Source organism: Oratosquilla oratoria, chromosome 21 (assembly GCF_046742065.1).
Source record: "Oratosquilla oratoria isolate Oo_2021 chromosome 21, ASM4674206v1, whole genome shotgun sequence".
NCBI classification, from domain to species: Eukaryota; Metazoa; Arthropoda; class Malacostraca; order Stomatopoda; family Squillidae; genus Oratosquilla; species Oratosquilla oratoria.
Genome location: NC_134797.1, coordinates 50658650 through 50713649, shown reverse-complemented (window position 1 = coordinate 50713649; position 55000 = coordinate 50658650). Strand labels below are relative to the sequence as shown.

Genomic DNA, 55000 nt, shown 5'->3' with positions numbered 1-55000 from the left:
ATATATATATATATATATATAAAGTACTACTATTATAGTAGTGCTTGATATATATATATATAAATATATATATATATATATATATATATATATATATATACATAATAACAATAATGATAATAATAATAGTAATAATAATAATAATAATAATAATAATGATAATAATAATAATAATAATAATAATGATATTGATAACAATAACATTAATAATAATAACAATATCAATAATAATAATAATAATAATAATAATGATAATAATAATGATAATAATAATAATAATAATAATAGTAATAATGATAGTAATAATAATAATAATAATAATAATAATAATAATAATAATAATAATAATAATAATAATAATAATAACATATATAATTGTTGTTTGGTGTTTCTCTACTTGTAAAAGTGAAGGCTCATTGCAGCTGTCAACGGTTCTGTGGCTTTCCCATAGATCCCACTGTGAAGAAACTTTTGACTGTTGGCTGTAATGCGTGAGTTTGGGTCTCTTTGCCACCCACAAGCCCAAGGAGGAGGAGGAGGAAGGGAGGAGGAGGAGGAGTAGAAGCAGTCGCTGTTTGTCAGTTTTTCTATTATATGTTTGGAATTTTACAAACTCGCTGTGTCAACATATAATATCCCTATTCCATTTTTTCAGATAGTGATTTTTTCACAAATTACAAAAAAAGGCAGTTCCGTGTTGACGGAATGTCGTTAAAATCAAATTTTCAAAAACCCATTTGGGATACCTAAGCCATACGCATTATTGTCCGTATTTTTTCTTCTTCTTCTTTTATATTTATTATTTCTACACCCGTCCTTGTTATGGACCTAAAAGTCTCCTGTCGGTGTGATTGGTTATTATAACCAATTGTAACCATTCATCTGAAGTGGCTTTATCTTATTTCTGTCAGGTTAAGCACTGGTGCCTCCTGCCTTACCTCATCATCCATAGTATGGGGCTGGTCTGCGGAGCTCTTCACTTAGTTTCTCTAGTCGTGCAAGCCTCGATGTGGGGTCTGACCAACACTTTGGTCGTCACAATGCCAGTTACCGTCATCGCCATTGCCATCGCCTCCTATTTCTTCTACGTCGTCTTCAGATGCTTTTCTTACGTGAGTATTAGTCCCGTGTACCTTGCATTTCCCTGGTCTTAGTACTGGACAGTCTCAATGTGATATTTGGTGATATTGTATTGAGGCATTAGAAATTAAATTAAATTATTATAATTAAACCCCTTTCTGACCATTGCCTCTTACTGTGATAAAATGTCAACCGATTTCTTCTCTATACCAATTCCCTAACCACTTTCCACCCCGCTTTCCTTCTTGTTTTCTGAATGATGACGTCACGGACCATGTAGTATCGGAAGAAGGCGCAGGCTAAAGCTGAATTTGATGCTGCCTGGCCCAACCCAGCGCTTCCAAGCTACAACGGGCCTTACTATTACTACCCACCTAACGGAGGTCTCACGAAAGAGCATCTCACAGGAGACAAGTGTCAACACATCTGAGAAGTTGATTCGTGAAAAAAGAACGTTGGCGCGCAAGCCGTCTTGATTTCCCGCCTCTCGTCTGCACGTGCGTCGGTGGAGAAAGGGCAGGTGGATGGATACTACAGGTCTCACGACATTTGTTGGTTGTGATGAATGTAAAGTAATAAGGTACAGTATCTGCGACAATGTCGGCATCTGTTTCGAGCGCAAATACTTTCATTCATGAAGTTTTCGCTGTACATTGAGTCATTCCCCATCTTCATCCGTTTGTTGCCACTTGACAAGAGTATTTTTGTTTTCTAAAACAATGGATAAATGAATTATAGGTAAAATGTATAAACAAATAAATAATGTTTTCATAAAAAGAGTAATTGCAAAAAACGCTCGAGCAGAGACAGCTAAACAAATTGTCAGGCAGCACTACTACCTGTGATATTTTCATGATAATGTATCTGGAAATCGACTGAAGCTTAGGCCAGCCGTCATAAGCTACGTGGTACATTGTGTTTGCAACAATGCATTTGCAATTCTTAGAAGGACTCGCTTTACCAGTTGCTGATGCAAAGTGCCTAGTTAAACTAATTTGAAAGTGTAGCTTTTGTTCAGCCCTGCACATTTTTTTCAGCCATTCGTTGATTTAAGAAAATGTGCACTTTGCAAGCACGTGTAAAATATAATTGCTGTGTTAATGGAGCAAAGCGACCTAGATTTTTAAACTAACTGTATTTATGATAGGTAATGAATAACTTTTGTGCCTGATCTGAACTGCCCAGTCTTGTTTTGATGAGATCACAACCACTCGTGATCAATCATGCAGTAACGCAGCGACAGATAGCAGTGTAAATATTGTACAAATGTATTTAATGTAAATCTTTTTCTACCAATAAAGATATACCTTTATCATGTTTTTACATTTCATTTACCCGTAATTATTCTCCCATGTATCAATGTACGGTGTACCACTTGAAAATTAAATTATATTTTTCCTAATGGCGACAATGCTCATTGCATTATTATATATAGATTCATAATAAAGAATAAATAGGATACAGTGCCTACTCGCAGTTTTATACCTTCTATATACCTAGAAGAAATATTTGTCTACTAAGTTTCTGACAAAAGCATGCATAATACGCTGAAGCTATTATCAACACTGAAATCAATACCATAACACTACATGCTGGAATCCTTGCAATGGTATCAGGGAATATTGGATTAATTGTAGAAGTACACACAGAAGTGCGCGCGCTTGGGGTGAAGATTGTACAAATGAGTGTTGTTGGGTGGACATTCTACTATTGATTATGGATCGTGGTATATAATCTAACCTACTCTAACATTCTACAATTGATTATGGCTCGTGATACAAAACCTAACCTGAACTAATCTATCGTAGCCTATGTTAAGGTGGAGAGAGTGTAGTTGACCAGAGGGGGGGGACAAAGTGCTGAGGTAATCATTAATCTCTATCTTGCAATAGTGAGACCCGTCCTTGACTATGCAGTACAGTTTTGGTCTCCGTCCTGTAAAATGGATAAATTTGAAAAATTCCAAGGGGCGTCCTCAAGGCAAATACAAAACCAATAACGTTAGCGCATTTCCGCTAACAACATTTGCTACGCTTGTTTAAAATTGATCTACGCTGATAAAACACGGGAAATAAACATTTTATGCACACCAGAAATCAAATAGAGTATAGTAATGAATCAATTTATCTACTAGGCAAAGTAATAACATTTGTTGCCTTGAGTTTCCATAACTGGACGCAACTGGACACACGCGGCCCCACAACGGCTGCCAACGGTCCTTGTATTTTTTCCAATGATTTTCTTGGGAAGGATATTTTGACTGTTGACTCTGCTGTACTATGATAGTATTGTTTCTGTATCACCTGACGGAAGTAGTCTTTGGCGGTGAGAACTCGCCGGTTGAGTTCTCCTTGTGTGACATACTAACCTCGCGTTTCCACTTATATTTTACTACTCCTCGTACACTGTGGAAATACATACATTAAATCTTATGATAACAGTAATAGCATGATATAGCACAAACCACGTAAGCTCGCACATGAGAGGTCATCATAGTACACCGTAACGAGACACAACAACATTCACCATATTTTATCTTTTCTCTTACCCATATTTCGTATATCTATTTTCTCTCACTCTATTTTAAACATTGGCCTTTCACTGTTCACATCACACAAGTTCGAGGTAGTTTTGAGGTAGACAGGAATAATACACAAATCAACAACAGAAATAAAAACGACTACCCTTGAGCAGGCCTTGCTTTGGAACTCCTACTACTAACCCTGCTTGCCCTCAGCTCGGGCATCCCGCGTTGCCAAACGTACGATTAATGCCCTCTCCACAAAGACGATTCTGCGTACCTACATGAAACTAATACACACTACAATTTTTGCTTAACCTACAACCTTCGCAACATTATTATTTTTACTACTACTACTACTACTACTATTATTATTATTATTATTATTATTATTATTATTATTATTATTATTATTATTATTATTATTATTATTATTATTATTATTATTATTATTATCATTATTATTATTTTATTGTTATTATTATTATTATTATTATTATTATTATTATTATTATTATTATTATTATTATTATTATTATTATTATTATTATTATTATTATTATTATTGCCACTACTACTACTACTACTACTACTACTACTACTACTACTACTACTACTATTATTATTATTATTATTATTATTATTATTATTATTATTATTATTATTATTATTATTATTATTATTATTATTATTATTATTATTATTATTATTATTATCATAATGTGCAAACTAAGTATGTGATCTACAGACAGGTTTCTGCAGTATGTCATCTACAGAAAGGTTGATGCTTAACTATGTGATCTACATTAAAGATGACCTCGTTTCTATATATTTAAGAACACACATATTTGATACTAAAAATACACAACAATGATATAATTGTTAGAAAGTTTGCTGATCACGTATGTGATCTATATTTATGATGATCTCTTTCCTAAATATTTAAGATGACCTCGTACCTACATTTTTAGAACTTGCAAACATATTTGATACTAAAACATACACAATGATATACTTGTTAACTTAGACAAGTTGGTTCCGGTAATAAATCGTGTGGCAGACGACTGTCGGCTTTGTATGTCGGGTGTAGGACAAAATCTCACCGGACAGAAGTATGTTATCTACATTTACGATGACCGCGTTCCTCTAATCTGGTCATTTTTTGTATTCAAGCTGAGAATTAGTTTTGAATTACTCAGTTTCACCCTCATTCCGACAAGTAAACATGAGAGCTAGAGAATTCTACAAATATGTTATTTCAGATGAAGAATCAGCAGTAGCTTCCGTGACCATGGACACACCGTAAATCACCAGGAAAATTATGTGAACCCACACGATGGAACTAATACCCAATCTAATAAAAGATAGTGGCTTGAAGCTGAAGTTCGAATTCTAAAAAAAATAATAATAATAAGAGGTGTACCTATTCATACTTTGTAATCGCATCTAGATTTTCTGTGTTGAAGAATAATGAGACCCAATAGTCAAAATTTATGTGTTGCATTTTTGCAAAATGTCCGAATTGTTTACAGTGAAAATAAATAAAAACTATTTATTTATTTATTATTCCTTGGTATCTAAGCATTATATTTTAATTTAAGCTTATTCGGAAATGTAGATCACTCAAGTGATGTGTCATTTCATAGATCATTTTCAAAATGTAGATCACATACTTAAGTAGCACCTATTATTATAATTACTACTACTACTACTACTACTAAGGTACGCGTGTTCTACACATCTCCAGGCCAATCCCACTTAGAGCTCCTAGGACTGTTGTAGAAGTCGATGAGTCCTGTACAGTGTAAAAATATAGAAGAAGATGTAGTTGTGGACTCATATTCATTCATTATCATGTGCAGTTTTGAATATAAGTACACGGTTTGGGATGGGGGGCGTAAAGAAGGGAGCTGTAACAAGCGTGTTTGACTGGATTTCATGGGAAGGGACGTGTGAAACAGCAGATTTAAGTTGGAGATACGAGATAGAAAATTTTACAGGAGTGACGTGGCAGAGGTTGGCGAAGTTGTGCGACTCATGAAAGTTTTTGAGAGAAACTTATGTTTAGCAGTGGACTACGAATGGCCGATTGACAAACATCCCTAAGAGTGACCCATGTGGGTACTTCTTATCTCTGGGAAAAAATATAATTTTGTAGTGTAATAATTACTATTTTATTACAATATGATTTATAACTAATTTTATACAAATTAATATAATTGTATTTTTTCATGTAAGTTTTAAATTTAAGGTCCTTTATATTTTTCTATATAGACAGACTTGTTGCCAGTTTGTGATTTGCTTCATTTATGTCTTCGTATCTGCATCTTACTTCAATACACCAGTAATTCATTATTGGAAAATTAGTAATGTAAATACATTTTTGACAAGATAAATTATGAGTTTTAGAAAATATATATTGCATGTCTTTTTTAGATCAACTGACATGTTACAGTCGAAGTTAAAGTCAAATTACACATTCGAACAACTATTAGCCAATCAAAACAAAGCACAATTTCTGTACGTTCTTTATTTTGACGATTTCGTAGTTCAACATGGCTCCGTCAATGATGGCCAACGTGAGTTCTGGACTCCAAGAAATATTATTTGCACAACGCCTTGCAGACAACGACAAGAAGACTCGGGACCGTGCACTAAAGAAACTCAACAAATACCTTGCTACAAAGTCTTCTGCGGGAACTGGTAAGGAATTCTGTGTGTGTTAGGGCATGGTGATATGAAGAACCTCAAATGGGTGCACGTATCAGTCTTGAGTTTATCTTATGTTTGATATTAAATTATCTTGGAAGTGAAAGACAAAAATAAGGGAACACCAATAATATTTCAGTGCATATTTAGAGAGACTGTATACGTACCGGCTTCAGGTCCACCTTGGTCCATCTGCTTCTAGGTAACCCGGCATATGTGGTATGTACAGTGGGAATACAATACGTAAAATTAGATCCCAACTTACCCGAACTATTGATCAAGTATGAAGGTGACGAGACTCTCCTGCTCATTCCAGTTGAATCAGCTTAATGTAAGCTTTAAACAGTACTGGTAAAACATGAACACCACACACAACCAAGTAGGGGTAATTGTTAGCCATCAGACCATAATTTGGGTTCTATTTCGGTATCACAAACCAATTTTTCACATTCTTATTCACATTTCAAAGATATATTGTTTCTATGGAATGGCAATGTTAGGTTAGGAGCTATTTGACAACAATTCCAGGCCAACATCATAGATAGTTAGGTCAACATGAAAATGAAATTCCTGATATTTGAGCTGAAGTAGTTCTCACGGGATGCAAAAAGTCGCTATGAGTATAATGCAGTTTGAATTATCCATCTAGCTGTCCTAGTTCTCGAGATTATAACATTTTGAATGGAATTAAATCGGGCCTATTTGGTCCCAGGAAATTGGGCCGAAACGTGCGGTCTGACTAATCGCCGATCAAACGTAAACAATGACGGTTTTTACTGACAGGCACAATTTTATATAAAATTTTAGCATATGGTTGCATTATTTGACCTATTTTCTTTAAGATGTGTGATTTCTATGTAATTTGATCATAGAATTACGTTTTTATCCTCTGCAAAATTACCCACCACAGCTACGAATACCGTCAAATTACATGAAAATCACACATTTTAAAGAAAATAGTTTGAATAATTCAACTATATGCAAGCTATTACACTAATAACACAATAGTAACAAACTTAATAGTGTAGTTTGATCCATACCACCAGTGATCATAGATAGCGGGCAGGATGAATCGTAGCTGTGGTCCGTAATATTACGGAGGATAAAAATGTAACTTCTCTTTGATCAAATTACATGAAAATCACACATTTTAAAGAAAATAGTTCAAATAATTCAACTATAAGTCTATTACACTAATAACATAATAGTAAGAAACTTAATAGAGTGAAGTTTGATCCATACCACTAGTGATAGATAAGATGGTGGGATGGATGTTGATGTTATCCGATAATCCGACCCGATAGAAAAAAAAACTAATTAAAACCACCGATTTCTCAGCTCTACCGTAACACGCTGCCTTTATTTTGGTATTAGAATAATCCACGAGACTAGTAGTTTTCGTTTATTTTGGTTAGTTGCCAAAACTGAATTTATTTAGCTCATTTTTTACGCTGAAACATAAACCAATTTTCGATTTACTACTGAATGCAAGCCGCCATGTTTATCTTTTGTTTTTATGTACCGACATGTAACTGATGATGTAATTGTTTGAAACTTACTACGATCGTAGTAAATACACTCGCATAACATTTTTATGAATGAAATTTCCGGCGGTATGTAAATTTGGCCGTTTGCATGGCGTGCGCATAAAATGACGCGCTATTGTGCTCGTCATCGATGGTGGCGCCTCTGGTGGTGTTTGACCTACCTACCATAGATGAGCCTCCAATTCCACATGGCCCAATCTCACAAGTAGTGGCATTGAACTCATTCACAGACCAGCTCTTAGTATAGGTGAGGCTTGGGCACAGATGCGGAAGTGATGTGGCCCCAGAAATACTATGCTGTTGACACTGGAATCTACCTGCAAGACCCAATATATAAAAATGTGGGTAAAATGTATAACACAGATAAAGTTACATATCACAAAGAAAAATATTGGATAAGTTGTCCACATTTCTGTGGATGAGTTGTCTGTTCACCCTCCTTTATATGGGTGAGGTGTGTGCAAAGATCGTACAGAAATAGCCAAGCACTGCTGATGATATAATTGTTAACATCATTACAGTTCAAGAAATCGGATAAGATAATTTAGATATTGATATTCCAAGTTCAAATTCAAGAGGGTATATACGGAGAGTATTTTTTTATTTCATATATATATATATATATATATATATATATATATAGAAACCTCCAAATCGATTTATTATATATATATATATATATATATAATATATATATATATATATATATATATATATATAGAAACCTCCAAATCGAACATATTTACAAAATTCAAATGTGGGCAAAGGCTGCTACCAGCTCCATAGCCATCAGCAGTTAATCATACATTAAGACTAGTTTAGGTGTGGATAAACATATTGTAAGGCTTCAGAAAAGAAATTTGTCACCAGATTTTACTGTCATTCTCTGAACTTTGGAATTAAATAATTTATAGAATTTCAAGGCTTTTATTTTGGATGTGTTCAATAATACCTGTAAATTTACAGGATCTACATTTATAACTGCTCAAGACTTTTGCATTTGAAAATAAAGCGATACTTATCACCATCATCTCTAGTTTACAATATCTTTTGCAAAACACAAGTTATTCCTCTAATGAACAGGTGATGCCCCTGGCAGAGGGTGATTGAACCATACTGAAACTAGCTGAGATGGCTGCCGACAAGTCCAATGTGTCATTGTAAGGTTAATGGGCTGAGGATTGGAGATCGTTCAAGAAAATGGAGAAAAATGGGAGAAACCAGTTGTTGTTTGCACACTGCACTTGGAGCAGGATCAGAGGAATGGTTAAGGAAGTTAGTGACAGTTTGGGAAGGTGTGCATAAGAAGGAAGATGAAGATAAATGTGGGTAAAAGTAAGATGATGAGGTGCACAAGGGGAGAAGATGGCAGCAAATTGGAAGTTAGTATTAAGGGAGAGAGACTGGAGGAAGTGGATAGCTTTATATACTTGGGGGCAAATGTGGCAGAAAGGGAGTTATGGAGGTGGAAATAGAATTTAGATTAAGAGAAGCAAGTAAATGCCTTGGTGGATTAAAAAGTGTAATAAGAAATAGGTATTTGGTAATGGATACTAAGAGGAGATTTTATGAAGGAGTGGTTGTGCCAACAGCACTGTATGGGTCAAAAACTTGGAACAAAAGAGGGGAAGAGTTTCAAGGTGTTTGAGATTAAATGCCAGGGAAGTATGGTAGGGGTTACTAGGCTGGATAGAGTGAGAAACAATGAGGTGAGGAGGAGAGTGGGGGTGAAAAGGTAGTTGGGAGATAGGTTGATGAAAGTATTGGGATAGTATGGATGGACACATGGAAAGAATGACTGAAGAAAGGTTAGAAAAAAAGGTGTGGAAGGCAGAGGTGGAGGGAATGAATATGGAGGGGTGACCAAGGGCATTGGGAAAAGGGAATGTCTGTTGAGGAAGGAAGGGAGAAGACAAAAGATAGGGGTGAATGGAGAATGGTTGTATTTACCTAACTGTAGTATTCAGGAAATGAACAATGCTTATTTAGTCCTGTCTCCTATTTTCTGATTTTCTAACATACCTAGACTCAGATTCATGTATGGTTCCAACTAATCTGTCTTTGATTTCCAATTCATATTTAGATTTGAACTCGTGCATTGTTTGAGCTTGGGCTACATCACTTTCTAAAGCTATTCCACGTATATATCTAAATGGAAAACTATATTTCTTCACATCCTTGCAACATGTGGCCTTTCTATACTTCCATGACCTCATAAAGTCCTCCCATCTTTAATCAGATCTCTTCTATCAATGCAATCTATCCCCTTTGATGATATGAACAATGTAATCATGTCACCACTTTCTCCTTGATCTTTCAAAATTGGTAGACCCAGTACCTCGTATGGTTTATCTGTGGTGCATGGAAGGGGATGAGGGTAAGGGAGTATGTGTGGATGATATTTTGACACAGCCTGAAGCAACTACCCCTAAAAATGGATTGTGCTCAAGTATCTCCCCAATACTAGTTTGTTGGGGCAGTACAGGTTGACCAGGGTCTCAAAGCCCCAACGAGTAGGAGGGTCGCAGTGGTGAGAGCAGAAGGAGTATGTCGCAAGCCTATCAGGAGTCACCACTGGTGCACATTTTAGTGGTAATAACAAATACTCGAGTGAGATCCTTGAGGGCTGAAGTGGAGAGGGGTTCCATGTGAACATCAGTTGAACATGGTGCAGTGGATCCAAAGCCCAAGGAGAAATCTGCCTTTCACAGTCCCGCAATGTCAAACAATGAAGTGGCCCCAGTACACGGCCATGCCTCTTCTTTCCTGCATGAGGGGACGGAAAGGGGGGTGGGGTCACAGATTAAAAGAAGTGACCTTGCTGTGGATGTGCTGTATTTCACTGCATTGCTTCTGATCCAGGACAGTGGGAAATATTCAGGGATGACCCATTATTCAAGAAGACCCAAGAAAAGGAGGAGGGAGGAATGGTGAATGGGAGTGGAGTATGTGGTGATGAAATGGGTGAGAGTGGATGTATGTCATTGATTCTGGCTACCTCCCTTGTAAGGGGAAAAAAGACCTTGATATATGGAGTTATTATTAATTTTATTATAAATTTTTTTTTTATAGTTGATTACAATGACCTGTAAAGAAGGTTGTAGTGGTACACAAAAGGCACTGGAACAAAGTGTGAATAGGTCATTTGCCCAGAAGATCAAAAAGAATTTGCCAAAATGATAGTTTTAGGAACATGTAGCAGTGTCATATTATCATCTCCTTTTCTTCCATGCCTAGTGTGGAAACTTGTGATATCTCTTTGGACCAGATTTCAGTGTGCAAGCTCAGGCATCAAATCTTGTATATTCAGCACTGGTTGTTAATGTTTCAAGCTTATTTTTATTCAACTGGAAGAAGACTAAATTTGATGTGTATTTCCTTTCAGGATTTACCCTTGAAGATTTGATAAAAATATGGAAGGGTCTCTTCTACTGTATGTATATGGCAGACAAGCCTCTGGTGCAGGTCAGTAAAGAAAATCTAAGTTTCTGTAATGTTGACTTTAGTTAGAAATATTCCTGTAATTAAATATTTAGGACAAACCTTTGAGGTATTAATGCCCACAGCTGTGTTCATATTGTGGGTGTCAGCCAAAATAAACCAATGTAAACTTTGTAAACCAATAATAACAATAATAGAAACTTTTTCAATGAAGAAACATTATGAAACATAGTACTTGTGTAATCTGTTTGGTAAATGTGTTGATATAAAATCTATGTCAGTATCTCATGTTGCATTTGTAATTGTAATTCTAGGAGGAGGTTGCAGAACAAATCAGCAAGCTGATTCTCTCTGTGGGCAATGTAGAGGATCGTCACGGATTCTGCCAGGCAGCTCTTGCTACCTTTGCTCGAGAGTGGGATGGCATTGACACATTCCGCATTGACAAGTTCATGATGGTAAGGTTATTGTTTGCTCTAGTGCATTAGAATCTTATGTATCCTGTGTTCTTTTCCATTAATTTAACCACTTCAGTAAGAGTCAGATTCTCGCGTGCAGCATCGGTTGTCATACATACGATTCATCACACCACTCACATTATAAAATATAAAGTCACTGCTGTATCACTCATTCTCTTTTGCTCTGAGTAATAATAAACACAGAAAACATGATCAAACCAGTTCACAGAATCTGGGGGTAACCCATGTACAACTACAAGAAAAATTACATAATCACATCGCCAGTGCTGGCATCCTTCTGTATCCACTCGTGTATCATGATGCCTATGAAGGCATTATTGTACCGAAGTGGTTAAAGGGAAATGTAGCTTGAAATAAAGGTATATAATATGAAAAAATGGGTACAGAACATTGTTAGTTGATAAAATAACTGTGAAGTGGTTGGGCTGTTGTTGGCATTCCCTAGACTCACTGGCCAAGCTGGTGTCTGGTTGTTGTGGAGGTGTGATATAGGTGTTATTTTGATGTTTCTTGGTGTGTGTGAATGTTCTGCTATGTAGTGTAGTGAGTGTGCTGTGGCAGGTGTTTGTGTGCCTCTCATGTCAAAGTGATCCTGGACTTTGAGGGCCTTTGTTTCGTGATGTAAATGGTCTGTAATTGTCTCTAGGGCTTTTTGTATGGTCTTAAGGGTGTTGATGTGTGTCTTAGTGAGATTGGGGGCCCATGCAGGGCTTGCATAATTCATCACTGAGCATATACATTGTTTGTATACTGTAGTATTAGTTTCTTTGTTTTTACCCAAACAATTTGTCAGCTCTCAGTATGTAAAAAGGTAGAAGGATTATAGTTGAAGATGGAGTGTCAACTCCTTGGGGCTGCACTTTCAGATGGAGGTGAGGGGGTTGATAGGTCATGAAAATGGATAGTAGGAAGTTTATTTTCTCTGCTGTCTATCTTGCATGACATAACTGTTATCAGTCTCAAAGGGAGTAGGGACAGCAAGAAATGTCATGAAGAGCAGTGAAAAGGTATCTACACACAATCAGTCAGTCTCCTTACCTGTAGCACCTAGAGAATTGGCTATTGCCAATTCAGCCCGTAGATCCTTCAGTGAAAAGGTTTTGTGGAGTTCTCGGGAGTGAATGTGTAGTTGTCAAAAGACCCATATGCATTGACCCCAAGAACTTGTCATCTGTGCACATGTATCTTGCATGATTCATGGTGTCGTATTGTAATATGTTATTGTGTTTAGGTTTGGGTGGATGGGAGTGGGCATGGCTTGACTGGCTACCTCTCTTATAATGAGGAGCTCTTGGTATATGCATACATACATATACCAAGGCTTTTTCCCCCTTACAAGGGAGGTAGCCAAAAAGGAAAAGGTATAAAATCATTCTCACCCATTCCATCCCTGAATACACTCCACACCCCTCCACCCTCCCTCTCATCTTAGCACCTCCTGGATGATGGGTCATCCCTGCACCTTGTCCACTGCTCTGGGTCAGAAGCAGTGTCGCAAGACACAGCACATCCACAGCAAGGCCGCTTCATTAAATCGGCGACCCCCCATCTCCGTCCCCCCATGCATAAAAGGAGAAGACGGGGAGAAATCCCTTCGGGCTGCGTCAAAATTTGCTCAAACATACTACCTCATCCCCCATCCCCCCGCCCATTCCATCTCATGCATCACAACATCATCCATATACAACCATTCTCCATTCACTCCTGTCTTCTGTCCTCTCCCGTCCTTCCTCAACAGACATTCCCCTCTTCCCCAAAGCCCCCTTCACCCCATCCATCCATCTCATCCTAGGATGTCCCTTCATGTTCACTCCCTCCACATCTGCCTTCCATACCTCTTTTACTAGTCTTTCTTCACTCATTCTTTCCATGTGTCCAAACCATCCTAATACTCTTTCATCAACCCTATCTCCCAACCCCCTTTCCACCCCTGTTCTCCTCCTCACCTCCTCATTTCTCACTCTATCTAGCCTAGTAACCCCCATCATACTTCTCAGACACCTCATCTCAAACACATTCAAACTCCTCTCTTCCTCTCTTATGTTCCATGTTTCTGCCCCATACAGTGCTGTTGGCACAATCACTCCTTCATACAGTCTCCTCTTGGCATCCATTCCCAAATGTCTATTCCTCATTACACTTTTTAATCCACCAAGGCATTTCCTTGCTTCTCTCAATCTACATTCTACCATTACTTTCACTCCACCTTTACCTGCCACATTTGCACCCAAGTATCTAAAAATATCCACTTCCTCCAGTCACTCTCCCTTAATGCTCACTTCCAGACTACTGCCACTGTCACCCCTTGTACATCTCATCACCTTACTTTTACCCACATTTATCTTCAGCTTTCTTCTATTACACACACTCCCAAACTCTGTCACCAACTTCCTCAATCCCTCCTCCGATCCTGCCATAAGCACAGTGTCGTCTGCAAACAACAGCTGGCTCACCTCCCACTTTTCTCCATTTTCTTTAACCATCTCCAATCCCTGACCCACTACCCTTGCATTTACCTCTCGCACTAACCCATCCATGTATAAGTTGAACAGCCAGGGCGACATAACGCATCCTTGACGAAGTCCCACCTTTACCTCGAACCACTCACTCTCCATTTCTAATCCTGACACAAGCTCTACTACTCTCATAAAAACTCTTGACAGCTCCTAGAAGCTTTCCTCCTATCCTGTATATTCGCAAAACCTCCCACAGTGCCTTTCTGTCTACCCTGTCGTAAGCCTTTTCCAGGTCCATAAATGCCCAAAAAACATCCTTCCCCTTTCCTATAGCTTTCTTACATATCCGTCTTACCATAAAAATCTGATCTACACAACCTCTACCCGTCCTAAATCCACACTGTTCCTCACCAATTACTCCCTCTGTTCCTCTCCTAATCCTCTCAATCAAGATCCTCCCATAAGCCTTCCCAACTACACTTAACAAGCTAATCTCTCTGAAACTACTACATTCACACTTGTCCCCTTTTCTCTTGTAAAGTGGAACTATACAGGCACTCCTCCAGTCCTCCGACACTCTACCCTCTCTCCAGCAAACATTAAATAACCTCACCAGCCAGTCCACCATCACTGTACCTCCTTTTTTTAGACATTCTGCATGGCATCAATCCAGACCAGGTGCCTAACCTGCTTTCATCTTAACTTCATCTTCACTTCATCCTTGCTTATTTCTCCTCCATTTTCCTCACTCATCACGGTCATTTTCTTAGCATTTCCCACTGCAGCTATCTTTCCCTCCCTATCCTCCTTCACATTTAGCAACTCCCTAAAATATTCTGCCCATCTTCCCCTTGCTGCAATAGATATAAATGAATAGTTTAGGTATATTTTGTAATGGTTTGCACATTGGTGCCAGTTCTTTGAATTTTTTAGAGGTGTATAATTATTTTCTTCAAAATATTTTACAGTTTGTGAGGAGGGTCATGCGTCAGGTTTTTGTCCACCTGAAGGAGATGAAATGGTCCCTGGATGAAACCATGGCACTTGCAAACATTTTTGAAGAAACTGTTCTGGTGCCAACAGATAATATCAACAGTTTACCCATGGGCTTGAAAATCCACTTCTGTGATGTGTTCCTGGAGGAGCTGGCTAAGATTGGTGGTGAAGAACTTGACAGTAAAGTTATCTTGGCTTTGCTTCAGCCATTTATTAAGGTATCTTGTTTTGTGTGAATAAGGAATTGTGTATGTTGATATTTTGGAGTACATGGGGAGGGGTATTTGCCATGAAAATGGGAATAAACCAGTTTCAGCTATCAGGGACTGGAGATATTGTCTTGTACTGATGTTGACACAAGCAATGTCATGGAGGAAATCCATGAAGTTCTGAAATAGGAGTGGTGGGGTGTGTGTGTGTGCATGCGTGCACTTTGACTTGAGCACTCCTCTTACAAGTGGGGAAAGGGCCTTTGTTTCGTATGTATTTAGGAGAGTTGTAGATTGAGTTATTCATGCATTCAATTTTTTAAGTGATTTTAAGAAAAAGTTTAAAGCTAAAATGAGAATGCTAATGTAAGTTTTTAATCAATCAGGTCCTTGCCATGACTAACCTTAAGCCATACAGAGAACGAGTGAAAGAACGCATCTTTCGACACCTTATGAGACAGAGTGATTTGGGAATTCAACACCAGGAAGGATTGGTGGAGAATGAATTCATGGTAGATGTTGATGAAGAAAATGGTGTTGAGGGACATGAGGAAATGGAACAACAAAATGAAGAGGGGTACGTTATCTGTGGCCTTCATACTCTTGACAGTTTTAGCAAGAGTGATAGATATTATGCCATTCTACTTTTCATACATATTTTGTGCATTAATTTTGTTTTATGTGTATACCAGTGCCTTCCTGTAGATGGGAAGGCAATGAGGGAGGAATTGCAGATATATGGGATAGGGGGAAAGCTGTTGAGAGCAGTCAAGAGTTTTTATGAGAGTAGGAGAGCCTGTGTTAGAATTAGAAATGAAGAGAGTGAGTGGTTTGAGGTAAAGGTGGAACTATGCCAGGGATGTGTTATGTCACCTTGGTTGTTCAGTTTATACATGGATGGGGTGGTGTGAGAGGTAAACACAAGGGTAATGGGACAGTGATTGGAGATGGTTAAATTACTCCCTCTGTGCCTCTCTTAATCCTCACAATCAAAACCCTCCCACAAGCCTTCCCAACTACACTTATCAAACTGATCTCTCTAAAACTGCTACATTCACACTTGTCCCCGTTTTCCTTGTAAAATGGAACTATACAGGTACTCCAGATCTCTGACACTCCACCCTCTCTTAAACAAACATTAAATAACCACACCAGCCAGTCCACCATCACTGCACCTACTTTTTCAGACATTCTGCATGACACCCATCCAACCCAGGTGCCTTACCTGCTCTCATCATCTTAACTTCCTTCATCTCATCCTTCCTTATTTCTCCATTTTCTTCATTCAACACTGTCATTTTCTTAGCACTGCCCACTGAACTACCTTTCCCTCCCTATCCTCCTTCACATTTAGTAACTCTCTAAAATACTCTGCCCATCTTCCTCTTATTGCCATCTCTTCCATTGTCATCTCTCCATCTGCACCTTTTACTTTTTCGTCTCTACTTGATTCATCTCCTCTTCTCTTGTTTCTTTTCAAAACCTTTTTTATTCCTTTCGATTTTTTCTGTCATACTCTTACCCCATTTCACATCTGCTCTCCTCTTTGCCTCCTTTATCTTATGCTTTACTTCTCTTTTCTTTGTACCTCTCATATGATTCTCTCTTCCTGTTTTATAACCAACCTGTGAATGGTCCCTTCTCTTCTACACCCTTCTTTGCATCCTCATCCCACCACTCGCTACCTTTCTATTTCCTCTCATCCTCCTTGTTACACACACCATTTTTGCACACATTGTGACTCCCTCCTTGAACCATCCTTCACTCTATCCTTCACTCCCTCCCATGCCTCTGTTAGCTGCTTCTTGTACTCCTCCTCCTTTTCTTTCTTGTTTAAAGAGTTTACTCTAAGCACCTCCATACCTTCTTTCCTTTTCCTCTTTCTCCATCTATCCTCTGCTCTCAACTTACCTTCCACCAAAAAATTATCTGATATTACCCCACTCTCTCCCCTTAGAACATGTACATCCTTAACTCTTCCTACTATTCTCTTGGTCACCACTATATAGTCCATTAACGCCCTATATACCACTCTTCCATCCACCACCCTCTCCCATGTGTACTTATGCCTGACTTTCTTCCTAAACACTGTATTTGCTATCATCAACTTGAGACAGGTCTCCATGAACTCTCCACTACAATTTTTTCCTGGAACTCTGCACTTCCCAACCACTCCATCTATTGTTTCCTTTCCTACCCTAGCATTAAGGTCCCCCCAATACCACTACATTGACATTTCTCCCTAAACCATCTATGCACTCATTTAAATCTATCCAAAAAGCCTCCCTTTCCTTTGCACTCTTTTCACTACCAGGCCCATATGTACTTACAAAAACCCACATCTCCCTTCCCACTTTCACCTTCATCTACATTAACCTTGAAGAAACCTTCCACTCCACCACACGCTTACCTGTCTCTTCACTTACTAGTATAGCCACTCCTTCTCTCCCTTGTCCTCTCTTCACTCCTGAGACCCTTCCAACTACACTCCCAAAATCAAACTTGCCCTTCCCTTTCAATTTTGTTTCATTCAATGCCACACATTCGTCTTTCTTCTCACAAACATACTGCCTGTCTCTTCCCGTTTACTCGCATCTGCACCACATCCACGCACATTAAAAGACCCAAGCCTTAGGGTTTTGGTTGGATAACTCCTCCCATACCCTCTTATGCCTTAGGAATGTCCCATTTGGGGCTACAGGGAGAAGAATGCCTAGTCCTATTCCATCCCATTTTTGTTGCCTTTGCGACTCAAGTGGAAATATATTATTCCCCCCCCCCCCACATACACACACACCACACTCAGTCTCCCTGTATGTTCCTTAAGTTTCTGCATTTAAGATAATGATTGGTTTGGTTTAATATCGTTTAATATCACAAAATCCCATATCAGGAGGCTAGGATTTTTAATGTAATTACTCTTAAAGATATGATGGTTATTTCATATTTTCACATCTGTTTGAAATTTTTTTAGTTGTAGTTTAGGGTTGTTTGGACACATGGAAATAATGAGTAACGAAAGATTAGTGAAAGAGGTGTGGAAGACAGAGGTGGGTGGAGTAGACTTGAGGAGCCAACCAAGGATGACATGGATGGATGAGGTGAAGCAGGCTTTGAGCAAGAGAGGAATGTCTGTTGAGCAAGGAGTGGAGAATGACTGTGAATGGATGATACTGTTAAGTAAGGAAGGAAGGGATGGATTATATATGAATATTTTGACACAGCCCAAAGGGATTTCTCCTCATCTTCTCTTTTACTACATGAGGGGACATAGAGGAGTGGGGTTCACCTATTAAGTGAAGTGGCTTTGCCGTGGATGTACTGTGTGTTACTGCATTGCATTTTACCCAGGGCAGTTGGTGGATACAGGGATGACCCTGTTATCCATGAGAAGCTGAGATGGGAAGGGTGGAGGGGAGTGAAATGGGTAGGAATAGGTACGTGCCTCTGACTTAACTACCTTCCTTATAAGGGAGAAAGAGTTCTTGGTATAAAGATAGATAATACGAGTTTTGGCTGGTATGCTGATGTCTGTGCTCTTCTCTTGTAGTAGAACTCCCATGGAGGATGATGGTGTTCTGGATCCACGAGCAGGCGAAGTAGATGTCTTCTTACCGCAGTTGAAACCAGATTTTAGTGAGTGAATATATATATGTGTGTATATGAAAAACATGCTCATATGTGTATCATTTCATAGTGGTGCCTTATTCGCTTATATAGGGGAAGATGCCCTTGATTTATAGATGGATATATATTGGAAATTGGTATGTTATAGTGAACATGGATATATATGTAAAAGAAGTGAGGTTTAAGAAAATAAATGGGTGAAAGTATACATTATTTATACATCAACACATAATCTGCAGCATTTATTGAATGCTATTTGACAGACACAGACTGAAGATACTGTAAGATTAATTAAAAAAAATTTTTACTTCTCAAGGTGCCATAGCAAGTGCCCTGCTGGCAGCAGGGAGTGTCAAAGGAGTTGCAAATGACAATCGAAATGACATATATAGATTAGCACAGGAGTTCCGTGACATTGTTGCTGGGGAGTATCCATTGGCAATGCCTGAAGACAATGACAAATTAGATGATGACATACCAGAGGAAGAAATTGAGAAAGCAATGAAAAGAATTCAGGTGCGTTTATGTTAAGGGAGTGTTGCATCACTTTATAGAGTAGGTGAATTTTTTTTTTTTTTTTTCCATATATGTGTTTAATGAATATAGGTATAAATACCCCTTACATTAGTGTGTAATTCTGCAGTGTATTGTGTTCCTCCCATGTTATATATGGCAAAGTGAATATTTAATGAAGATAAAGTGAGCTCTGTTGAAGCTCTAATTACTTACCTCTTCACTCCGGGGCACATCGTACGTCTGGCAGCATTAGCTGCCTGAAGTGTGATGTTGTGTCATAATAATCGCATTATAAAAAATAAAGTCAGTGCTCAATCGTTTGTTCTCTTTCACCCGTGAATTTTGATAACCATAGAAAATATGATGAAGCCAGTTTAGAGAGAATGGAGGTTACGTAGGTACGACTACAATAGATATAATCAAGACGCCGATGTCGGCATCATTGCGTATCCACTTGCTCCTCATGACGCCTACGTAGGCGTCACTGTATGGAAGTGGTTAATGGAAAATCCTTCCACATCATTCAGCTTGGTATGAAATGAAAGCTTAGAGTCTGGGGAACAAATCTTATTGAATACATTTTTTCAAACTAATACCTCTGATTTTTTTTATTAATTTGTTTCTCTGAATAATTAAAAAATGCTGCAAAATTCAGGTTTCATAAAAAAAAGTCAAAATTCTTTTATTTTTTTTACTATAGAAAATAAAGAGCATGTTTACTTTCAAATGAAACAAAAATGACAAAAATCCATAAAAAAACAACAGAAGATATTACAAGAGAAAGAACAAAAACAAACTTTACAGGACGGAGGATTTAAATTTTCACGACCATTTTAGAAGCCCCCAGCGGTATAGTTCCCGCTATCTGTCCCTTTAACCCGTTTTTCTTCACTTTTTATAACTTGCTCTCGTTTCCTGTCTCTTCCATTGAGGGCAGAGTTATGAACATGAGGATAAGGTTCCCCAAAAAGACGAACAGCAAAACCTTCTTCATAGCCGACATTGTAGTCTAGGATCGCTTGGGTGACACTGAACTCAAGAATGTTCTTCTTGGCATTCTTATACTTGGAACAATAATACCAGATTCTTGGGTGTAAATGTTCATTCAGGTTGTGTTTTTCCCAGCAGACATACAGATAAAATCTTGTCAGATATTAGTCTCCTGTATTCGTTCCAAACCTTCTGACGAAGTTCCCTTGGCAGTACAAAACTGACTTTCATAGTCTTGTGGGATGATATCGGCTCATTGTTTGCTGTTGCTTTCTGATAAAAAATAATAGCTGTCAGGTGTCTTGGGGCACAAATGATGTTGAGGATTGGCATCAGACGATGAACAGTGAAAAAATTACACATAAATGTCTTTTCTCATCTCCACTGTCCCTCCAACATGATGTCTAATATTTCTGTAGCTTACCAATTACAAAATCATTCTACTTTCCTTTCCCTCCCATCTCTTTTACTCTTCTAATTTTTCCTGTTTTTGTTTTCTTTACTGTTATCACTTGATCTCTTACTTTTCCATCATTCATATTACACACAGCATTATAGGCTGACCTGTCCCCATCAGAGATAAATACAGTATACCTCATATTGTCCAAACTCCTACTAAATAAACTCATAGCTGCTTTAGCTTCCATACTTCCCGAAGGTCCTGTATAATTTTTCATACATAGCTTTTCATGATTTTTCAACCATTCATCATACTCTTCCTGACTCACTTTTCCTTGTTTCAGACTGCTTTTTTTTCACACACTTCACAAAATTTACAGACTACCTCGTAATCTAGAACACAAACAGTTTCAGCGTCAATGACAGCACCAACAGCTAGCATACTCGTATGACCTTGTTTCTGCCATGACCCATCATATATCGCTTCCATGTCATAAATTCGATCCTTGTCACATACATAATGTTATTTTGCTGCTTCAACACTCTTTTTCAATACTTTGTTTACCTTTTCTTTTGTTTTCTCAATAGCTACTAACTGAAAATTTACATAATTTTTATGTAGAGGGTTCATACTCATGTTCTCAGTCAATTTATGAAACCCTACATAGCCTAAACCTACATTCATTGTACTGTACACTATGGTGTTTGTCACTGGAGTGTCTTTCACATCTGAATCACCACACTTTTTGCCACATTCTGCACACTGTAAGTCAATTTTATGGTCCATGAATTTCCTAACAAAGCTTACATTTAGTTTCCCAAAGCATTGACTGCATGCAACATGTGTAAACAATTCTTCAAAATAACTTTTTTTCAAAATAATGTTCTCATCATCAAATGTGGTCTTGTTTGGTGGTTGCGATATATAGCAAATCTCCAATTTCCTCTTCTTTGCTGATGAGGTGTGAGGTGACAGTGAGTGGTGTGGCATGGGTGGGGGAGGTATAAAGTGGGCGTGGCTAGTAGAGGCTTGCGGAGTGCTGAGTACAGCTGTGATCTCCTCTTTCTTTTTTTTTCCTTCTTCTTGTTTTTCTATCAGGGACTCATGGGCCCTCTCTGTATTCTGCCACTTCACTCTCTTGTTTCTTGTTAATTTTCCCATGATTACAGCAACAATACAGGGCGGGGAATCAAAATTGTGGCGTATGATGAGAGCGCCAGGAGCAACATGACCTTACTTTGACCTTTTGAAGAGTGCTGATGCCCTGTCTGTGTGGGATATGCTGGTGGGAGGAATAAATATCTCTATAAACACAATTTAGTAGCAAAAAACGAAATAGCTATAGAAATGTTGACGGTATTTCAATATACAGAATGTTTTTTTATGCAGTGGGGTTGCCAGAAGTTGCCAATATTTTATCTATTTTATTCTGTATAAAAAAATAGAAACGAAATGCAGCTGTAAAACTTTGTATGAGTGTTGCCACCATCATAGAGATTCTTTTGAAATATTTACCTAAAATTTGCTCATGTATCAGAATTTTTCGAAATATCGCTGGTGACACTCCCTTAAACTTATCTCCTTGAGTTCCCTTTCTTTGATATGGTCAATTACATTTATATGTATGTATGTGTGTGTGTGTATATATATATATATATATATATGATATATATATATATATATATTTTATATTTTTTTTTTTTTTTTTTTTTTTTTTCTTCCTCTTCTTCTTCTTCCTTTTCTTCTTCTTCTTCTTCCTCTTCTTCTTCTTCTTCCTCTTCTTTTCTTGTTGGCATTGATGCATTTTTTGTTTGCAGAACCATGAAGAGAAGTTAAAGAAAAAATTGTCGGAGAAGAGAAAAAGAGATGATGACGAGATGGACGAAGTTGAAGAAGAGCTGAGTAGATTACAAGAACGAAGACAACCTCTTCAGAAAAAGAAAAGAAGGAAAAAGAAGAAGAGCAAAGCAGGGTCCACAGAAGACAAACCTAAACGCAAGATTAAGAGCAACTCTAGGATGAAAGAGGAGGTCAGGTCCAAGGTGGAAGACAAGTTGAAGGAGGTATTGAGCAATGAGGGTGTACCAGCTGGTGATTCATTGAAGAATGAAAATATCATCCTTGATATTCCTGTTGATTTTCCGGGTAGAAAAAGAAAACGGAGAAAGTCTACTCCTTTTGAGGTGACAGATTTGCCACCAGAGAAGGTTAACAGGGCTGCTGATAAAGATTTGGCTTCTGAAATACCAGCTACAGGACAGATTATAAAGGAGAATGTTGAAAGCAGAGAAGAAACTCTTTCATGCAGAAGCAGTGGGTTGCAAACTGTAGAGCACACAGAAGCAAAGAATCAGAATGTTTCTGAATCTAAAGTAGTAGAAGAGTGTAAGGAAATACCACCCGCAAATCTGCTCAAGAAAAAAAAGAAAAACAGAAACAAGGTCAAATCATCTACAGGCCAAAATGAAACTGATAAAGCTTTGATGGATGCCAATCCAAATCCAACCATAACACCCACTACTGATGATTCATCCTCAAAATCCACACCCAAAACTGCAGCATTCACATGTATTAGTAACTCGGTCTCCATTGAAAAGGTTGCAGAGTTGCAGATGAATTACTCAGAAGAAAAACAGAAGAAAGTCATAAATAAAGAGGATACAAACTCAGACCCGTGGAGTGCTCCTTTGCAGGAAGGAGAGTGTGAGGTGTTCATTGAAAGTAAGAAGCTAAAAAAGAAGAAGAAAATGAAAATGCAAGATTTTCTTAAGGTAAGTGATTAGAATGCATTGTGTGTATGAGAATTGTGTGGTTTAAGTTTTCGTTGCTTGTATTGTTAGTACAGCTTGAGCTCTCCTTAGCTGTAATAGATTGCTTACCATAGTTTTTGTTTTATTTTTCTGCACAGAAAACACCAGACAACAACAAAAAGATAAAGATCAATTTGAAAAATAATCAGGAACATGATTATAAAGACTATGTAAGGACAGTGCGCCTGAGCCCTAATATTCCATTCAGTGCCGAAAAGAAACCAAAGTCGTCTCTTCTTAAAGCCTCGCCTTCGCCCATTATGGTGAGGAAGTCTCCGGTTAAAAAGCTGAAAGCATTGGCAGGAACGCCCAAGCACAAGGTGGTGTCACCTTCACCCAATCTGGCTTTGCCAGTCAAGAAGAGACTAAAGGCAGTTGATTTTTTCTCAAACTTTTGTTGATTTGTTGAAGTCTGTGTTATTTGGTCCCAGCACTTTCAATTCCACACGTACACAGTACAAATTTTATGTGCTTATGTCACCCCACCCTGCATGCTGCAAGTACCATGCTACTAGCATGTTTTATAATTGTTGACAAATTCCTTGCGGTGAAATGTAATATAGGATGGGAGTGTTGGCTGTCATTTGCCTGTTTTATAAATTTGCAGCTGCAGAGGTGGAAGGTGTTTTATTTAAAAGTTGTTGAACCAGAACAAGATGAGAATAGTATGACTCCTTTTTCCACGTAAGGTTCTAGGGTAACCTTTGCTCATAAATGTACATATTGACGTGTAATTTTCTACACGTAACATTTATAAAAAGTTTACATTCTGATGGAATAATCCTTATTTTCATATTTTAGAAGTTGGACACCCATGGAGAGTCATAAAACAAAAGGGTTAACTTTACATTGGAATACCATCGCTATCCTGTTATTTCATCAGTATTTTGTTGAATAGAAAATGATTAAAGATTTTAACTGTGATAACTCTTTTGTTTTCTTCCTATTTTAAGGGGCAGAAAACCAGGCCTGCATACCAAAACATGGGTTCATGAGCCAGAGGTTGCTTGATCAGGATCTCTCTCTCTATCTCTATCTCTCTCTCTCTCTATCTCTCTCTCTCTCTCTCTCTCTCTCTCCATCTCATCCCATCCTCTTTCTCTCTTCCTCTTTTTCTTTCGGAATACAAAAAGCTACAAATAAAGCCAGTTCTTGTTCCAACAATTTTGTACAGCTTAGGGATGAGGGCAGGAACAAGGTCCTGATTAACGAAGACCCCATTTTGTTCAGTCCCTCATGGGCTGAATAGGATAGAATAACCAGGTTTAAGGGAGTGCAACAGTGCACAACTATAATCAATACCCTGAGGAAAAGGGAATTTTTTTTATTATATATTTTATTATATTTATTTTTTATTTTACATATATATATTTATATATATATATATATATATATATACAGTAGTTTTATTTTGGCAAAAAGAAAAAATGTAGATGGAAGGCCCAAGGAATTCTCATGCATAACTGGAACCACTGTTGTTTGGTTAATTGTACCCTACCAGTGCTTCATAATACGAAACACCATTTAATTTAAGGACAGAGGAACTTATTCCTCCTGCCATTTGGATAGGGACTTTCTTGCAGCACATGTTGGGCCTCATGATTGGCACGGTTTTTTTCTCCCAGATGAGCCCAGAACTTGTATATGCCCAATTTTTTTTTTTTTTTCTTTTTCTTTTTTCTTCTTCTGGGCGGGAATCGAACTCGGACCGCTAAATTAGCGGTCGAGAGTGGTACCACTGCACTGTTGAGGCGTGTTGTTCACAACACACTATGTTGAAGAGATTGCAACACAATGGCAGAGTTCCTGAACCATCATTTGATATATTTTTTCCTTGTGTATCAGCGCTTTCCTGAAGTCGATCACATATACATCTTTTGGCATGTATTGTTGTTCCAACATACAATGAATATCTATGACGCGTTTCAGGAAGGAGCGCTGTGCTACACTGACCTACACCCACAGATTACAATTGTAAGTCATGAATACAATAGTAAACCAAAAGAAACGCAAAGTGAGGACGTAGCCTCGATTGGTACAACGTTCTGCGTGTTAAGAGCTCTTAGCAAGCACAAAGTTTTGGCACTTAAACCCTGAGAATGATTAGGAGGACCCGGAGGAAGGTCACCAAAGCCTAGGGACAGTTAAGAAGGATTGGGAGCAACTGTTCCTGTACTAATGAAGGCTCCATACTACTCGCTTGGTGTTTCTTTTGATGGACACTTCACCAATGGCCAGTTGCATACACAATGATAAATCACGGTTACTCGTATATGCTTATTTTTCTGATTAACACAAAATTGCTGCTCTACAAGGAGCGCAGCAATTATACATAGGCATATATATATATATATTTTAATGAGAATTACATGGAGTTGGTTTGTGTTGTAACTGTTCATTGTGGGGGAAGGGGTAGAGGTAAGCCTGTTCCGCCTCCATACACACTCCTACAAGAGAACAGTCACTCTTTGGGGTTTTAGAAACCCAAGAAGACTTGCTGAGTGTCTTGGGCTTTGAGACTTGTAAGCAGAAGGTTGAGCGAGAGCCACCGGGTAAGAAAGACCAGAGGACTGGTGTGATGAAAAGCTCCCAGTAAGCCGAGAAAGAGAGGGGAGACACCCCTCAAAGAATTTCAAGGTCGACAAGACACTGACAAAGATATTTCAGAATTTGGATAGACTCAAGCAACGAAGAACGCGAGAAACTCCCTTCAAAGGACTCCTAAGTTGACAAGACACCACCCGACAAGAATGTTTCAAAAGGCGGAGAGGCTCATGCGACGAAGAACACTGGCCTCGATCTTCTCGAGAGTTCTCCCCATTGTCTCGGGCAGGAAGATGATCGGGATGAGACCGACGACGGGGCAGATGATGGCGTAGATGGAGATAGTGCCGTGTAAACCCAAGCTCTTCGTCAACAGAGGGAAGGTCTGAGAAACGACGAACTCAAAGAAGAAGAAGATTGTGAGGAGGATCCCGCATCCCATGGACCTCACGTTAGCTGGGAGGTTCTCGCCCCTGATCATATGGATGATGTTCTCCCCCGCCGAGACGAAGAAAGTGTAAAGGATGAGGGACACGAGGGGGATCCAGTCGAAGGACTCCGCCCAGAGCTCCCCGTTCATCTCCCTCAGGAAGAGGAAGATGGCGAGCCCGATGAGACACAAGCTGGAGAGCATCGAGATGATAAGGAAGGCGAGTCTTCGGCGGACCATGTCCACGAAGAGGACGCAGAAGAAGGGTCCGCTGGCACGTACCAGGGTGAGGATCAGGCCACTGACGTAGATGTTGATGGGGCTCCCCACGGCCTGGAACAAGGGTACGGTGTAGGTGACCAGGAGCGGGGAGCCGACGAAGGGCCAGAGGCAGTGGAGAGCCCCGAGTACGATGAGCGTCGTCTTGCTCTTGTACTCCCGAAGTCGCTTCATGAGAACAGCCATTTCCGTCTCCTCCGAGGCCAGGTTGATCGCGTCCTTGATTTCCTGCATCTCGAAGCTGACGTCCACTTTGCTCCCTCGGAAGGTCTCGAGCGCCTTTAGGGCTTCTTCGTGCCGGCCCCGGCTCTCTAACCACCGGGGAGAGTCTGGGCAGAAGACGATTGCCAGGAGGGGCGGGAGGCTGACGCAGAGAATGACCAGGGCGAGGTTCCTCCAGGTAAGCGAGCTCGACCCGACGGCGAAGCAGAAGAGGTAGCCAAGGCCCCGGGCGAACTCAATCATGGAAGAGAGGCTCCCCCGGTGTCTCCTGTGGGAGAGCTCGATCACGTAGAGGGTGCTGGCGGCACCCGTCAGCCCCGCCGTCAGGCCGTGGGTCACCCTGGCGAGGTGGAGGAGAACGGCCTTGGTGCTGAGGGTGATGATGAGCCAGCCGACGAGGGCGAGCGAGAGGGCGAAGAAGAGGGTGAAGCGGTGGCCGTAGCGGACGAGGAGAGGACCAGCGGCAGAGGCCCCGCCAGCAGCACCAAGGTACACCAGGCTGCCTAAAAGTACAGGTAATTTATGTCAGATAATTTTATGCTAACTTGGTTTAACGCGATTGATGAAATAATACACTTTATTTGAATGATGTGGTTTGTTTCTACTGGAGCAAAGAAAATATATATATACAGTATATATATATAATAATAATAATAATAAGGAAATTGATACCTTGGTACCACCTCAGCCCCCACTCCTTCATTTACTTTACGCGATTTTTTTTTAATTACGCGATGCCTCTCGGTCCCTATATACCGCGTAAACTAAGAACTACCTAACAAATTTACCTAATTACAGTGCAGTGCTGCCGGAGCACCGCTCCGGTACATCTGCAATATATATTTTTAACTTTATGATTATGTTTATTCTATGGTAATTAGAGTGCTAGCACGAGATACTTAACGCATGACATATGAGTTGCCCACTGATAGACATGGCAGGTTTTTGTCGGGCATTCCACCACTGCCTGATAGCAGTGTACAGGAAAAGAGCAAATAGGCCTAGAAAGGAAGTTTCGTTTGACATCCTAGCGAACTACCTGAAAACACTTGATATTGGGTAATTTTGGGGTGCTCTGCTTGAAAATGGAGTTTTCTTGGCCGTAAAGTTGCACATTAACCCTCTACGGACCATAACATGCTGTAAAAGGTAAAATTCCTCAAACTGGTCAAAATGTCGGTAAAATGCAAATTAAAACATTGCAAATATAGCCTGTTGGAGTATGGGTAATGTACCCACATGATAGTTATCTTCTGAAAAAAACCTGCTTTAACCCTACACGGGCCAAAGTCAGATATTGAGATAATAATCAGTGTCAAACTATAGAATGTCTCCAAAAAGAATGTAAGAATAATTCAATAAAATAACTGTATCATATTATTTAGGACTGGCCTTTCTGAATGTTTCACTGAAATTAACATTAACCCTCTTGTCACCATATCAAAAAGATAAAAATATGATGCCATTCCATTCAAAATCGCTCTGTCATGCCATTCAAGACTATCAGATGCAGTTATTTCAATCTATTTCCTAACATGCATCAATGAATGTGATGACTTAAACCATCTCACCTTTTTGCAAATCCTGAATTTGAATTTAGGGAACGTCGACACATGTTCTCTTTGACATGGTAAGTCCAATTTGACTTAATAGGGAGAATCCTTTGATTTCAAATATCTCGTGGCTAATTACAAGTCCCCAACTAAATTTAGGTATTCTAAGTATGTACATTTAATTGTCTCTCTAATGATAACTTTGTCTCTCTTCAATTACTCTACATCGCTTTCCTCAGAATCCAGTTCCGACACTGGGTCCACCTCATCTTCAACTTCATTGGACTTCTCAAAGTTTGAGCAGTCTATGCATTTACAAAGTTCTGTGCAGGGCAGGTTATGTTCACGGCATGAGCATTTTCCCTTGTTGCAGCCAGTCTTTTTACAAACACAAGCGATGAACTTCAAGAGAGAGTCCGGTGCATATGGCATGTCAATCCATACAGGGACAAGGCAACCATCCTCCAGGATCCAACCAAAGTCATTAGGAGAAGGGCATTCCATGTGTTTCTGAAGACATCTCCTATGGATGGCCGATTGATAGTTTGCTCTCTTTAGGTGATTCGCCAGGCTGTCTCTGTGTGGCGGGGGTGCTGTCGATCTTAAACCCATACCCAAAGATCTTCTCTCTGGCACTGTCCACCGAATCCTCGTCATTCTTTCCATAAAGCGAGCACACAAACTTGTCAACAGTTGGAAGGATGGTTTCATCTACATCCCAGTTTGTTACAAGGGCCTGGAATAACTGCTGAAAATCCTCTTGTTTTGTCATCATGTTGAAGTATTTAACTTTTCCCTGGCCTCTGAATGCACTGGTGCTATCGCATCCCGTAAAACAGTGAATTCCAATGAGGGCTTCAGAAACCATTTCACCTAGATTTTCTTCCATCTTGTTCAGGTTGATCGTACGGCAGTCACTCCATGGACCAATGTGCAAGAATAGTCCAGGGATTGACCTTGAAAAGGCAACAGCTATGACAAAGACATCGGTGTCTTGACTGCGAATGATGACATTTGACATGCCTGCATCCGATGCATGTTTAGCATGAAGCAGCATTATAGTATCTGCTTCTTCATGATCACTGGAAAGCTCTTCTAATGTCAACACATCCATGACTCCACCAACATCCCTCAACCTATGGCAGCTGTCTTTGTGCCCAATGAACACATCTACACCCTCTAGCTTCTCCGGGGAGACATTTTCCCATTGCTCAAACAAGAACTCAATCAGTTGCTCTTTGTTTTCACCACACCCAAGGAACTTCTTGAATTGCCGTGGTGTCTTTTGGTCTGGGCCCGTGATCTTAATCCTCTGAAATCCAGCAGAAGCCCGCCTCTCCCGTTCATTTCCTTTGATGCTCTGCTGTGGATATCGATCAGGTACAAAATCGATTCTCCCTGCTGCATGCTTTCTGGCAATAGATATCCCTCTCGAGCACCTTGCCTGCTAATTTACCAAGGGTGGATGGGATATCCTTTATTTCTTGTAACAGTGCCATCCCATCCAAAATCCAGGCAGTTGACTCTTTACTTGGCAGGTCCGTGTCAGGAGAGTGAAGACCTAGGATATGCCTGCGCAGTGCTGCCTTGTCTGTCTTTGCCAGTGATCCATTGCTTGTTAAAGCTGGTGGTAATGGGTGCAAGCTGTGCTTCAATGCTTCTTTCATGTCCACATTCCTAGCCTTCCCAACAACGACCATTCTCCCCAACAGATCAGTGTTTGACTTCAATTCCATTGTTTTGGTTCTGTCCTTGTTAATCACTTTCTTTGAAACATCAGAAAATGTCTTTAGTCTTTGGAGCTTTATTGGAGAATATATGTCCTTCTCCTGACCAATCAATCTTGGCAGGTCCGTGTCAGGAGAGTGAAGACCTAGGATATGCCTGCGCAGTGCTGCCTTGTCTGTCTTTGCCAGTGATCCATTGCTTGTTAAAGCTGGTGGTAATGGGTGCAAGCTGTGCTTCAATGCTTCTTTCATGTCCACATTCCTAGCCTTCCCAACAACGACCATTCTCCCCAACAGATCAGTGTTTGACTTCAATTCCATTGTTTTGGTTCTGTCCTTGTTAATCACTTTCTTTGAAACATCAGAAAATGTCTTTAGTCTCTGGAGCTTTATTGGAGAATATATGTCCTTCTCCTGACCAATCAATCTTTCATCTACGTAGCATCGGTAGGCCAACTGCCCTACTTCTTCAGCGCTCTTTAAGTCCTTTTCAATACCTGGAGGAGCTACGCCACCTGTAGTCAAGTTAACGATACCTTCATCAGTTATGGAGAATGGGTTGAACATGCCTGTAACTGTGGAAATTACACCTTGTACGGATTTTTCATCTGTAGAGATCCTGGATTAATCTACCACCATCTGTTTTCCCAGCCATTTCTGCTAACCTGTTGCTAATTTCAGCTCTCGCTGGATAGAAAAGTATCCATCTATGGACCGCACCCCTTTTAACTGTGATTCCGCCATGCTTCCCTTAGTCTTGGATGACCGATTTACTGTTTGCTGTATGGTTTGGTCCCACTGGAACTTGAGAAAACCCATGGCGTTGTTGACGTTGGACAACAAATCCTCTATTTGACATATCTTCATGGATGTCAGGATGTGTGGTTTTGAGGTTGACCATATCTAGCAGGTAAATCGGAGTGTAACGCGCATAATTGGTACGATTATATGCGAAGAAACCAGGTACCATCCTCCGTAATGCAGAATCCAGCCATAGTGAGGTAAGAGTACCAATACTCAAACGTGGGACTTTCCTCACTTCTCTGGTTCACGAACTCATTGAACTCATTCAAAAGTCCAGCAAAATCATCTGAGTGGCTGATGTCCTAAAATTCTTCATGTGGAAAGACGGCCTGAAGTTCAAGCACTGAATTGCTTACTTCCAATGACTTGGTCTCTGGCAAAGAATCGAGATATTCCTCCAACAGCAGCCTATGTAATGCTTCGTATAAAAGCTTATGAGCACGGACACTACGATTATAGTGGTTCCCTGTCAGTACACCTTTCATGGACCCCTCAGCAATCACGCCTGATTCCACCAGGATATCTTGAATCCCTGAGTCTTGAAACCTCTTTCCAAGGACAGCAAGGTATGCCTTTGCAGTGTGAAACTGGCCTAAGCGTTCCTGCATGACTTGGTTCTTCCATCGTATTTGTTGTGCCTTAATAGCTTGATCAAAGACAAGGGTGATGGCATGAAGTTGAAGATGGTCAGCTATGTTGATACTCCTGTGTAAAATCATGTTGACTGTGGTCATTTCCGTGGGGCTGGCATCTATGATGGGTAGATAAGCAACATGGCTTGCGGATAGAATGGTGTGGCACAGCAAGGTATTAAAACCTGTCCAACCTGGTAGAGGCCCCTCTGCTGACAATGAGTTGTTTTACTTCACGATGGCATAAGCAGCATCTAGATGGCGAGCCCTCTGTTCCTCAGTGCATGTCGCTGCATTAGCAATGTCTTCCTCAAACTGTTTTGGCCCTTCCTTTTTCCCCCATAATACTCCACCAGCTTCTTTTCAGGAGTACCAATTGTTCGGCGGCGTGATTTTGGCGCCCTGGTGTTGGAATGTGGAACTAACTTACTCACATAACAAAGACTGGAAGATTGGAACCAAGTACAATTTTAAAATAGCTGTTACTAATTAATGTGCAAATAACTTTTCCAGAAAAATGGGTTTCTAGCACATTTGTTGCATTGATGAGAAAATGCAAGTGTCAGATCTAAGTTCGGTATTGGGTCAAACGAAACTTCACAATTTCACGGCATGCCCCCATGGCCTACAAAGCTCGTAGGCCACCGTTTCCTATTCTCCAATTTACAATACTTAGCCCCGAATTCATACACAGCTGTGATAGCTAAATTAGAATTCGTGTAGTGTTCCAGCTTGGGCAATGTCCCCTTCTGTGTTATTCCAAGTATATCTTCACATTCTTTAGACATGTAGTCTTTCTTAATTTGTTCTCAGGATCTATGAGGTTAATGAACAAAACGTCCCAAGGGTTGGTTTTACCCTTTAACCCGCTTCAGGGTTAACAAGGTTGGTTTTTAGCCCGGTTCAGGATTAACAGGGGCTGCGTTTTTAACCCGCTTCAGGGTTAACAGGGTTGGTTTTTAACCCGCTTCACGTCTTGAAGAGGTTTTCCCTCAATTGGAAAGTAAGAAATCGGATAATTTGAGCGTTTGTTTACTTTTATGCCTCTGACCTCGTTACGGACCAAAAGGTCTTCGATTACCCTTCTCGTCTCGTTTCTTTAGTCCACCGTACATAAATCCCAGAGGCTTAATCAAGAACAATTTAACCCCTGGGCGTATTGTTTTTTTTTTTTTTTTCTGAAGTGATTAACATCGCTTGGTGGCAGATGGACTGAACGTTATCCCCTAAGATAATGGACCCAAAAAACTGGGGGTAAATTACCCCCTGGATCCGGTAATGGAAGGGTGACAAGAAAAATAATCAGAATTCTGAAAACCAAGAAGCCAAGAATTCCTCAACTAGCTTCAAGCATGCAACTCCATCCATCCCACTGATGTTGTCTACATCTTTGGCAGTAGTCATTAGAGATGCACAATTACTCAAATACAAGAAATAAACGAAATTATCTCTAGTATTTCAATTTAGCCACATCAATGTTGACTACATTTTGTGAAAGGGGTAACATCCTTAATGTGGCATGTTAAATTGGGTAACAAACTGAAAAAATGTTTGGGAACCACTGCCCTAAGAGGTCAGACTTACTGAAGAAAATTAATCGAGATGATCTTTGGCGTCTTTAATTTCTTTTTTTCTCGAATAACCTCATTTGATGGCAGAGGGAGTGAAGTTAATACTCGACCAGGTAACACTTACTGAAGAGGGCGACGTCAGTGCCCTCGAGGACAAGGGTGACGTTGCTTTCAGACTCAGAGTCGTCGGTGATCTGAGGAAGGACGACTCCGGAGAAGATGAAGGGCGTGGCGGCGCTGAAGGTGGACCAAGAGGCTACCACCGTCACCAAGACCTGAAGAGCACAAAAGCGTTAAACGGTGGTATTCTTTAAAAAAAAATCCCTTCCAAGGATTTATAAAAGATTTTTTTTTTAAGAATACCACTTAAGATATTTCCCTCCCAAGGATTTATATAAGATTCATAATAAGGAAATATTTTTTTAAGAATACTAACGTAAGATTCTTACGGTGGCATTCTTAAAAAAAGAATTCCCTTCTAAGGATTTATTTAAGATTTATATAAGGAAATATTTTTTTAAGAATACCACTAAGATTCTTACGGTGGTATTCTTAAAAAATCTTTCCTTTCCAAGGATGTGTATAAGATTTATATAAGGAAAGAATTTTTTAAGAATACCACCGTAAGATTCTTACGGTTGTATTCTTAAAAAAATCTTTTCTTTCCAAGGATTTATATAAGATTTATATAAGAAAATAATTTTTTAATACCACCGAAAGACTTCCTGCATCGCGACGCTTTTTTTTCTAGTTCATCTTGGAGCTGTGTTACGCTCTTTTAAGAACAGAAACGCTGGTTACATCGGTAAAGAAATGGAATGGGGTCCTGGAAGGTAAGAACTATTGTTTGTAAGCAGTGCCAGTTTCATGAACGTGAGTTGGGAACGTATTTAGTCGCGTGACCGAAATACAGAAAAAATAATTAGGATTCGGCCTGACATTGCATTGTCGTTAAGTACAATTTTTGCTCATTTGTTTGTCCATTTGTTTCTTTACTTATATCTTGATTTATATATTAATTTGTTAGTTTAGTCATTTGTTATTTATTTATTTATACGTTTGTTTACTTATGTACATTATATTGTCTATTTATGTATTTACTTATACAGTATATCTATTCACCAATCTAATCACTGATTTATCTATTTGTTCATTGATATATCCATCTAATCATTGATTTATGTATTTATTTACCTATCTATTCATTTATTAATTTCTGTGTAACCACCACTTTCTTTGTCCCCAAACCGACCCCTTGAGCTGAATAAAATCACCTGACGACACCGGCCAGATCAAAATTCAATGAGGGTGTCATCATCCCAGCAGTGTCCCCGAGCGGTTGCAGGGCACAGAGATCGAATTGTGATCGCCGAGGGTAAGGGAGGGGGTTGATGGAGGACGTGGCACCGAATTAAGTAATTTGGACAAACTGCGCTGGTAAGGTAAGAGGCACAGAAGAAAGGGAGAGAGAGAGAGTGTATGTGTGTGTGTGTGTGTTATTCACCATGGCCTTTGGATCACGTGTTGGACTCGTGATCGACAGCTGTTTCCCTCCCGAAAGAGAGCTCAGAGCTCGTATATGACCGATCTATGGGTAATTCTGTGACCTTACACGCATACACACACCACAACTCCCCGCCCACGAGTGTGTGTGTGTGTGTGTGTGCGTGTATATATGTGTGGGTGTGTATGTGTGTGTATGTGTGTGTGTGTGTGTGTGTGTGTGTGTGTGCGTGTATATGTGTGTGTGTGCGCGTGTGTATGTGCGTGTGTGAGTGTGTGTATGTGTGCCCGCGCATATGAAGTGGGGTTAATTTAGGGATACACACCTTAATCACGTTTCTTCAATTCTAACTCACACCAAACAAGTACAGTTCAGCCGAAGGCCCAGCCTCTGCGTCTCAGGGTGTGTGTGGGGGGGAAGGGGGTGCGGGAGAGAGAGAACGTGGCACTGCATGTAAATAAAGAAAAACTAAATCACCTCGCACCTGTACGACGAAAGAGACGTTCCTCTCCGCCAGGAACTGTTGCGACAAGTTCGCCAGGTCGACCGGTGGCGCTGGGGTGATGGCTTCGAGGTCGACTTCCGGTTCCTTCATCGTGGGTCCCTCGAAGTCCTTTCGAACTCCAGTGCCAGGTTCTTGACTAATCTCTGCGCAGACTTTCGGGGCGGCATTGCTCTTCGGGCGCTTTTTCTTGTCGCACATGGTATTCTTCAACAAGACCAAGCAACTAGTGGTGGGTGGGAGTGATACAAGGGTACCCCCTAGGAGGCTCTACCTTCTAGACAGAAATTAGTACAGTTGTTCAGATGGACAATTCCAGGAAACCAGGTTCCATAGAGAAACTACGGCAGGTGCAAGATGAAAGGACAACACTGAAGGATCATCTAGGAGATCGTCTTTCTTTTCAATCAGGAATTAAGTCTTGTAAATAACTAAAGGGCTATGTTTCTCATCCACCAAAAGGAGTAACTCTGCGGAGAGCAGTTCACTATCACCTCATGACTTTGCAAAAACTAAACAAGGGTCTGTTGCCGACGACTGCCTGTCTATGACAACGATTATAATTTTTCAGTTAAAACCACGATCGCCATTTGCTTTTTCTCAAAGACCAAATATTCTGTAGTGCCTTGTGATGGATATTTCGTGAAGGGAATTTCACATAGATTATATCTACGTGATCTTAGTCTTTTTTCTTTCTTTGGTGTGTATACATTCTATACACAGGTCTTCACAGGATGGGATGCACTACTTGGAGATTGGGTCACTGGTGAAGACGACGACTTTGACGCTACCATGGCCAGTGGCCGACTAAATGCCCTCTGAGCTTGCAAGGTACGTTCTTCTGCAGTGAGTCGTCAAGGTTCTCCGTCACGTGGCCATAAATCACAAACTTCCCCCTGCCAAGCGACAGTGGATTTAATTCTCGAATAGTATCGCTTGGCAAGTTTCACTTCATAATGGGTAAATTACATTCACGTGTTCAAGAAGTTCAACGTTGATAGCTCCTCGATGTCTTCGCTTTCCTGCTGGCCAATAGGAAACGGGCTTCACAGTAAAACTCAGTCAAAGTCAAAGGTGATTGGTCCAGTGCTGAGCTGAGCGTGGTTTACAAATGAAGACGACTATTTATTTATTTATTTGTGTATATATATATATATTATATATATATATATATATATATAAAGATATATATATATATATAATTTATTTCTTTATTTATTTGTATTAGTATATACAGTCGCCATTAAGATTCTTACAACTATATCAAAGGTGATGGATACGGCGAGAGTTCAGCGTCTCCTTGCGTAAGATTCTCGTCACTATTGGAGATGAGTAGATGTTAATGAAAGCTATTACCCGCAGCCCCATGATAGTCAGTAACGGTCCTCGGGCCCTCCCAGATCTCTCCCCAGGAAGAAACGTTGGACTGTTCTTCGTGTCGTGTGAGTGTGGGTACGTGTCGCCGGTGGGCAGCAGCAAGTGATCAGTCGCCGGTTGTCGGTTTTCCGTGTAGGAAAACAAATTGGAGGACAGATAGTCGAAACTCGTAGTGTGCGTTATCGGAGGCGTTCTTGCTGGCCTCGTATTCGATTAGTCCCTGTTTCGAGCCCCGTACTCCTCCCCGATTCCCATCAGTCCAAGAACGCATGATAGGGCAGAGGTGATGGCTTCGGCCGCAGCTACTCAGCGCCTCCTGGTGTAGGCTCCTGGCCTATAGTCGAGGGTTATAGAGGGAGATCTTGATTCCGGCCCGGGGACCGAGCGCCAGTCCATCGAGGTTGCACCTTCATATGACGGTAAAGATGTTGACGGGATTTGAAGACGAGTGGAGGGGAGATGTTCCTCTCCAGCGTCCGCCTCGTAGGACTGTTGCGAGCAGGCCACTAACAGCAGTCACTGCACCTTGGAACTGGAGAGGAGTACGGGATTCGAACACGGGGCTAAGCGAATGCAAGACCGGCAAGTACGTTTCCAGCCAGCCCACAATGAAACGTTGTCATGGGATTAACTCCCCTACTACCCTTTCCCCCCACCTTTTCTCCCCCTCCCCCCTTCCCACTCCCCTTCTCCCTCCCTCCTCTTCTCCCCATCTCCATTCCCCCCTCCCCTTCTCCTTCCCCCTCTTCTCCCCCGTCCCATCTTCCCCTTCCCCCTCTTTTCCCCCTTCCCCCATCCCTTCTCCCCCGCTCTCTCCTCTTCACCCCTTCCCCGTCCCCCGTCCCCCAGAGGTATCGTCAACATAGTAACTAATGAGTTGGCGAAGGACGTGAGGGGAGTTTTACATGGAGCAAGGAGGATAGAAGGAAAGAGCGGGAAGCGAGAGGAGGGAGAGGGGGAGGAGGCGTACGTGAAATTAAATTAAACCTTCTGACGACAGCTTAAGTATACTAAAACGAATATGAACACGAACAAGTGTGTTACCGACTGGACGCCGCGAGGATGGTAAGCGTGGAAGAGGGTGGAGACGCGAGATAGAGACGTTTGCACGAGCGGTGCGATTAAGGCTGGCACATTCGTACGACTCATGGTAAAGGATGGGGAAGTCTTTGTTTAGCAGTGGACTGATGACTTGACAATAACCTTGAGTCACGCAAGATGGCGGCGATAGTTTCAGTTGAGTGACGTCACGTCGTCTTGACATTCATCCTCCTTTTGGGAAAAAGTAGAACGAGATCTGAGCAATTTCTTATTTTGATTTTTTTTTTTTAACAAAGCATTGAATATATCCACAGAAAATGTATGCTAAAGTTAATAATACAGTAAACCTTTAGAGAAGAGACTTTTTATGACAAAGAGTAATAACAATGCAACCTGAATCTTCCACGTTTTCTCTAGGGCTGAAGTCGTAACGTCGCACGCCGGACGTATTTCATTGGCTGGAGACTGTTATGACGTCGAGGAAAGGGCGGAGCTAAAGCGAGATCGAGCAAATCCTGTCATTCTGGAAACACTCTTCTGCCCCCTCCATCACATTGTATCGTCTATCACTGTGTCAAAGGGATTAAAAATAATAACCTTCAATAATAAGGGCGAAAAAAATGTAAATTACGAATTCAAGTTTCCGCTATATTTTGTTTTTCTCTAACGGATAAATTTCTTATCCAGATTAGACTCATTTAATCCATTCAGATCAGGAGAATATCTGTTTTTTTCAGATAATGTTTTTCTGTCACTCTAAAGCGGAATTAAAGATGTTTGGCATTTAGAGCTCCACCAAAACTATGGACCCCGCGCGCGCGCGCACACACACACACACACACACACACACACACACACACACACACACACACACACACACACACACACACACACACACACACACACACACACACACACACACACACACACACACACACACACAATTAAAAAAAGTGAACACGGAAGAAGATTGTGAGTCACTACAGAGTGATCTAAATAAAGTATGGGAATGGAGTAGGAAGTGGGAGATGGAGTTCAACACTAAAAAGTGTAGTATAATGGAATTTGGAAAAAGCAAAAACAGAATAACAGGATCATATAAATTGGGAGAAGAAGGAATAAAAAAAGTAGAAAATGAGAAGGACCTGGGAGTCATTGTTATGAATAATATGTCACCTGAGAAACATAAATAAGATTTTTGAGAAACTTATAATTTAATAAGAACAATCAAAGTGGCATTTACATACCTGGATGAAGAAATGGTGAAGAAAAATCTAATCACTCTGATAAAACCAAGATCGGAATATGCAGCAACGATGTGGTCACCAAGTACAAAAAAAATGTATAAAAAAAAACTTGAAAGAATACAAAGAGTAATTACAAAATTGGCACCAACACTCTCAAAACTATCATATGAAGAGAGACTAGCAAAACTTGAACTACAGACACTAGAGCAAAGAAGAGAGAGAGGAGATTTGATAGCTATTTACAGAATCATGAAAGGCATAGAAATTATTGATAGAGAGAATCTGATAAAATGGGATGATAGAAATACAAGAGGGCACGGAAAGAAAATCAAGAAAGACAGCTATAGAAGAGATCTGAAAAAGAACAGCTTTCCTCACAGAGTAATAGACAGTTGGAACAAGTTAGATGAGAAAGTGGTGTGTGCAAAAACAACACATGAATTTAAAGATAGTTTAGATAAAATGAGATATGAAGACGGGACACAACGAGCATAGCTCCCCTTCCCGTAAAATACAACTAGGTAAATACACACACACACACACACACACACACACACACACACACACACACACACACACACACACACACACACACACACACACACACAAGTATGGCTCTGATTACTCATGCAGAACACCATAGGTCGCCTTTATATTTCTTCTCTACGCTCCACTCCTTTTACTTCACCTGTTTTCCACCTTTTTACCACCTAGGGCTCCCTCCTCCCCCATCTGCCAAAATGTCATCCCCCAAGTTTGTCTCCCTCAAAAGGTGAAATATTTGCCTTTATTTTCAATGTCGTCTGTGACACTTTGAAGAACGTGATACCCTGACTACCACGTAGATTGTAGAGTGTACATGTAGATTTTTTTTGTTGGTACAAAGATCGGTACTCAAATAGTCTGTGTCTGGACATCTGTGGTTCTTTAAGGTACGTTTTTCTTGATGCCTAAGACTACAGCTAATGGCGGGCGGCGCGCCTTGGTTGTATGCCCAGTGAGAATGATCAGCCTCGTATTTTGCAGCTTGAAGAAGCAAAAACGCCACCATTTAAAAACAAAGAATTAATGCTTCAGACCATCGTTGAGCCATGAACGATCATCATTGAGCGATAATCGTACCGAACAAAAGATATTGTTATCCCTGTTATCTTAGTTTAGTTCCTCTCCGTTTGTCCAGGATCCTCACCTCTGCTGCCGTGCCGGTCTCGCATTCGCTTAGTCTTGGATTCGAATCCCGCACTCCTCTCCGATTCCCAGTTGCAGCCACTATTATTTACCTGATCCCAACAGGGCTAAGGTGACGGCTTCGGCCGCAGTTTCTCACCTTCTTCTTTGTCGTTCTACCTTTCTATTGATCTTCCTTGAAGCCACAATCGCCACGCCTCCTTCAGGAGGAACACTTTCACCTCGATGATGGGGACATCTGTCGCAACCTTCTACGGATAGCTCCTCCATCCCCCCTCCCCTCCATGAAAACTTTAGGGGGACCCCCCCCCCCCGCGCCTCACCCTTTGGGCTGATCAGATCGTGCCCCCTTTTCCTGCCCACCTTCACATGTCGAAACATGTCAGGGTAGATAAACAGAAGGCTTAGTGTAAGATTCGTGTCACACGTATCGACTTTCCGCCGTGCGCCGCCCTCGACACGGCGGACACTTTCACACGTCAAAACCACGTGTGAAAGCGTCCTTAGACACCCATGTTTTTTTTAGAGCACGACGCCGTGTCGTGGGCGGCGCACGACGAAAAGTCGATACGTGTGAAACGACCCTAAAGGTAGTGTGTACAAGGTGGAGGGGCAGGGGGGGGGGTGCACTGCCCCGGGGTGGCACGTTTTTTGGGGGTGGCACTTTTGGTGAAAGGAAGGCAAAGTAAATTCCCCCGAATGTACTTTTAATGCATGATTTATTTATCATGAGTTGTGTGTATAAACGTTGTTTTGTGGAAGAATGTTACATGTGAATCGTGCTAGTGGTAGGGGTGGCGTGTGGGGGGGGGGGGGCGGCACTTTTAGACTCGCCCCGGGGCGACACTTACCCATGTCGGGGCCCTGTGTGCATGTAGTTGAAATGTGATGTTTGTCTATAAGGCATCAAGCGAGCCTGATATGTTTCAAACATGCGTAGTGCTTACGTGTCAGGTCCTATTGTCATCACCTTATTTCCTGATCCGAAAATGGAAATCACGGATCAGGGCAGCGGTACCGTTCGCAACCGCTAATCCAGCGGTCCGAGTTCGATATCCACCCAGGAATGAAATCATTTCAGTATCGCTGCCCACTCGTGGGCAAGGAATTGTGTGTGTGTGTGTGTGTGTGTGTGTGTGTGTGTGTGTGTGTGTGTGTGTGTGTGTGTGTGTGTGTGTGTGTGTGTGTGTGTGTGTGTGTGTGTGTGTGTGTGTGTGTGTGTGTGTGTGTGTGTGTGTGTGTGTGTGTGTGTGTGTGTGTGTGTGTGTGTGTAAGGTCACAGCATTACCCATAGATCGGGCATATATGAGCTCTGACCTCTCATCCTGGAGTGTAATAGCTGGCGATCACGAGTCCAACATGTGATCCAATACTATGATGAATCATGTGTATTCACACGTGATACGAGAGCGTTACTCCGGAGCCATCTGGGACTCTCGAGCTCAGTCTGGTCTTTTGTTGTGAGTGATCCTTTAGCTCAGGGTCGAGACTTGATGCGAAATTGGACAACGGTGATCCTGTCCGTCACTCAACAGAATAAAATCTAGTATTAACCTGAACGATAACGAATCTAGTATTAACCTGAACGGTAATTAATCTAGTATTAACTTGAACGGTAATTAATCTAGAAGCTAGTATCCAAATGTTACACGCGAATTTCAGCCCGTATGGACACTCCAACAGATTTCATTTCAAAATCAGTGTATACTTAAAAGTCATGTTTTTTTCCGTGCCTTATCTTAAGAATTCTAAACATACTGAAAACCCACTGTTGATTGGATTTAAGAAATGAAAGGAAATAACGATTTCCGTATATTTCGATCACTGGCTGTGATCCTCTTCGGCGGAATACAAAGTCAAGAAAAACACATATCTTATATACAGAGGAGAGGGGTGGAGTGAGGAAACATGGACATGACATTTCAGGTAGCGTCTATGATGCTGCGCGGGCTTTGATCATAGACGCTACCTGAAATGTCATGTCCATGTTCCCTTACTCCACCCCTCTCCTCTGTACATAAGATATGTGTTTTCTCTTGAATTTATATTCCGCTGAAGAAGATCACAGCCAGTGATCGAAATATACGGAAATCGTTATTTCCTTTATTTTCTTAAATCCAATCAGTAGGTTTTTAGTGTATTTACTAATGTGTTACGACATTAGTTGGCAGTAATTCTAAACATATTTATACATATATAGTCAAGGGTTTTGATTGAAGGAGGCACCGGTCACGTGTTACGACATTACTTGGCAGTAATTCTAAACATATTTATACATAGATAGTCAAGATGTGGCAGAATTGTATCGTCGGGTACCCTCCCTACCCTGAATGAAACCAACAGGCCAGGCATGGTCGAGTTCAGAAGGTAACATGGGTTTTGATTGAAGGAGGCACCGGTCACGTGAACGGTGATAAACTTCTGAGGAGGCTAAGGTAGGATGCACAGTCACGGAAACTAAGTGATGCGACGAACGTCCATTTAGTCCAATCAGGATTTTTTTTTTGTATTATTATTATTTACAAAGTGGAGAATACCCTTAATCCCCTTCTTCACTGGATGTCGCTTAATCCTAATCCCCGTGACTCTTCGCCAGTAACGAAGGGATTACAGCCTACTGCGGCAAACCCCTTAATTGCCTGTGGGTGCCGCCTATGTAACGATGGGCTTGGTGTCGCGTGATTGCAGGTTCGCGCAAAAGAAACTCCAGGACGGATGGGCAGAGAAAGTAGATCCCTTTTTTTTTTGTCTCCCGCTAGACTATTTCATTTAGATGCGGGACACCCTGAGGTTAACCCCGTTTCGAATAAACAATTTCAGTAGCTAAGGGGATTTCAAATTCAATTGTATTAAAAGTCGATATTATCGACATTTTCGTTTCCTGTTTTCTTTCAGCTGAATAAAACCGCTTGGCGCTACCCAGAACGACATACCTCAAGGCTACCATCATAGCAAGGGAGGCCAAGGTGACCTTCAGATCCTCAGCTCTGAAGAAACAAAACTTGTGTGTCATCGAAGCTGCCGAGGAAGGTTAACGTTTCGTATTTCCGCACGAATGAACATCTCCAGGAAAAAAAATCTCTCGTTGTCTTTCTTTAAAGTACGACTTTTCGAATCACTTCATACGAAAGGCGTCACCTTTCTCTGGCGTCCCTGGAAAGTTCCCGAAAATCTAGAGTTCCCAGCCTTGGTGGTCATCTGCAGGACCGTTAGGATATCCCTGTGGGGACGATGCAACTTCACCTCGATAGAGAATTGTGGATGCGTTATGCATGTGTAATGTCGAATGAGTGTTGGAACAATGTTTTTCCGTTTTATTTGTTTATTTGTTGGTCTTTTTATTTACTTATTCATTTTTCTATTTACTTATTTATTTATATATTTATTTATCTCTTCATCTATGTATTTACTTATCTATTAATATATTCACTCAGTTATTTATTTCTTTATTCATTTATTTGCTTATTATCTATTTATCTATTTATTTGTTTATTTATTTGCTTGTTATTCTTATTTATCTTTTACTAGAGAGGATAGGAAAGAAAAGTTAATTTTGGAAGAATAAAGTTCAAGGAAGAGCAGTGGGTTGGTAAATAAAGGGACGGCATCCCTTATGTAATGTGAGCTAAGCTAGCCTGCCCGTATGCTAATTTTTTATTATGTAGGCTATTCATTCAGACTCTTTTTAGGCTGCATTTTGGTAGTGAAGGCTTTGGGTGCATGGGATTGTCCTTTGTCTTGTAGATTTCTTCCTTTCAAGTTCTCTGGGAGCAGTGGTGTCCTCAAACAGTTTCTCCCAGATTCGACTGGCCATGCGGTAGAATCTGATGTTAATTGGTTTGATTTTTTGTTCTTTTGTGGATATCATCTATGCTTTCTTGATGTGGTGGCAACTCTGAGAAATATTTCTTGAAAGCTTTGTATATTCTGAAACTGGGTTTTCTGTCATTGCTTAAAATCTTCTTAGTTTTGCTGCGATGCCTCTCATAGTCCTTATCTTTATGGTGATGATGAATGTTATCTGCGTTTGCATATACTTGTGGCACGTTACCACAAATCTAAAGTTACTTATCTTGAGCATCGACAAAGACTACTATAGTTTCACTTTAACATTCGATGTTGTCTATTTTCTCGTCCCTTTTAAACTTATTTTGAAAGTCAAGTCCGATTACGGTAAGAGAAAGTGCGATTGAAAACCCAATCTGTGTTCTTTTTGACACATGGGTCCACCGTGAAAATATACGAGCATGTACACACCTTACGGTGACAGACATGCGATTCATACTTTCACTCTTTATGAACGACGCTAAGTTGTTTGGGCCTACGCAATAACGCACATCTAGGTGAACCGAGCTGTCGGACGTACGACGCCAAGATCATAACACCCAACGCGCGGGAATAACTGACACAGTGTCGCTTTGGCTTCATCAACGCAAGGTCCAGGGATCTCATAGCGTGGCCGTGCCACTAATGGACACGTGAGACATTCTCACACCACCCAGGACTCGTTTTTCAAATATGAATATGAAAATTAGTTGATGAACGTTTAGTAGTACTGTTTTTTTTATGAAGTCGGTTGTTTGGAAATGTGTTCAAGAAATTTTATTGCAGTAGTAATTCATCTTCTCTCCTGTTTGAACATATATATGGAAATGAAGGTAAGATAATGTATGTGTTATCGTGAGTGCAAATTGAAACAATTTAGATGTATATAGGGCTGTTTAATCGAAATATGTGTACAGTAATTAAAGGTAGTTACATATAGTTTCTTGGAAATGATTATACATTAATAATTTAATTGTATATATCGCGTTCGTTTGCAAGGGTTTATGTAATCTTAAATCTGAATAAAATTTGCTGGTATTAGCAAAAATTCAAACCTGATGCAGTGGGTGCGAATAGGTTATTAGATAAATGGTGTGATAGGGTGTGGAGAACGGGAGACCAAACTAATGTCAGTGTCCATGTTTCATTTTATCGCTTCCATCTTGATGACATTACAGACTTTTTTAAGCTGTCGCCAAGCGGCATTTTAGTCTTCACTATATTCAGTCTACCAATAAGCTGAATAGAATAATGTGACGACAGATTTTATTGAACATTCAGACCATCGAGATTTGACCCATTAATAAATATACAAGTCAACTAAATATTCAATAGCAATGCCATGGAACAGGCGACTGCGGAGTCATTGTACCACCATATATTCGGAAGGGGTTAAGTAAGATTCATTTTAACCCTATACGGAAGGGCCTATTCATCAGTTGGTTAATCCTCTGAGACCGGAATTACCATATCTGTACCACTCACCACATTGGTCAAATACCCTGGATCTTGGTACCAAAGACGTCATTTAGCCACTTCAGTGTGCACGTCTAACGGCCCAACGGTACGGTGGTACCATCCTTAACCGCTAATTTAGCGATCCGAGTTCGTGTCCTCTTCCCCCCCCCCCCAGGGGCTGGAGTTGTGTGCACGTAAAATCACAGCATTACCCTTACAGCTCTGAACTTTCATCCGGGAGGGAAATAGCTGTTGATCACGGGTCCAACACGTAATCCAAGACAGTGATGGATCACAGATATACAGCGAGACAGGGATCGTATTGACAACGCTCCGACTGAGCGAGTCCACCATGGGCCTTACCAATCCTTCGGAGAACTTCCTAACATGGCCCACCACTGCAACACACCACCAAAGAACGTGAAGCTTTCCAAGACATCGAGGGCTACCTGGACCTCCAACGACTCCGCAAGAAATACAGCCTCATTGGTGAAGACGGTTTCGGCGGCCTTAGTGTTGCCAATAGATGCTCAGCAGTGACATCGAAAATTCTGTCTAATACATACATATAGGTGTTGGGTCGAGAACGCACCCTTGCCTCACTACTGAATTAAGATAAGATTAGCCAAACACAACCTCACACTTTACAGCATTCTGTCCTCGAATATAGGTCAGGAGTCAGGACAATAAATCTCTTAGAAATCCAACAGATCCGCAGAAGATTCCAGAATATCTCTTAATACAATGGATTGTACTCCTTGAGATGAATATGGACTGCAGGCTACACTAAGTCCAGTCAGTGCTCCCCAAAAACACGAAGCTCTAGGTACCGATCAGTTGACTTCGGGCACATGCCTCTGAAACATTAGCATATGGGAATAAATCCACGCCAGCACACTGAGCAATGTAATGCCATGCCTCTTAAACTGTTGTTGCATTAATATATTCTCGGTTGAAAAAAATCGATGCGCAGTTCTTTTAGCGTTGCACGTTAACTTTCCTTCCCCCTGTAACTACGGTCTCGCCCATCGTCGCGGACCGTCGTATGGCAACAGTGCTTACGTTGTGTTGAATGTTTTCCCAACTTCTGTTTCTTGCGTGTGTGTGTTTAATTGTGGGTTATGTCGTGGCACGTCCAGGGAAGATGTCTAAGTGTCCCAATGTCTCGAAATTCGTCAGATGAGTGGTTTGAGTTTATCATATAGTGTAGTGGAATAAATGCAAAGACTTCACTCCCCTTCTCGTCTTTAAACGACTTCTCGCCATTACAAATGTTTGTATCAAATGGGTTGACGTCGGGAGGTGAGGGAGGGAGAGGGGAGCAGAACGGGCAGCGAGTGATGCATGATGTTATGCACATCTGACGACACGGGGAGGAAAGTGAAAAATAAACACGGAGGACTGTTTGAATAGGTAAACAAAATCTCGATTCCTTTTCCTCTTCACCAGTAGTAACCTACTTCGTCGTTCTTCCTTCCTCGGTTTCTCAAATAGCAGACCACACCATCACCTCCTGTCTCCACCAAAGGCCCCTACACAAGCATAACTTCCAACACACACTTCACAGCAACCTATCTATCAACCTACCTTCGCATCAAAATTATAGTCCCCCCACAATCAAATTGCATCCTGTTACATTCCTTCCTATCGTACCTTGTAATTAGTGAAATGTTTTCCCAGCTCGGAGTAACACCCCCGAACGGAAGCCACGTAAAACAAGTGTTAACAAAAACAAGATAATGATAAAAAAAAAAGCATGAATTGAATAATACTGTACCGTTTTCCAATTACCAAAATTAATGTACTAGACGACGTTTGCGTACGAATGGTATGAATTGATATTTGTTATTGGCATCAACTGAACAGAGTTTAGACAATAAGTTGTGATCCAGAGAAAACTAACTACACTTTGGTAGTTGGTGACTTCAATGCTAAAATGGGGTAAAGGTTATTAGCAGACGCTATAAACCTGCAGTCCTACAAAGCTGACCTGGATCACAGGAAAAACGATGGGAACAATTACAAGAGATGGAACGTCCAATAAATGGCAGCTACTAAAGCTTCAGACGTTTATGCTCTGGCGCGTCTAGAATTTTACAAGTTATCACGTAAGGAGTTTTTTTTCTCTGAATGGTAAAACTTTTATCTGGGAAGAAGTTACTAATGGAGTTCCCCAGTTCTATTCAATGGGTTTCATAGTATATATTAATAAGATAGACTGTGGACCTGTATCTACTGCCTCCAAAGTCGCTATCAATTAATTAATATTAAGCTGTGCGGATAATCCAAATGATTGTTCAAATTAACTGGATATTTGAGGATGTTTAGAAAGACTAGGGTAATGCGCTCAGAAATTGCAAGTGAAATTTAACCTAGTTATGTGTAAAGATGGGAGTGGCTTTTGAATGGGTGATAGATTGATCCGATTAACGCAGTCGTCGGTATTCAAATTCATATGGCGACATGACGTCAGAAGTAGGTTCCGCCCACCCAAGCGTCCATATTCAATGAGATTTGGAAAGTGCGTAGAGTATACACAATCTGCTCGTCCCCAATGACCAGTGAGTATATGATAGGCAGTAATTATTCACCATAAGGTCCCTTTCCCGACTACAGGTCCTTTCTCTTGCTTCGCAACCTAATAAAACTTTCTTTGAGACTGAAATCGTTATGGCCTGTGGAATGAAAACATCAACATGACCCTTTTGCTTTGGCTGTGTCGAAGATATTGATACTTCGAGTCATAAGAAAGGTGCGACTCAATTTCTTGTGATGTGTCTTTGTCCCAATCCTATGGTTCTTTGTACGCTCAGTTTGTTTTCTTGTGTGGAGAGTAGAAATTATGCAATTTATTTGTTTGCTTTATTTTATTGATTCTATTCTATTTTTGTTATTACTATTATTTTCATGTTTTTATTTTGTTTTTCTTCGTTTGTCATAGGTATTCATGAGAAAATTTGAGATGATATTTTGTTTTGTGCCGACCATTTTTCTAACTCTTTGTGGCATATTTGTGTATTTTTAGACCTATCTTATGGTTCTGTGCACTTAATGTAAAGTTATATATGTTTAGGGAACGGAAACCGTGTTAGGTTTTTGTTCTTGTTCTTGTTGGACGGTGTCCGTGAGGAGTTTGAACGTGGCAGAAATCCTCCACCCCAATTATGTTGTGTTTCTCCCTGCATTTTGTCATTGCTGAACATTTTCCAATTGTGAACTTGAGGCTGCCTGGATACTTCATCTGTTGTTGGTATGGCCTTACGTTCTTAGTATTGTGTGGAAAATCTTATCTTTTCTCTTTAGTTTCGGATTTGCATTGTGTGGGACGCCGATGTTCACATTTTGTTCCTCGATAGAATTTTGTTTTGAGACAAACGTCCTCTCTGTCAGACAAAAAAAAAATTCAGCCCGTTTTTACCTTTCTTGTGTAAACCTCTTTCTATAATTCTTAAAAGTATGACTTCTGGAACCACATCAAAGCTTTATATATGTGTTATCACCATTACTGTTCTATCTAGCCACGGTTCCTGTTGAAATTATTTACTTTAATATTTATTATATAACGTGCGTGGCCAGTGGATGGTCTATCTGAATCCATATTGGTTTGGTGATGAGGAAGTGAAGGTTTTGATTCTTTATAAAACCATCTTTTCAACTATATTTCATAATATGGTGGAGAAAAGTACGATCCATATGTTGCTAGGGATCCAAGCGGTTTTCTTTTGTTTTTGAAGCGGCAGTAATTTGTCTTCTTTTCTTTAATGTTGACAGCTGTGACTATCGCCGTTGGTTCTAGAAACTTAAGTGGTACTTTGATATTTTGCGTGGCATTTTCTGCCTTTCTACCGCTGAAAGGGAGGTTTTTTTATTGTCTGGCTTTCTCTTACGTGTATTATTTTCGTGGATTCTAGTTTAGGTTGGATTGGGAGATTGTATACACACGCACAGACTACAAAAGTTCACCTAACCATTTGCATACATGAAACATTAGCTTTCACTAATACTCTCCATCAATATCAACAGTGCAGTTGTGGTTTAAAGTGATGCAGTTAAAATATCGTTAATGTTTCTCCTTTCCCGCCATTACTGACGTCACATCTATGGTCCGTCGTTATTATGTGACCATCTGTCGGTTGGCCCCCTCTGCCGCTCTAGAATACAGCGAGCGTCCTGACGTCAGTGATTGATATTGTAATTTGGCAACAAGCAGAACAATGTGTAATTGTTGTAATGAATATGGGGTGACTATCAATGTGACAAACAGTGAAACTTATGTCAGTAAGAGGATGATAGAAAATATCTGTATTCATGGGGTCCCGTCTCATTGCCTCCACCTATCAAACTTTGCCTTAAAATCGTTTATGTTATTGGCTTGGATTATATTTTCATCTAATTTGTTTCATAAATCTAAATTTCTATGTGGAAAGCCAATTTTTAAACATTGCGTATTTTCAATAATATTTATGCATTATTTATTAATTAATTTATTTATTATTTGTCTGTCTATTCGTTTATTTATTTTTACCATAATCGTATATTGTCTTTCATCCCATACCAGCAAATGCTCTCCATCCATTTCTGTCCATTTCATTATCCTATCGCTTCTCTCTTCGCTGTTCAAGGAAATTAGAAATTCATTAATGAATAAAGATACAATGTAATTGAACTGCGCATATATATTCAGGATGTATTTAATGTGTACTGAAGGCGGACTCGTCTAATGTAGGCCAATTTTTTTTTTTTTTTTTTTTTTTTTCATTTATTGGGTTACGGGCCTGCCGACGTTGGAAAATCCGAAATAAAAATAAAATAAAAACCGAAGACATTCCTCTTTTTTATAATTCATTTCTGACGAACTGCCGACTAGCGCTGGTAACGATAAAAAAAAAAAAAAAAAAAAAAACTGGGCCTACTGTTTGGACAGATCATTCAAAGCTTGGTACATGCAGTAGCTTGTGTGCTCACCAGTCTGGCCAGTGAAAAGGTATAAAAAACATATGTATGTATATATATATATATAATATATATATATATATATATATATATATATATATATATATATATATATATACCAGACAACATGGGTTCCTAAAAGCATCATATATAAATGTGTTGGGTTCGAATCCCGCCTAGGGCTGAAATAATTTCAGTATCGTTGCGCTGCGGGTTGTTACTCCAATTCTCGTGGGCGGGGAGTTGGGTGTGTGTGTGCATTACCCATAGATCGATCATATATGAACTCTGAGCTCTCTTCCGGGAAGGAAATAGCTGTTGATCACAAGTCCAACGCGTGGTCCAAGACCATGGTGAATCACATGCACACACACACACACTGAGAAAAATCATGGAAGGAAATATTACATTGTATCAGATTATGCTTAACTATCTATATTCAGCAGATACAAATATTTTTAAATATAGTTTTTTATATAAACTACACAGTAATTTTACAGTTAATCCATTTTAGTGATTTCTTCATAAGTCAAAGTGGCCAATAACATGTAATATTTTCGTATGTCAAAGTGCTCGGTGAAAAAAAAAAAAAACATTTCAGTAACATGTGTTAGCAACAACAGGCATGTCAACAGCCCTTAGCAACAACGCAAGCGTGCTGTCATGACTCGAGTCCCGCTTGGGTCGGCGTTGCCGCGTAGTCCCGTTTGTAACTCCCCCATCTTCGACTTGATAGTTATGATGATGGTTGTGTGTTTTCTCACTCATTTCCGTTCGCCCTCTACCGCTCGCACACACAGGGGTTGGCGAGGAAGGTATTTTCCTTTTACTACGCATTCGGAGAAAGTCGTCGAGTATACCGAAAGTAGGCCAATCGACGGCGAGTACATTTTATTTAAAAACAAACGTCGTCGGTTTGATTCGACGTTTTGATTTAGCCGACTTCTTTGAGCGTTAGAATGTTCCTCTCGCAACAGAATAGATTTTTCTTGCAGTAACCGTAGCTATAATACGTAATTATAAAATTTTGGTTGAATATCTTGAGGTGGTTGTGGAAAGGGAGATAAAGTAACGGGCACGTTTGTGGGCACAAGTTATGCTCGTCAATGCCCGTGATAGTATCTACTGTACATTTCACAGTAGAAAAGAGTTTGTTTTTATATTTTATTTGTTTGTTCATATATCCCTATATTCTGCAGCGAGAAATGTATTCTTTATTGATGTACTTATTTAGTATAGAATGTTTATTCAGTCATCCATCATATATATTTATTTGTTTATTTATTTATTTAATTATGTGGAACCGATCCTTACTTTGCAGCACCAAATACAATAGCATGAATGAACGTTGTATGAATGTATTTGAGTAACTGCAGTGGGGACAACACTAAAACCGACTATAATGGGAAGAGAGTTCGAGACGCAACGGATTTTTACTTGATCGATATTATGTTTAACCCGTAATCTTAACCCTCTAACTACAAAGGCCTTATAGGTTTTATTCTGTGCCGTCAGGCAATTTTATTCAGCTGGGGCTTCATCCTCGTGCTTATCATATACTGATTACCAAGTTAGCAGGGACAGCGTATAGCTGGTGGTCTCTGCCTGCGTTGCCGTTGTTGTTACAGTTGATTAACTCCCAGAGGTGCAATGGTGATCCGAGCTCAAACTTCCAAGTCTTGTCCACTGTTTCCGACAGAACTCGGGGAGTCTTGAGACGGTTTGCCCACCTGGAGCTCCAGCCGTTTAACCATTACTCTGGGCAGCCACATTAAGTCTCGATGCGCAATCCGCCCTAGACTGGAGTATGCTGCAGATCCACACCCCCTCTTCCCGACACACACACATGTGCGAGTGTGTTGTCACAGCAAAGACGGTTCTGTTTGCATGGTAAGGGAAAGTGCAGCACAAACAGTGGTTGCGTTTGTTTGAAGAACAGCGCATGCGCCTTGGGAGTAATGCGAGTGCCAACTTATATAACTTGTGGGTAGAGCACTTGCTCGTCGAGTTACCTAATTGCACTTACCTAATATTGTGCACTGGTGGCGTCATTGGAAGCGTGCTGGTCTTGCATTCTCTTTGGTGTGGGTTCAAGTCCCCTACGCCTTTCAGATTCTCAGCAGTGACTGTGTGTTACCTGCCTCCCAAGCGTATCATTAGGCAAAGGTGACTTTTTATTTTTATTTATTTATTTATGTTTGTGCGTGTTTTGTATGTATGTGTTATTAATATTATTTACCTAACAAAATGCGAGTATGATATTTATCAACTGGGTTCTTGTATGCGTAAAAGATGCGTTGGTTCTCTATCTTTTACGTCTTTTGATTTGGGTATATATACTTGTTTGTATGTCCATACATGTGTGTGTGTGCGTGTGTTCGTATTTACCAAGTGGAATGTTGTGCGACTGAGGCAGTCATCCAGTTCCTTGGCTTCTATCTTCCCTTTATATATATATATAGAGTTATATATATATATATATATATATATATATATATATATACCTGTATATATATATATAGTTTATACATTCTGACAGGTTTACGTGAGTGGAGTAGGAAACACAGGAGTCTTAGTCTGAGTTTATTCCTGACTAGTTTCGCAGGTAAGCTTTTTCAAAGGAAAAGGCATACCTGCGAAACTAGTCAGGAATAAACTCAGACTAAGATTCTTGTGTTTCCTACTCCACTTACGTCATATATATATATATATATATATATATATATATATATATATATATATATGTGGTGTGAGAAACAAGAGCAGATTCTCTGCAAGGCGTGCAGAGTTGAAAAGGACAGCATTTTTGTAGTTATGAAACTTTTTTCTAGCATTCTCAATTTTTCTTGTGATGGTTTTCCTTTGTGTGGATGAACATGAACTATATTTGTATGACCTTCCATTTATTTCACCGTTTCGTCTTTAATAGGACATCTTCAGGATTGTCATGACATAAGGCAAGAAATTAAAAATTGTGTGATTGAAACAAATAATATAACAAATGTTATATTATTTGTTTCCATCACACCTTTTGTAATTACTTGCTATATGTCATTACAGGCCCATCGGCCTGAGGGAAAATCATCATTAGAAAAAATTAGAATACTAGAAATATGTTAACCACAAAAATGCTGTCGTTTTCAACTCTACACATATATGTATATATGCTGTATATGTATCTATGTATATATATATATATATATATATATCACAAAGTAATGTCGTAGCACATTGGTAAAATTATACTAGTGACCCACTTTCAGAGAAGAATAGGCGAAAGTAAAAAGATACGTATATTTCGATCACTAACTGTGATCCTCTTCAGCAGATGTGATTACATGCTTCTCTCCACTCTGTAATCACATCTGTTGAAGAGGATCACAGATAGTGATCGAAATACACGGATCTTTTTACTTTCGCTTATTCTTCTCTGAAAGTGGGTCATTAGTATAATATATGTATATATATATACAGTATATATAAATATATATATATATATATATATATAAATATATAAAGGAGTACAGGAAGAAGCTGATAGAAGAATGGGAGTGAAGGAGGGAGTTACAAGGTGTGCAAAGATAGTGTGTGGAACAAGGAGGACGGAAGGAAATAGAAGGAAGGGTAGTGAGTGGCTGGATGGTGAAGCAGAGAAGGTTGTAGAAAAGAAGAATCGAACATTCTCAGATTGGTTACAAAATAGGATGAGAAAATCATATGAGAGGTACAAAGAAAAGAGAAGAGAAGTAAAGCATAAGATAAAGGAGGCAAAGAAGAGAGCAGATGTGAAGTGGGGTAAGAATATTACAGAAATTTTTGAAAGTAATAAAAAAAGATGTTTCGGAAGGAAATTAAGAGTGGAAGAGGAGGCGAATCAAGTAGAGAAGAAAAGGTAAAAGGTGCAGATAGAGAAATGATAATGGAAGAGAGGGCAGTAAGAAGACGATGGGTAGAGTATTTTAGTGAGTTGCCAAATGTGAAGGAGGATAGGGAGGGAAGGATAGTTGCAGTGGGAAGCACTAAGAAAATGACAGTGATAAATGATGAAAATGGAGGAGAAATAAGGAAAGATTACAGTGCCGGAGGGCTGGAGGAGTGCCTGTACAGTTTCGCTTTACAAGGGGAAAGTGTGGCAAGTGTGAGTGTAGTAGTTTCAGAGGGATCAGTTTGTTGATCTTAATTGGGAAGGCTTATGGAATTATCTTGATTGAGAGGAACAGAGGGAATAATTGGTGAGGAAAAGTGTGGGTTTACGAGTAGGGCAGGTGGGGCTTGCGTGGATCATATTTTTGTAGTAAGGCAGATGTGAGAAAGCTTTAGGAAAAGGTATTTTTTTTGGGGGGGGGGCTTTATGGAATTGGA

General features: G+C 40.1%; 4 protein-coding genes across 7 annotated transcripts in view; 3 read left to right on the top strand and 1 right to left on the bottom strand.

Moving 5' to 3' along the window:
* The window catches only part of LOC143036642 (uncharacterized), a 45529-nt gene extending 43205 nt beyond the window's left edge, over positions 1-2324 (top strand). The window contains exons 5-6 of the mRNA XM_076204201.1: positions 912-1112; positions 1361-2324. Coding sequence (XP_076060316.1) covers positions 912-1112; positions 1361-1510 — 351 coding nt within the window. The 3' untranslated portion in view covers positions 1511-2324. The remainder of the gene's footprint in view (positions 1-911; positions 1113-1360) is intronic.
* A 3812-nt stretch (positions 2325-6136) lies between these two features.
* LOC143036912 (ribosomal RNA processing protein 1 homolog A-like) lies at positions 6137-24708 on the top strand. 3 transcript variants are annotated; one of them, XM_076204899.1, is made up of 9 exons: positions 6137-6304; positions 11243-11322; positions 11613-11756; positions 15202-15447; positions 15825-16015; positions 18989-19074; positions 19382-19581; positions 22789-23742; positions 24583-24708. In XM_076204899.1, exons 1-9 carry the CDS (start codon positions 6157-6159, stop codon positions 24607-24609), a joined length of 2076 nt encoding a protein of 691 aa, XP_076061014.1. In that variant the 5' UTR covers positions 6137-6156; the 3' UTR covers positions 24610-24708. The 3 variants fall into 3 exon arrangements, with proteins under 3 accessions (XP_076061014.1, XP_076061013.1, XP_076061012.1); XM_076204898.1 differs by having other exon boundaries at positions 6138-6304; positions 18992-19074; positions 23880-24708; XM_076204897.1 differs by having other exon boundaries at positions 6138-6304; positions 23880-24708.
* A 482-nt stretch (positions 24709-25190) lies between these two features.
* LOC143036911 (facilitated trehalose transporter Tret1-like) lies at positions 25191-36342 on the bottom strand. Its single transcript, XM_076204896.1, has 3 exons — positions 35532-36342; positions 33668-33818; positions 25191-27759 (listed from the first exon to the last, which is right to left on the bottom strand). The coding sequence occupies exons 1-3, from the start codon at positions 35748-35750 to the stop codon at positions 26537-26539; spliced, it is 1593 nt and encodes a 530-aa protein (XP_076061011.1). The 5' UTR covers positions 35751-36342; the 3' UTR covers positions 25191-26536.
* An 8482-nt stretch (positions 36343-44824) lies between these two features.
* LOC143036641 (uncharacterized) overlaps positions 44825-55000 on the top strand; it is a 47112-nt gene continuing 36936 nt past the window's right edge. For both annotated transcript variants that reach the window (XM_076204200.1, XM_076204199.1), the window contains exon 1: positions 44825-45060. In XM_076204200.1, coding sequence (XP_076060315.1) covers positions 44989-45060 — 72 coding nt within the window. In that variant the 5' untranslated portion in view covers positions 44825-44988. The remainder of the gene's footprint in view (positions 45061-55000) is intronic.

Bases quoted from the DNA above. Each gene is read 5' to 3' on its own strand.
- LOC143036912 (XM_076204897.1), top strand. From the start codon at position 6,157: ATGGCTCCGTCAATGATGGCCAACGTGAGTTCTGGACTCCAAGAAATA. The intron at 11,323-11,612 runs GTCAGTAAAGAA...TTGTAATTCTAG, and splicing joins CAGACAAGCCTCTGGTGCAG to GAGGAGGTTGCAGAACAAAT. The intron at 19,075-19,381 runs GTGAGTGAATAT...TTACTTCTCAAG, and splicing joins GCAGTTGAAACCAGATTTTA to GTGCCATAGCAAGTGCCCTG.
- LOC143036911 (XM_076204896.1), bottom strand. From the start codon at position 35,750: ATGTGCGACAAGAAAAAGCGCCCGAAGAGCAATGCCGCCCCGAAAGTC. The intron at 33,819-35,531 runs GTGCGAGGTGAT...TGTGCTCTTCAG, and splicing joins ACGTCTCTTTCGTCGTACAG to GTCTTGGTGACGGTGGTAGC. The intron at 27,760-33,667 runs GTAAGTGTTACC...CTGTACTTTTAG, and splicing joins CACTGACGTCGCCCTCTTCA to GCAGCCTGGTGTACCTTGGT.